Source organism: Plectropomus leopardus, chromosome 10, assembly GCF_008729295.1.
Source record: "Plectropomus leopardus isolate mb chromosome 10, YSFRI_Pleo_2.0, whole genome shotgun sequence".
Taxonomy (NCBI): Eukaryota; Metazoa; Chordata; class Actinopteri; order Perciformes; family Serranidae; genus Plectropomus; species Plectropomus leopardus.
Genome location: NC_056472.1, coordinates 12,837,994 through 12,898,941, shown reverse-complemented (window position 1 = coordinate 12,898,941; position 60,948 = coordinate 12,837,994). Strand labels below are relative to the sequence as shown.

Sequence of the window (60,948 nt, the reverse complement as noted above, 5' to 3'; positions counted from 1 at the left end):
ATGAAAAGTTTCAGGGGAGGATAGGGTCAAATTTTTAACTAATAGATCCCACCATGAAAACTCCCAGTTGATTACTTACTTTGAGTAAGAGAATTACTTTTCATATTACAAGCTTCCTGATTTTTTATGTTTAAATATCCAAATGATGCATTGTAAGTCTATCTAATTCATAATACACTAATTTGTGTACATTTCCAGAACAAAAATCTGAATATTGGACAAAGCCAGGTTTACTATTCCTGTTTCATTTTGTCGACATATCATAGTCAAAGGTATTTAAAATATCTCTTTCAATAACTCATAAATCAGGAAGTACTGTTAACAGCCATGAAAAATCTTTTTTTTGTCATTTATTAGGAATAAAATGTTCTATAAATCAGGCTTTGAATGATATATGAACAGACCCCTCTTAAACCCCTTAAGAATAAAGGCTATATAGGAATAAATATAGAGGAATACAGGAAAGTTTGCTGAATGTAGGTCCTACTGAAATGTAGATTTTGGGCCAGTCTGAGAAAAAAAACTAATTTTGAGAAAACGATCCTAAAAGATATGTATTGTAAAATAACAAACATTATTATTATTATTATTATTGTTATTGTTGTTGTTGTTGTTGCTGTTGTTGTTGTTGTTGTTGTTATTATTGATATTATTACTTTACATTAAGTATTTTCAAATCATTATTGAATTAAATATGCACTTTTTACATGATTTTCCAGAGCAAAAATCTGAATTAAAACAACAACAACAAAAATCTCACAAGTTTCAAAAGGAAACATGATATAAAAGCCATCCAAAATCTCCAAATGAAGAAGAAAAACATTTTGATGAAAATGTAATACATGGGTACAACTGCTCATTTGATATTTAATGGTCATCGACCTCAGAAACATTAAGTCAAGGAAAATATATCTAAAAAGACAATATCTGCCCAAACAAATAACTGGCACACTGGTCAAACTCTTGTAATATTTCACTCATACGTACTAGCTGTTTGTGTACATGTACATTCAGAGGATAATTTCATTCAGTTATAGTGTGTGTGAGCAGTGGGGGAGGAGTGGAAACATTAATGACTAATTAAAGAACCATTAGTGCATCTACTAGTACATGGAGTGATGCAATATCAGAGAATTTTTACTCACTGTTGTATTCATAAACACCCCCCCCCCCCCCCACACACAAAAAAACTCAACTTACTATATGTATATAACAAGATTTGCCTCTACTTCAAAATTAGATCATGAGTCTTGATGTATAATTCAGATGAAATGAGACACAAAACAACTTGGTGGGATCATTAGCAGTGTAGCACCAGCATGTTTTCTAATGAGCAAAAGACAGTCATTTGTAAGTTAATGGAAATGGAATTTCCATGTTAAACAAAAAAAAAAAAAAACGTGTCAGATTTTTTTTTTTTTTTGTCAAACAAAAGCGCCACGCTTTTGCCTTTTCATTATCTCTGTGATCTTACATATTCAGTTTTAATTGCTCTTGCCATTATTGTACGTTTTTATAAATGGAGGTTTTAATTGCAAAGACTAGACAAAGGAAAGTAGTTCCTTCACAGCACGCATGCTTGTGTGTCTGACGGCCTACGCCCAGACTGTCTCTTGTGAGTGTCCAGTGGATACTTGGTTCCCTCAGAGTCACCATGCTGACCTTGCTTTAAAAGCAGATAATTACTTAGACCATCCTCCAGTTCCAACTCATATTCTGCCTGTATATAGATAAAGGACACTGCCCAGGCTGCCCCCCAGAAGTTAATGAGATGATGGAGACTCAAAGACAGGGTCATATTGACGGAGGAGCAATCCACTTGGTAGATGTGTGTCCCCTTGCAGGCTCAAACTGGGAGGAAATTTCCATTTAAACAAAAGCTGGACATGGATTTAAGTGTTAAATCTGAAAATCTGCAGCTAATTGGAATAATATACTGTATAGGCAGGATATTTGGCTTCACACGCTGCATAAAATTATGCGTACAGGTTCCTTTCCATACCATTTTGCTCTATTACTTTTTGGAGCTACATTTTGATGTCTTGTTTAAACACTGCCTTGGGGAAGAATATAGATTCGATTCATATTAACTGTGACAATAACAGGCTAATATGCTCTGCTGCAGAGGTAAGACACAGCACAAATGAAAAACAAAAAGGAATAATTGGAGACACAGAAAGTTTCCTATATGCTGGAACCTGGAGCAGAAATGTGGGACACGACCACTGTTAAATGAAGAGATAAGACTTAAATTGAGAACATGCTGTAAAAACTAACTCAGATCTATTGCAAGACCCTTCTGTTTCAGCCTTATCAGCTTTTTCTTACAATAAAATGTTGCATTTTCACTGTTTGGGCTCATATTATCACAAACTTAGCCATTTATTAAGGGCAACAAATAATGGAAAATGACTGAGGGTTTTAATTTTGTGTCACCCAAGACTGTATAAATCAATCTCAAAGTAGGCTAGTATGTGTCTGTGTGTCTGTGTGTATGTGGAACATCTTCAGTGTGTTTTCAAGAAGAATAAGAAGACCCTTTTTATTTTAACATTTAATTGTTTATTACAAAAAACGTCAACAGTCAAAAATGTTGGCATATAGCTGAAGGTGATTTTCTGCTCTTCAAGCTTGATGATTCCTAATTGATGAGCTCCCCTTTCCACCTGTCATGACAAATTACACAGACAAATTATCTAAAATGTGACAAAACAATATATTCATTAATGATTGATTAATGAAGCTGTATGCAACATTCAGAGCATATCTACGATTCTGAGTCAGGATTGCTTGTACATGGCTTTCAACTTGGAGGTGGCTGAGCCTTGGTCGAGTATATAATTGTGCGAACAACACAAACAGTACTAACAACAGCAAAAGTGCTGACAGAGCTAACAATGTTAACATGGCATGGGGAGGAACATGACACTTCTGGGGCAATGCTGTTTTGAACTGGTCAGGATGGCATTATCAGTGGTAGCTGCTTCATGAGCACAATGCAGAGCGGCAGCAATGAGCTCGCCAGTGGGATTTACCAACCGATCTTATCCAAACTCATCACATGTTGCAGCTTTGTCTGTTGACATCTGCATCTACATATGACGAGTTAGGTATCCTCCAGCATTTGTTGTTTACACTACGGAATACCACGATGTCAACAAATGCACATGGTGGGATGACGTGGCACGTGGTTGTGTTTAGGCAACAACGACACATGCAACAACAGCTTGGATTGTTAGTGTACATCGGACTCTCTAAGTCCAGGTCTAAGTCCAGGTTTGTGAGACCAATCCACCTCCCCATCTGCTCTATAAGTGCCCACACAATCTTTATATTACGTTGTTACTGTCAGAGTTTAAACCTGAAGTCATTCTGACTTGTTTCATGTGAATACAACAGGTTCCATCTGGCCGTGTTCTCAAGTGACGCCACCTGTGCATGTATTTGGCGGATGCAGTGTACAATAAACCCACGACTGGTTCTGTCCTGCTGTGTTCTCACCTGATGCCATCAGGTGGTGTTCCATGCACTTCTGAAAGGTGCCTTTTGGAATTTGGAATGAGAACAGGCTGAATAAACACACACAGGGGCTCAAATGCACTAACATGCATGTGTGGCTGGACTGTCTGCCACAACAAAAAACAGAGAAGCTAATTAGCACATTACACATATAGGGGGCATGACTTAATTCTCTGCTCTGGCTGCTGTTACTCAGTAGCCAGATATTAGTAAATAGATATTTGCTGGCATATAAAAGCTCTGAATGTCACATACATCTCCTTTAAAACACAACATTCTAGCCTCTTAGAACATGACATTCAGAATCAGGACCACAATGAATAAATCTATGTACTAAATTTTGGAGACATGTTTCTCAGCTATCTAATTAATAAAGCTTCCCACTTTGTTTTCTTCCTTACACAACTTCCCCAACCTCCTCTGCAGAGCGAAGTACTCGTCCTCTGTTGCCCTTCCAGTCGTAATAACTCTAATTCCCTCATGCTAATGGTGTGTCTGTGCCTCAGCCCCTGCTGGGACCACCAGCCTACTTCTTGTGGTCACAGCCTGGCCCCGGGGCGAGGAGGACCACAGACTGGAAAGGGAAAGGAGATAGAGAGAAAAAAAGGGGCAAAGGAGGGTTCTGGTTTAATGCATGTAGGATCTACCCCCAGACAGATTGGCCTCCTCAGGCAAAAAGGACCTGTGGGTACAAGAGGGTGTCATTGAACCATGTGTATGTGTGCGTGCCTCCCTGAGTGTGACATCTAAAATTGGCGCCAGCAGCTGATTTAAACAATAATACTTTGCTGTTTGACCTTACTCACAAAATCAACAACATGTCTGCAAGATGTGTGCATATGTGTGTCTGCACTTGTTCATATTTATAGTCAACACCTGCATCCACATGCAAAATCTGCTGTGTGTTTTTTGTGTGTGTGTGTGTGTGTGTGTGCGTGCGCGCTTCGTGGGAGGCTTGGGAGGTTGTGAGTGGCAATGATGATGAGCAAACACTACAGGGGAGAATAATCCCTCATTACCCATTATTCCCTGATACTGCACTGCGCCGGTGAGCGCTACTAGATTTGTCCCACGGGCATAGATGAGTGGAGTCACTCACTCGATTTATTAGACCATCTCAAACTCCCTGCCCCCCTCCTTCCCCGCTGCTATCACCCCGTCTTCCCGCTTCCTACCAACACTCTGTCTTGACCCATTCCCTCAGCTACCTGCCGTCTTCCATATGTCCCAAATCCTCTCCACTACTTACACACTTTGGAAACTGATCAAAATGCCATGTTAGAGATATTTTCTTGTGGATCGAAATTGTATCATGTTAAATGTGGATGAACCTGATAACCACCTATCTTATTACACTTATGGCATTTTGGGGAATAAACTCATTTACTTTCTTGCACACAGTAAAATGAGAAGATCAAAACCACTTTTAGGTTTGTATATGAAATTTGAAGGTACAACCAGTAGCCTGTTGGCTAAGCTTAGAATCAAGACTGAAAACAGGGAAACAACCGGCCTGCAACTGTTCAAAGCTAACAAAATCCATACACCAGAATCTCTGACACTCACTAACTAACAAGTTCTCTCTTTTGTAATTTGTGCAAAAGAAGTGTAAAAATTACAAGTTGTGCAGCGACCTCCCAGTGTCATCATTAAGGTGACTAACTGGACTTACTGTTGTGCTGCTCATGTATGTCTCAAGTGAACAAGAGAGTGAAAACAGTGAAAATTGTTGATTAATTGACTAATACTAATTGACTTACAAATTAAAGATTACAAGTAAAAGCATTGTTTCAAGATTAGTTGTGGTCAGGGAGAGCTGAAGGCTAGGCCAGGCAATGTGACGTATTTGGGATATTCTGAACATATGACTGAATAGATGATACCTGAGCTATTGAGTTGTGTGAGAAACAGTTGTTTTGATATAGTTTTGCTGTTGTTTAATGAGGTCCCCAAGTTAATCAGCAATATTTGCCATTTATTCTTTGCTCACTTGAAGAATACAAGAAAAACAAAATTCACACATTAATTCTGGGTAACACAGACATTTTGTGGATGAAGTATTCCCCTAATAAAGGCCCAATGAACATCACATATCTGTATAACATTGTGGCTGATAGGGGCAACTGCGCTGCAAAAAGACAAAACACAAGCAAATTAAGAAAACAGAAGACACATGCGCAGCATTTGGAGAACGTGCTGCAAATCCCACAACACAATAACACATTAAGACAAATAATATAAGAAAAGTGGGTAATATTAGACCATATATTAAAATAATAATACAGCTTGTTGAATGAATGTGATTCACTGGAAGGGAGTCTTTATTTTTAAGTCAGCTCTTAAGCATTCTTACAGTAATGCCTATAATATACAAAACCTCTAAACAAGTTGTTGGCTAGTTAGACCATCTTTTTCAGCGTGGAGACTGGCTTGACTGCAGTAAAAAAAATAAACAAATAATAAAAAAATAGAATCTTACATCTTTGCTCATTTTCCAACACCACTGACAACTAGCCAGTAACCATAGACTGTATAAAATAGCCAGTAATATAAGTAGTGTGTAACACTATTAAGTGTCCTCTGTAAACGTTTCCATTGTGTTGTGATGTATTTTAACGCTTTTTCATAATGTGTTGTATGGTGGTATTTGCAGCACGTTTTTGTAATGTATGGCGTTTGCAGCAAATGCTGTGTATGTCTCTTCAACTGATGACGTTTTCTAATTTGCTTGTGCATTGTCTATTTGCAGTGCGGTTGCTCCTGTCGGCCACCGTACATATCTGTGAAAGCCTATATGGCAGCAGAATCAGTTTGTTTATATCAAGCTTACCTAGTCTTTCCAGACTTCTGGAACTTCTCCCCCTGTCCCTACTTTTCCGCTATCTTTGATTGTTACATTGCTACATCCCTCGTCTCCTCACTGTGAATTTGCCCTCTATTCTCCTCTTCCTTTAATCCCCTTGGTACTCTTTATGTCCTCTCTGCCTCCTTCTATCTATCTATCTCTTTCTCCATCTGGGCAGCAGTGAAGTATCTATCTATCAGAGAGAAGTACTGTTGAGATCCCGTGCCTCCCATCACAGCCCCTTGTCTCTCTGTGTTTGCATACAAACATATTTCAGTCTGCTTACATGTCAGTGGCCTAGGGAAGAATGCAGCATCGAGTCATATCTTATATCCTATTAGGATTCAGGATTTACGTCTGATAAATATGGGGAATGAGATATACATCCTGAGGAGGCCCGAGGGAGCTTTGTTGAAATTCTATTGCAAATGACAAAATAGAAAAAAAATAATGGGATCTGTGGTTTTGTTGACATATAGGGGAGATACTGGCCATCTGTTACTGTGAAAATGAGACATCAAGTCAGAATGATCTGTCTCTGATGAATATGAAGTTGTTGAATCTGATTTCTGGTAAGACATTTTGCAGTTTCTCAAGTCAAAGTAAAGTAAAAGAGAGCAAAAGTTCAAGTGAGAGTATTGCTATTACTGTAAATTCTGTTTATATTACAATACATTAAAGTTAATGAATTAAAGGTGATCAGAAACACAGAACACTTGCCATTTACGTGCCGTTGTCAGGAATGAGATAGGAATTTTAAGTGTAAAATATCAGTCAGGTCATGTATGTTTTAACCATAGACTGTATATAATGATGGACGTCATGACAGCACCCCAAAAAATGAAGCCAAAACATCCCGATCGACCCCTGGTGGCTGGCTGCAGTACCAGTCATAAAGCCCACCCCCTTCATGTTATGTTCATGGGACATAGGCCAAATTAAAAACTCATTTAAGGTAGTTCTCATCACCCTGATGTTTGTTCAAGTGTTCGCTTTTCTGAAAAGTTTGGTTTTAAAGAGTTTTAATTCTAAGAAACAGGAATTTTACACCATGACTGACAGCTGTGTGTGCCAGTCCTTGTGCTCGCGTTCAATGGTGCTGCTTGCGATTGGTCAGACGATGGATTTGGCAGGAACTCCACCGCAGCAATTGCTACTCTGACTCTGAATGACATCACCTGAGCAAGATGGCAGAGGCCATATCTATGATATTTTGGCTTCACTTAAACAAAGCAGGGGAAAGCGAGACTCGTTGTCCAACTTTATATACAGTCTATGGTTTCAGCACTTCGTCTTTGGATGTCCAAGCATGGACTAATCTGTGAAGAGGACAAAAAACAAAGATGTTACAAGAATAACTCCACAGTCATCAAGTGAAAGGATTTTTGCGATTTGTTCAATGATACCTTAAAGCCGAAAAGCCTGATGTGCTTTATGGCTGCGACTCCCACTGATTGTGCACAGATCTCATTTCACACATGAACGTCTCCCTCTGCGGTGTGTGTGTGTGTGTGTGTGTGTGTCCATACACTCTGTAGTAAGTGCCTTAACAGTACATGTCTGCTTGCCCCGGGCTAGATTACAGAAAAGAGGAGGAGGAGAATGAGAGGGATAGTTAAAGAAAGTGGAGAAAAAAGGGGAGAAAGTGATGTTGAAACACAGTGAAAATGAAAAAGAAAAGAGAGGCATTATATTTTAGTTATTTGTTGTTTGACCCCTTTGAAACCTGAGCAAATTGTTTGGATTTCATTCAAAAACATATGGGGAAGGCAAGACACTACTTAACAAGACATGAGCAAAAAATTAAGCAACAACAACAAAAAAAAAGATGAACAAACTACACTCTGTATTTTTTTTTTTTTTTTTGTAACATAAGTCTAAATATAAAGTTGTTACAATTATGAATAAATATATTTTCTGGACATTTTTTCCCCATTTTTTTGGATTATATTGTAATGCTTCCCTTCTTGCAATTTCTTCTTATTTTTGGGACATTTCATTTCAAGATGTTCAATGCTTTCCCCCCATGTGTTCAAAAGGAATCAAGCCGGTTTGCTCAGTTTTCAAAGGGTCAAACAGCTTGTGAAAGGTGTCTGAAATCAGCACAAGAAAACTGATGTCTATCTAGGTTTCAAAGGGTTAATTATTATTTTAATTCATACCTTTCCTTGATCGCACCTATTAACACATTATAGGTTGCACAAGTTTTTACTATCTGTAAAGAGGACATGTTTTGACAAATATAAATGCCTATCACAAAAGTCCCAAATGTGACCACCATTCATTGATTTACATCATTGCTACCTTGTAGCCAGCGACAGATACAGGCTTGGTACCTGCAGGCCCTCTGGGTGCTGGGGGCTAGATTTATCACCACTGGGGCCCTCTGATGATGAGGCCGTTTAGTGGGGGTCCCTGTAGTCCTCCACTGATTAGCGCCAAACATCTTCCCTAATAACCTTAACAAGAACAACGCCTCAGGACGACATGCTGATGCACACAGGCAAGTGCACGCACTCACACACACCTCCTTGGAGATAGAGAAAAGAGCTAAGGGCTACCCATCCTCCTCCCCTCCTTCTCAAAGTCACCCCTCTCTCCTCTGCTCGAGCCATAACTTGGCATCTCTCACTATTTCTGGGGTGAGACCCCCCTCCCCACCTTGTGTCTTCTGTGCCACCTCCCGCCGCCACCTCCAGCACAGGCACACATATGCACCAAATTGAGTTGGTTATGGTTCAAGAGTCCCACCAACGCACATAAAGTTGCTCTCAGCATCATGAAATAAGACAATAGGAATATATGAATATATGCTGGAGTGCATGGAAACCCTTGCCTCTTGGGATGAAGAGATGAGGAAGGAAATTGAGAAGAACAGAATTTATGGTGCTGTGAGGAGCCATGGGGTTTGTTTTATAGACAGGAACTCCCTCTGTGTGTTGTTTCCGTACAACAGTTTACATATTTGCATGCTATGACTGGTGTATAGTATCAGTGGTGTAATGTAATAAAGTAAAAATACTTAGAATGCATTAGTATTTTTTGGGACTATTTTTTTACTCCACTATATTTCCTAAATACAATGTTTACTCTATTACATTTACCCTGAGCACTTTAGTTAATTACTACAAAATAGAAAAGGAAGCGAGAGGGGGTGATTGAAGGAATGGTAGGAAGGGGAAAACTGGATTTAGTTTTTTAAATCCTTTAAGTTATAAAAATAAGATGTACTTTTTCCCCCCAAGAGTTATGTTCCGCTCCATTTTTAAGGTGGTGTATGTTACAAATAAATTAACGTCATAATTCTCAAAATTCTGACCACTTGCTTTTATATTTTACAGAATTTACTTGTACTTTTACTTTCAATACTTAATTTCATGTAATATAATAAAATTAATTTTGAAAATAAATAACTAGATACTCTAAGACTTGAACTCAAGTAATATTCTTATAGTTGATTTATACCAAAATCATTTTCTGGTAACATAAATACTTTTACTCCAGTATGGCTTTCAGGTACTTCATTCACCACCATATAATATACTGATAACATGCCCAGATGTAGACTGCATGTACACACTACATGCAAAAACATACTTAAAAGACTGAAAGAAAAGAAGAGTTAATTAAGACATCAGTTGGATTAAACATCCTGTAAATGTGGAAAAAGTAAAATCCATTCAAACTCCATATGATTTCATTGGCTTGCCTTATCAGCAATGTCTTTGTTGCCAATGAGCAGTTTATTATCAGTCCCTCTGCCTTTATGTTGCCTTCAGTTACTGCATGGAATATTTCAGCTCTGTGTCTATGCCCCTTTCACAGTGAAGGTACCACTGTCAGAATTTACACAGCGTCCAAACATACACATACGGGTGAAATTCTCATGTATTTAGGACATTCATAAGGCTTACAGTTAAACAGACTGATGACAACACCATATAGACATTTTTTAGAGTAATGAGCATTGTTTTGACGAGTGAGAAGCACTTTTCATAATACGATGGAATATTTTACGAGCTAAAACTGAAGGCAGCAAGAGAGTCCCGCCGTGACGTCACGTGGAGCCGTTGAGTCAGTCAGCTGAGGGAGGAACTCCAACAGCAGAAAGTCAACCAGGAAACCGAGGCTGCTAAACTGACCCACCGCCCCGGTGCGACGGGTAAACGGCGGCACTGACGATAACAATCGCACAGTCTAACAGTACAGGATTTGTTTTTGATATTTAAGTTGACACAAAGCAGCGACATGGCCTCCCTTTTCAAGAAGAAGACTGTCGACGGTAAGTTTGCTCCGTGTGTAAAGCTAGCTAACTTGTTTTTAGCCCGGCTGTACAGGCTGCTGTGTTGTTCCCTTCCTAAATTAGCGATCACCATTTTAATGCCAACTTGTTAAACCTGTTCTGGCTCTAGTTGAGTCACCAGTCACACTATTGACTGAAGCGCTGCTAAACTTAATGCAGCTTAGAGGACCATGCTATTTGTAGCATAAAGGCTATTATAATGTAACTGTGAAAAACAATATGTTGTCACAAGACTTATTACACTTACAAGAGGCGTTTAGGTTAGTTTCCGCTCGGTGGTCTCATCGTTAGCTATCTGTTGACGTTAGGTCAATGTAAGAAGAAGGTATTGGCAGACTAGAGCTAAGGTTAATGTGAAGTCATTGTTTTCCATGGACTAGACATAAACCGGAAACACAACTATCATAAAATGTGTGCCAAAACGTTGACGTCAAATAGATATTGGCAGATGTTATATTTGCTTTAACTTTCATTCTCGATCATTGATATTTATTTATTCAAATTTATGCCTCAGTTCCTTCTTTTATATTTTCTGACAGCTACATTATTGTCAGTTTGGGTTTGAGACATAGACTCTTCAGTAACTGCCTTTCTGTGCTAAGACAATATAATAATTATTTCATTACAAACTGTAAAATATAATTCTGTAATGTGAAATAAAGATTGCTGAAATTTGTCATATCACACTGTCTTAATAGTTGTAATTTTAGTGTGTAAAAAAGTAATGTCAAAATCCTGAACAACCTTTTAATCTAAATATTTCAACATTTGTCTCCAGGCTAGGTAATACGCCTCACAAGGTCAGAATGGAAAACCAGCCTGTCTTTTATCAAATTTAATGAATCAATTACTCTATTTCAAATACTGATTATAATGACTCCAAGGACAGGATTTCTAGAGGTTAAGACATATTACACTTGAACTCCTCTGGACCTCAACCTTATTCAAATAATTAAAAAAAAAAATGTAAAAAAAAAAAAATAAATAAATAAATAATTAATTAAAAAAAATATCTAATATATTATCTCCATGTTCAAACATATGCTCTGTTGGTTAAGGCAAGTCTTTTCACAGCACCGCCCTCCTACTCCTCCCATCATTGTCACTCCAGTTTCACCCATACCGATCATCTGCATACTGTACTCACTGTGCCCTGTGTTACCTCCACTCCACGCCAAGCCCTCATCAGATCTTCCCAGCCGTGACCTTTCACAGTCTCCATCTCATATTCTTAAAATATCCCATCTCTCGCTCTCGGGGCACAGTTTTTTCGTTGTTGCCCAGGGTAGGATGGCTGAAGTAGTCTATGGTTATTTGGCGAATTGAGGAGGGGGGGTAAGATCACACATATTTGTAGGACGATATCCCTCCCACTTTGAGACGTTGGCGGCACGTCACCTTATACGTATACTTGTGTAGTTCCTACAAGTGGTCCAACGCACTGACGTGTCTTCACCAAGGTCATGATTGCTGAACTTTTCAGAAAGGAGAAGCAATGTAAGGCAGTTTTTTTTTTCTTTTTTTTAAGTGATGTTTTCTTATACAATAATTTATGAACGTAGAGCTGAATCTATTGTTTAGAGATGTATTTTCCAGCTTTTCATATCATTTTTACTATTATAATGTCTAAACCTATTTATTATTGTGTAATTCTGCACCCATCTATTGAAATGTGTTCATCCTGAAGGAGGAGGGATTCTTCCTCTTTTACTCTTTTTGAAGATTTCTTCCTTTATTTCCCCCTTTCCTTTGGTTTTTGGGAGCATATTTATCCTGGATTTTTACTTTATTTAATGCTTAAATATTTGTTTTTCAGTGTTTTTAAAGATGCGTGTATTGTATTCCATACTGCAACATCAAAAAGCACATCAGAAGTATGCTAACTCTGATTTCTTTCATAAAGCAGTTGATTTTAGATACATTTCAAAACTTTACTTTTTTCCCCACATAACAGTTCACCGGTTACTATAGAGTGTAAAAAGCAAGTGCCACAACTGCACCTGCATTTATTTTCTCTGTGGAGGTCCTAAGAGTGTGTGAGTGTGACATTGCTCAGTGCTGGGGTTTTCCCTCTCTCAGAAGTCATGGATGAATATGTGACTTCAGGGTCATACATAATCTCACATGATGCCACTCTGTGTTGTGTGGGTGGTTTAGAGCTGACTCAGTATTGATGTGAGAGCTGTCCAAGCTCGTCCACAGTTGGCAGTGTTGGTATGCATTGTCAGTGTGCTCCTTATTACGCTGTGGTATTTCGTGTGCATGTGAGCACACACTCAAACATCACCGCTCACGAGTAAGCCACTGAATAGATGTTTTAGATTTCTTCCAATGCTGTGCAGCTGACCTAGACCCTGCCCTGTCTTTATTGCAGTAGTGCTGGGCAATATATCATCACTGATATTGCAACATGAGACCAGATATCATTGTGGATTTTGAGTATCGTAATATTCTAAGTGTTGTTTTTTTTACTTTTTTTTTGGTGTTTTTTTTAAGACTGCATCACAGTAAAGTGATATCATTTTCTGAATTTCCCAGACTGTTATAGCTGTTATATTATTTGCCTTTCCAATTAGTCATTATGTCTACATTACTGATAATTAGTAATGAGGCAAGTCTCAATGTGCAACCCTGCAAAACTGCTGCAATATCGATATGAATTGGTCAATTCATTTGGTCGATAATATTGTGACATCTGAGTATCTCCATATCCCCCAGCCCTAAACTGCAATGAAAAAAAGATGAAATTGTAGAGGGTGGGGCATAATTAAACCACACAGAAGAAGAAAATAAGATTGTACTCGGCATTCTTTCAGTTTAGCTGTCAGCTTCTGATTATGTCGGCTAAGCGTGAGTGATGCCAAATTTTAAGACTGGAGTTTTCTTATCACCACTGCACATTACACATAGCTGTATTTAATTTTTTAAATATGTTTTGGAAGGGTCACAGAAAGCCAGAGTGTTTTAGCTTGACTTGACTGTTGATCGACAGTTGATGCAAAGTCATACATATCACAGAAATTTCGTTTTTTTTTTAATTTTAGTATCTGAAAAAGGGACTTGGGTGTTGTAAATGTTTAGTTATTGTTGCTTATACAAAGTATAACCTGACCTTTCCTTTCTAATATTCTTCCTGATAAATATTACGGCATATCCTGCCAAACTGTACAACTCTCTCATTACGCAACACCTATATGGTACATTTTTAATATGTCATAGTGCTTTTTGGAAGTATCCTTGTTGTATCTTTGATTGTAACTTTTCCATTTTCTATGTATGTTCTTGAGTGTTGCAGTGCTTTGCTTTATTTCTTTTTCCATTTAATCCATTCCATTTCCATTTTTTTAATTTAATGTTGATGTTTCATGTTTACTGTATGTTTAACGTACTGGCATGCGCCAAAAACCACAGCTAATTCCTTGTAAATTAAAGCCTGCATGGTAATAAAGCTGATTCTGATTCTGATTTCTGTTTCTCTCCAAAGACATAATCAAGGAACAATCTAGGGAGCTGCGTTCCACACAGAGAGGGATCGCAAGGGACAGAAATGCACTGGAGAAACAAGAGAAACAATTGGTAGGACCACACACACACGAACACACACACAAAGAGTCAGGGGAACACAATTATCTTTTCAGGAGGCATTTTTCATAACTTTCTACATATTGCATCAATGCTTTATTAACCCCCCTAGTCTCCCAACACATAGCTAGAGATGCATTTTACATTGACTTCCTACAATCTGGGATAGAGCCTTATTGGCTAAAGGGACTAAATGAATAGATAAGACTGATCTGATGTGGTGACTTTGCTTTAGGCAAGTCAGACTACTTTCTCTCTTACACACACACACACACACACAGTTACATGTTAAGGCTATGTTCACAGACACACACAACATTTCCCCTCTGTGAAAGATGAAAGGAGCCGGCTGTGTCCTCTCGCCTCTGTTGTATTAAGTAAATATCATACAGGACATAATTACCTCCCTGGGGAGCCAGATTTTTATTCCTCATTAATTCTTTCCGCTAATTAGTCTAGTTTTTTTTAAAGCTTTGTTGCGAGTTTTGAATAAAAGATACATTCGCTAAGAAATGGAAATGACCCACATTAGCAGTTTAGCACAATCATGACCCCCCCCCCACCCCCATGCACGCTTCAAATGTAAGTGTAAGCACACACATTCATATGCAGAGAGCAGAGGCGATCCCCCAAAAATGAAAGTACATTTTCAGTCAAGTTGTTACTTTTCCATGTAGATTATAGGACTAAAAAGTAAAGGGGGTTAATGAAAGTATCTTTATTTTTCTTTATTTTTTTCTGTTAAATTTGTATAAAATGTATACCATGCACAAAACATATTAAATTGTATGCAATTTGGCTTCCTGACACAAAAATGTCAGTCACAAATGTAAATCACAAGCTGTTTTTTTAAAAACGTTGTAGCAGCATGTGTCAAAAAGCTGCTGTTGCTGCAACACATTGTCCATCTGTTGTTCAGAAAAATCTTTGTCCCAGGTTTACATGTTAAGATTTCCAGCCCCCCACCAGGCAAAGTATTACAGCCTCATATTTGTGTGCAGAACTTCCTCACATCTATGAGAGCACAGTCTATCCATCACACCCCTTCATCCCCTCCCTCTTCCTCTGACAGGCCAGTAAATAAGACATTACAAGCCTCACATCAGCAGAAGTCCCACTGCTCTCATCCGTACCTTTTTCTTGTTTAAGCCTTCATACCTTTTCAGATGACAGTGCAGTTGACATTATTATTGTCACTGTGTGCCTTTTTTTCCTCACGCAGCTCCACATTTTTTTCTCCATGGCATTAATTTGAATTTTTTTCTGCTCAATAAAGCAGAGACAGACAGTACCTAATGCACCTGTTCTGTGTGTGAGAGCATAACAGAGAGACACTGAGTTGAGTGGGGAATGTCTATTGCTTCATCAAACATTAATAACTGATTGTTGCTTCCTGAAGATGCTTTTAGCTCACACACAAGAAATAAACAACACATGCTGGGGCTGTTGTACGCACTGTAGCAGTGCTGAGAGGCCTGGCTAGCACACTGTAACCTGCAGCTCCACTCCTGTCTCTTGGGAGGCTCACAAACACTCATGCCCACGCACAGGATTCCTGTGGGCATCAGTGTATTTTCAGATATTTACCAAAGCTAAAAGCGTATTGGCTTGCCGGTATGTTCGTGCTGATCGAGAGATCTATATTTGCAAACACACTGGTCTCTTGGGAGCATTGTAGATATATTTCTGTTTGTTTATCAATGCATAGTGTGCGTATGTATGCACAAGTACTTGTTTGTGTGTGTATTGTCTGTTATGTTGTACAGTGGGAGGAAATCAGGTGGCACTTCGCAGGTTATAAGATTAGTAGAAGCATAGCAAAGTTATATAAAAAATAATGGTTACGTAATATAATCTACAGAAGCTCTCCTGATCTTTCAGTCATGAATGTCACTTCACTTGTCAAAAACAAGTAATGGACATCGTATATCAAAAATAGCATTCAGTCAAAGACATTAATAAAAGACAGAACAATGCAGTCATTGCAGTCAGGGTTCCTTCAGTGTCTCTTCTACTCCCAAAAACACAGTATAAGTGATTAAAATCAGTAAAAACACAACAGTTTCACATTGAAAATCAGTGTTTCCTCAACACTGTTCAGCTTGTGGTGGAGGGGCTGCTAGCCCAGCTCTTGCTAATGCGTGGTCATCTTTGTTCTCATAAATTTGGATCTCGACCTTCAGGAGGTTTATACCAGGAGCAAATTATTTTGTAGAGGTTTCCTCATCTCCAAAACAATCTGTCCCAGTGATTTAAACCAGTAAAAACACTGAATAATGCAGTTTCACGTTAAAATTCCATGTTTCTCCGATGCTGTTCGGCATGGCAGCGCTGGAGCCGACCTGCTGCTAACATTTGTTCATATTGGTTCTCTGAAAATTTAAGTTTGAGTCGTCGGATGACTTAAAATCCTTCATCTGGTTAAGACATATAGTTAACAATGATAAGTGCTAAAAGTCTATTGTAAAACTGTGACTTAAAAGTGGTTAAGAAGTTGATTTATGACAGCTTATGGCAGACAACCACAACTCTGACAGACGCCCAAAGAGAATATGACACCACACACAGGTAACGGCGACCCAGTGACATAAACTGTGTCCTTGACTAAAATGACAGATTTCTCTGTAAACGTCTGGGAAGTACACAACGTAATATGATATTGGCCCAGTAATTTTTAAACATTTTAATGTGTAAACAGTGCATATAATATTTTTAACATGGCTTTTGACATGGTTGAGCGTGTCATATTGCAAAAACAGATGGAAAATTGTTGGCGCTCACTGACTTTTCAAGTTTACAAAACATAACTTTGTAGAGAAACGATCTGTTGTGTGAGGCAGCTGCAACTTAACAACTAATCTGTAATTCAGGCACCCTTAAACTCTTTATTTTTTTGTGGAATTTTTATGTTTAAGCACAGGATCATTATCTCTAAATATAATTCTTATTTGCACTGTTAGGTAGATGACTTACTTAAGCAAAAAAAAATCAGGAGACACAATGGCTCTCTGTAACTTCAGTTGGTTTTTAACAGATATCTACAATATATCTGTCAATATAGCTGAAACTTTTCAGTCAAAACAGTAATATAATGTTATATGGAACATGGACTCCAGTCTTACAATTTTATTTGTGCATTCTCACACTACTTTGCTACATTTGCCCACTGACATTGCATACACTGAAACTGACACATTACCCCCCCCCTCAGGAGGCTGAAATCAAGAAAATGGCTAAGAGTGGAAACAAGGAGGCGTGTAAGATTCTTGCCAAGCAGTTGCTCCATGTGAGGAAGCAGAGAGATCGCACATATGCAGTCAGCTCCAAGGTCACGTCCATGGCTACGCAGACGAGGGTCATGAACTCACAAATGAAGATGGCGGGCGCCATGTCCTCTACAGCCAAGGTAAGATCCTGGACTCCGTCCTTCAATTCAGCTGGCCTGAGGTTCAGTTTTAAAATACAAAACACTTTTGCTATTTCCATGGACAGGTGCTGCAAATTAGCATTTTGCTATAAAGACTCAAAGCAGTGCATCTGGGACTTGAGCATGTCTGAATGTTATGGCACCAATGTTACTGTATGTCCATGTCAAATAAACAAGCAAATAAATAAATATTGAGACATTTGATATCCACTACATTCAACTGACTGTTATAAAAGTTAAGTGTATTTCTGTTTTGCATATGAACTAGTTTCAGCGTTTACGCACATTAATATTTTAGCGTTGTAATTAAAGTATTAATGCGGGATCTGTTCATGTTTAAAACCAAGTCTGGTAGCATAATTGTTAATGAAGTGTGAGACGTGATAATTGTCCAGGAGCGATGTACTGTGCAGAGTCAGACTTTGCTAACATACACAGGTCAAAAATAATTAGGCTTCAGATTAATGGAGTGTGATGAGGTGAGTGTAGCTGTTTCAGACAGAGAGAACATGTGTTAACTCTTTGATGTCAGACATACACAAAGTTTGTTTATACACAGATGCACACACACAGATTTCAGCTTTCATTCAGGTATTTCATTAATAGCGTGGCACTTTTCTCTCATTATGTTGGGGTTTGAGTTGTTTAGTGGCAGAAGAGAATGTCAAAGAAAAGTAAAAAGTATCTGTTGTGTCAGGCTCAGCTGTGACAGTAAGCCAGGATTATGCTGATCTTTCACAGAGAGGAAGGAGATGCATAAAGCAATTATTTTAAATTCTTTTCCTGATTGGTAATAAGTGCAGAAATCACTTGCAGTTTGCTTCTTGGGAACCTGCCTTGATCGTATTATAAAAGGTAAATTACTGAGAGTGTTTTCTGTAAGAATAAAGGTCCTCTATATGACGAGCATATGCTCAATCAAAATTAAATTTCAGCTTAACTTAATGTTTTGCAAATATCTCACCAGCCTCCTATGCTGAAAAAGAAAGTTGTTAAAAAATGTACACAGGAATTTCCTAACAAAGTCCAGTGTGAAGGTCTTGCTATATCCCTTTACTGCCGCTTTGTTTCTTTACTTAAGAGCAGCTCTTAATGACATGCTACTTCTCTACAGCACCAGCTTAAAACCCTCAAGACTAATTCTCTAACTTTTCTTTTATTACGGTGTACAGACAATGCAAGCAGTGAATAAAAAGATGGATCCACAGAAGACCCTGAAGACCATGCAGGACTTCCAGAAGGAGAACATGAAGATGGACATGACTGAGGACATGAGTAAGGACTCATAATACAAACACGCACACACAAAGAGCTCTGGTATTTACAGGCTTGCCAAAACCAGATTGTCAGGATCCATGTGAACAGTGTACAGATTAACGTGTGTGAGTGACGTGTGTTGTAGGGAAATAAAAGTATGGTTTTGGCAACAATATAAAGAGAGGTTTTGACATTTCAGCACACAAGCATCCACACATACATACGAGATTAAATGAAGACTGTTTTGTTACGTCACTCCGAAGTGACTAAAAATCAATGTGTTTGATTCAACTGACCTGTCTGTCCGTATCTCTTCCCTCCCTGTCTCACTATCTGTCCAGTCAACGACACTTTAGATGAGATCTTCGACGGGTCTGGGGATGAAGAGGAATCTCAGGACATTGTCAACCAGGTTCTTGATGAGATTGGCATTGAGATCTCCGGAAAGGTGAGAAATTCAAAGCAACTGACTTTATGTATCACACCTACATTAACTTTATATACCGTCTGCTGGAAAACACATTCAGCCGATGGGGAGATGCCGATTTTTAATTATTTTTTTTAATCTAAATGTTAGCCCTGTTTGTGTAAAAATGAATAACAAAGGTGTTACAGCACATTTTACTCATGAAAATCATCCCCCAGCAATATGAACTGAACAATAAGTGTTCCACATGGCTTTTGCTTGACTGTTAAAATGTACTCCAGCTGCCACATGGTGGGGCTAGCCTTCAGCTCTTCCAGCTCTTATGTACTGTAGTCTGCTGAACTGCCAGGCTACCCATCTGCTGTGTGTGTGGCTCCCCCTGGGGGGCTTCATGAGTTATTACCTCTCATAACACAATGTACAAAGCCACAAATTGTCCTATAAACAAGGCCACAGCTGCAGAGAACAACAAGGCAAGATACATAAAAACCTGCAAAACTAGGGGGGTAATTATTTCCTGCTCAATCACAAAAAAGACAAAGCAGAGAATTCTCTGAATGCTTTCACATTGTGCATTTTTCTTCGGAAAGCAAAACAATAAAAGCTTTTTCAATCAACCCTAAAGCTGAGAGGAAGTTACACCACTCGTAAACTATGGTCGTTTGGGAGAAGCCAATTTGAGTAAATAAGGGGAAATTAGGTTTTTTTTTTTGTTGTTGTTTTTTTGTCATTTAGTGGAATTATCTTTCAATGTATAATTGTTTTAAGCATGTCAAATAACAAAAGCTCAAAAAAGCCTCTGGGTTTCAGCTAAGACAAAGATGATTTAATAATAGTTTGAGATTCACATCATTTAATCATGCCTTTTGGAGGTGAGTGATTGTTGTAACACTTGTATCACCGGTTTGTTTTACCAGCCTGAGTGGTTTAGATGGTTTACCACCTCTGACACCATGGAGCTTGTCAGCCTACTGGCGTGCATTATTTATAAATATAGGTGTGGTTTCAACCTTACAAACATTTTGACCTGACAAAGATTCAAGTAGGATGGAAACATTGTCTTCATTAGACTTGTGTGGCATGACTGTGTGTGCAGGTGCTGATTTCTGCCACTAACCCAGAAAAGAAAACCTGTTGCTGGCATGTTTTAGCCTTGTTATATTTATATTTTAATAAAAAATGTATGCCGTTAATGGCAAATTTCCCCAGTGGTATTGGAAATGGAACTGAATATCATTTTTTTTCTGGCTGTTGTATTTCTAAAAATTTAGAAATTCTTGTACAGTGACAACACTAATGCTCTGAACATTGGATACAGCTTCTTTAAGAAAGATTGGGACAGACTTGGGAAGCCATACATTTTTAAGGAAGAGATTAAAGTAATCAAAGAGACATCATAATGTCTTTCTGCAGTATGAATTATGTGAAGTTAATGTTTCAGATCTACTGACAGTAATGTGGTAATATTTGAACACAGTTTTGTTTTTTTTACATTTGGTCATGGAGCGACAATGGGCAGCTGTTTGCAGCAGCCAATCTTACAACAAGCACCAAGCTTTGTCATTGTGTGTGTGTGTGTGTTTGTGCAAAGTTTGAATTGAGTATGCCTGCTAATGGGATTTTTCTGCCCATGTGTGTTTCCAGATGGGGAGAGCTCCAGCTGCAGGAAAGAGCCTCCCTGGCGCTGCCTCCTCCAAGCAGGCGACCATCACCGACGACGAGATCGAGAAACAGCTCCGAGCTCTGGGAGTGGACTAATTGTCTTCTCTGTATTAATGTTCACATTATACACCTGTGCAACATTAATACTAATTGATACAGACTCTTAGACACATTGGATTTGTCATTGTTGAAATACTACAGGTGTAACAACGGGTGCACACCATCACACAAACACACACACATTAAGACATTCAAAGGCCTGCAGGCAGATATGCATACCATCACGCAGATACACTGTCTTCGACAGGTTGCCTTACAGGTCATTGGGGCAGAACATCTGATCTATTTATGGGAAAATAATATTTATCATGACTCTGGAGAGTCTGCAGCCTGAATAACAAATGTTTGACCTAAAGAGTTCTGAACCACCTACGCTGTTGTTTACCACCCATCTCAGTCTTTATAAGGGCTACAGTATACGAGATCATGGCTTTTTCCCATCTGATGTTTTGGCCTTACTGGAGTTACTCATATGATCTGTCAGCTTTTGGCTGGGGGAAGATGGATGGTCTTTTTTTCCAGCGAGCTCTAATGAGTAAAACATGGTAATTAAAAAGAGCTTAGGGGTTGTCGGTAACCAGATGGAAGTTGTATTTTTCCTACTTACAACGTTTACGTGATTCGCTCCCTCTGAGGCACAATCCTCTACTCCATGTGCATGTTTTTAATAGTTATGTGGGAAAAACATCCTGAAGTGTCAGAAATGGCACACAGTTACTTTAACATACAACGACTGATCACTATTTACATACATATGACGAAAGTGGTCAATGAGCTAATTAATTATCATGTTTTTAAAATCTTAAGGTACGATAGTTACAATGATTTAACTCAAACACGCATGTTAAATGTGTAACTTCATTTACTTCAGCATGAGATGGTGAGATGGGTCTATCCGAGGGTAAGCATTCAGTTTGCACCACCGAAGATGTGATGGTGCACAGATTGGGAGAAAATGTAATTAAACAAATTAGGACTAATGTTGGACTGGCATATCAAAGAGTTTTCAGTCAATTATTTGATGCTACTGAGTAATTAAATGTGTGATTTTTGTTTTGGATTCTTGGTTTCTGATCTTATATTGGATATGGGTTTTACAGTGATTGTAGGATGGCACTGGTCCTGCAGTCCCTCCTCTCTTTCAGCTGCTGTGCAGTTACTGTCATGTTATTTTAAGCTGCCTCTCTCACATACACACACACACTACAGCAACAAAATAATGGAAGTGTTTGCTTAAATGACACTGTGATCCAGGAGATGTTTTCTCTTCTTCAGAGCTGAAGCTAGCTTCATGAGAGTGACAGGGACATATGAAGTCATATTAAGTCTTGTCATTCTCTCTCTGGCCTTTTGTTCCCATGTTTATTCCCATTGCCAAAACAAACTGAGAATGTTTTCATTCTTGCATGTATCTGACATGGACAACACACAATCCATTGAATTTTCATAAGCCACCCTTTCCTCTACCTTTTAAAAGTCTGTTGTGATTGTGAGCAGAAACTGTTTATACAGATTTCGACATTGAGTGCAGTCCCATGGTTAGGAAATTTTCACACTTTTTAAAAGGTGTATGTATACTCCTCTTTTATTTAGTCATTGTAAATTGACTCTGTAAAGGGTTATGGCTTTTATAATGAATAAAGTTTCTTCAGGTACAGCTTTGTGAGCCTCTAATGTGTCTCCCTTTTAAGTAACAGTGTGTAAGATTTAGGGGGATTTGTCTAACAGAGAGGATTGCAGATTGCAACTAGCTGAAACTTCTCCCATTAGGATTCCTTCAGTGTTCATTCATTTACCAAGAGCCGATTATCCACAGAGGTCTCCTCCTCTCCAAAACAAATGGACCAGTGGATTTTAAACTGGTAAAAACACTGACTAAAACAGTTTCATGTGAAAAAAAAAACCCTTGTGTTTAGGACACACACGGAGGGGCTGCAAACTACGGAGGCAGATGCATAAAGGCGGAAGCATTTTATGGAAGTTCACAATGTGGACCCAACTGCAGAACTGGTAGGTAGGTGGATTTAAACAAAAGCAGGCTTTTATGTAACTGAAAAAAAAAATCTCCAAACACACTGAGAAGAATTCAGGGGTGTCAAGAACATGGTGAAAAACATAAAGACAACACCACAAAACACAGTGGTGAACACAGACTGACGAGGAACAAAGAAAGATGCTTGGGTATATGTACACACTGGGAACTAATCACAAGAACAAGATACAGCTGTGGAAGGTGGACACAGGCAAGAGAGGGGAAACAGGGATTGACTAACACCGGGGGTGTGGCAGGGAACACACGTGTGGAGAAAACAAGACTAAAACAGAACAGGTGTGTAGGAAGATGAGTGACAAAAGACAGGTGTGAGAGAAAACAGGCGGGAAACAGACAGGAAGTAACTGAAGTCATGACCCATGAGGAACTTGACTTTTAAAGTAAAACAGGATATGAACTAAATAGAGAAATAAAGTAAACAAAGTAACCAACTGCCAATATAACTCCAAAATCCTACACACTGGACCTCTACTGGACTAACTACAAATTATTCACATTTCTACAGACCATTTCCCAATTTTATATTATTTAGATATTCAGATGTATTTCCTTTTCTTTTTTTTTTGACTACCATTCCAGATGGTCTTTGGTCCCCATTTATTTCCTCGCAAGTTCCCTAACAGCTTTCAATCTGCTAAGAAAGCCATCAGATTTTCATATCATACAGAAATACATAAAGGTAAACTGATCCAAATGTACAAGTATAAGAAATACTTGCCTGGTCCAAGCTGAGATGTGAAGTGTATGATTTGTTGAAAACCTGCAAAAAATCACCAGTATCTTTTAGCTCTTTGAAACCTGAGCAAATTGGCTTGATTTCATTCAAAAACATAAATATAGGGTTTTCTGTAGCTTTTTTTTTCTCTTTTTTCCCTAGCTTTTTATAAAATTATTTTAAAATTATATTTATTTATTGCAATTCATGAAAAATTGCTTACTAAGTTCTATATTGTTTTTTTTCATGTTTTTAAAAGACGCAGCACAAAAAACTGCTCCTTCCAGGTTTCATAGGGTTAAGCACAAACTACTACAATACAACCATTCTGCATCAAGATATATGTATTCAGATGTATAAGAAAGTGTGATTCCTAAAAAACAAACAAAGCAAACCACAGCGTTCAAAGAATACATGAAAAGTGAAGAACAACTTCAAGCAAGAATCTTCAATATAAAAAGTGTACCTTAAAGCACCTCTGAGACCAGTTCTAAGAAACTTCTTACAGTAGCTTTATCGTATTCAGCATATTGTGCCTATAACTTTCCACCTTACATCCTCAGAAGTGTGTCGGCAGTCGATGACCCTGCTACATTTATTTCCCCTGACAGCGCTCCGGTGAGACAGCTGCTCATGGATCACAGTGGAAACGGCTCGTTCCTGAATTAAGATGTCTTCTAGCTTTATTTATGGATCCCCGGTGACACGCTTGTGAAATGTTCAATTCATGCCGTACACACAACCAGACTCTCTCTCCTAATGTATGTATTCATAGGGCAATATAGTGACATTAGTAAAAAATGAGAGATGTAGCATGAAACATAACTCTCCTTTATTGTCAGAAAAAAATGAAACTGATTTACTTTTCTGTGGCTGGGAACTTAGAGACAATAACTCAGTACAGGTGCACGTTTTTGTATTAACCAGCTATTGCATATTTACTGGGTATTTTCAATAAGGAAGGTATTTCATATTTATCTGTCTTCCATTCATTCTTGCAGAGCTTCTAATTAGCTTTTCTATCTGTTTCTAGGCCTGGTGTTGGCTGAACATTGAGGCCTTGATTTTTTCTGAGAGGGAAGTTGTAGTTTCTTCACTTTATTAAGACGTTTCACATCAGTCATCCAATCCAGGTCAGAGCTGTGACTGGCTGATGTTCTCCTTTATAAGACACGTTGTCAAGGCAGCAACAACAAAAGCATAACATCATCAAATATGAAAAATTAAATCTCACAACAGTGAAACGTCAGGCCTCAGATCCATTTGTTGGTGAAAACATCAGAAAGTTTCACATATCCCTGACTTCAAACCATAAATCAAAGAGGCTGTACATAACAAAGTGGATCAATGTAATATATTAAGCATCAAGAATATTAGCTGTTGTTAAATATATTTCTTTTTTGACCACAGCTATTTTAATTTAAATAAAACAAACACTTTTTAAATAAGACTAAATAAGACTTAAATAAGTAATTAACGAGAGAGCATCAGCTCTAATCACAAATACACAAACAAATACAACCACAACACTAAGAGTCAGATGCAGATGTAAATGCAGAAAATTTCATCCACAAAAAAAAGCAAACAAAACAAAAAAAGAAAGCTAACAACTGTTTTTCAAAAGGCACATGGCAAATCTATACATGTGCTTATCTGCACCTATCAGTTACATTATATTTGATGTAATCAATATAGAGTGAGTATGCATATACTGTTGTGAGCAAGGCACAGGCCAGATTCACTGAAATACAGAAGTAGGACTAAGTCAATGTTTTGCAAATCACAAGAAAGTCTTAAGTCTTTGCACTCAAGACCAAAGTATGTCCAAAATCAAGACTTACAATTCCCCTTGTCAAGTCCTACGTCTTAAACTTTGAGTTACGAGTCCGAAACAAGTCATCATGTGCTCTTCACCATGTGCAGTTTTAACAGCAGAGTAATAATATATTAAATTTACAAAGATCATGAATGCTTATTAAAATTTGTGTATTTGTTAAAAAAAAAAGAGTTTGATAGAAATTGTTGTCTCTTGAGCTGTAATTTTCAACCTGCACGTTTTGCATAGCCTTCTGCATTTCTGTTTTTGTTGACCACATCATAGCTTTGGAATGTAATCAAAATTATCTGTAGTATACTATTTATTTTATTTTTTCCCAACTGGCACTCAGTAACATTACCAAATAGAACCAACTTGATTGGATGCTTGTAGATTGGTTCAAAGAAAGTGGATCAGGGGAAGTGTTGACTCACTGAGAATAAAGAGCATTACTATAATTGTAAATGTTTCTGCCTCAGAATTTAAAGTGTGCAGAGTATTCAGTGTATTGAGAAACAATTTGTTTACCCAACATAAAATTCAAGGCAGCCCAGACTCTATCTATTTTCAGTTAAAACTAATTAAGGTGATTTTGTAATTATTCAAAGCAAATGAACTTTTCCAGTCAAATAAACTTTATCTTAATTCAGTTGTACTTAAATCCTTTAGTTTACATGACTAACAGATTTCAATACAACTGAATTAAGAGCAAGTTTATTTGAAGAAAAAAGTGTATTTGCTTTAAATTATTACATATTTACTACTTAAGTTCAGCCAACTTAAAATATTAAGGGAGCCTGGACACTAACTTTTTAAAGATGAAACAACAGATTTATTTTTTTTTACAGTTTTAGTTAATTCAGGATTCTGGCATTATTTTTAAAAAGCATACTTTTAGTCATGGGCTTGGGGGAAGGTATCAAGTGTTCTTAAGTCAAAGTCACAAGTCTTTGTTGTTAAAGTCCAAGTCGAGTTGCAAGTCATTCTTGATTTCCTAAGTTGACTCTAAAATCATCAAATTTGTGACTCAAGTCTGACTGAAGCCGAAGTCGTGACTCTCTGTTTAAATGTCAGTTCATGGTAGCTGCAGCATAAAACCAGCAAATCACATGTAAATAGCAACCGTTTTTATCACAGTTTCAACTTCAAAAGAACCATCACTGGTTCACAGGACTGCTATTTCATGTTAATATATACTGAATAACTTCAAAGAATAATTTCTATTCAAGTAAGTGAGAAATGGCCTTTAGAAAGCACGCTGCAATAAGGGACGTCTCTTTAAACTAAACAAACGTGCTGTGTCTGTATCAAGTTACAAACTGACAATGACTCATGTTCTTACAGCTGCAGTATTTTTCACTTGTTGTTTTGTTGTCAGGCTGACCTTCACAGGATATAAATTATCATCTGAATGTTAAATCGATGAAATTGTTTCAAGTGCGTCAGCAGCTGCTTAATGCAGGGTGAAGGTTGTTTTTTTTTATTATGGGGTTTTTCAGTTTCCTATTGAGCAAAATTCTGGGTGAGTGATTTCTGTCACATTTAAAAAATAAAACATTTTCACGAGCTGGGGTCATGATGGAGCTTCCATGAGAGTGTACATGAACAAACACCCTCAAGCTGAACTTTACGCCATTGGTCTTTGTGTTTTACTCATCTGTGCGATGCAGTGTGGACTGAGTTTGGTCAAACAGGAGCTGAGGTTGAGGCTGGTTTTGACCCGTTTCTCTCTTTGGCGTCTGTTGCAGAACCAGACTCGGACCACCTCCTTTTCCAGATGGAGGCCTTTGGCTATCCGGGCTATTTCCTGGGAGGATGGCTTACTCTTTTCCACAAAACTGCGCTCCAGAGCTTCCTTAGCGCCCAGGCTGCAGTGAGAAAACGGGAAGATGAAAGAAGATGAACTCTACAAAATAAAACATCATTGTAAGGCGTGCATTGTACCTTTGCTCCTTATAGCTGATACCTGATAGTTGTTCTCCTTTTCCTTTTCCGTTCATTCATTCCTATTTTATCATTGTATAGGGCTGCAGGAAGGAAAAAAGAATGTTGTTACTGGAGGGAGAAAATCACTGTCACAGCTCACTCACATATGCATCATGTGATGAGGAGGTCTGAAGGCTAAAAGGTTGGAAACCACTTATCATAGACTAGTGCTTCTCAACCTCTTTCCTTTGAAGACCCCTTTTCTATCATTAACTAAACTGAACACACCTTAATAAGTGACACATTTTATGTATATTTCATATTATATTCAATGCATAACCATAACATTACAGACCACTTGATAAACTGCACAGCTAACCCAAATAGTGAACAAAAAAATGAAAAAAGTTTTATGCAATCCACTGTCTGTGTTATTTATAACAATCATACAAATTTAATAAGCTTTAAAATTTGACAAATTTGGTATTTTCTTCTTGCTGATGCTTGGCCATTATTGTATTAGCTTTTTAGTTGTTTTAGCTGCGTCTTTTTCTAATTCAGGGCAAGGCTAAATGAAAATGAATATAACCTGTGATCAGGCCTTGACGTGCCTTTATCCAAGGGGATTTTTTGTGTTGATATGTTAAAAAAGAAACATTAACAAAACAATATGATTTAATTTTCTTCCCAGAAATAAATGAAATGCTGAGATACTTTAAAAAATGTTCTAACTCCTCTTAAACTCAAATAGGCCTTGTGACCCTCCATGAAGCTTTGGTGACCCCTGGGATTGGAACCAGTGTCCTAGACCATGTACAAGCCAGTGTAAGATCCTCATATCGAGATACATCATAGTATTGCAATATATTGTGTGGCAAAATTGTTTTAATACATGCACACACAGTATCTTTGTATTATACACATTTATAATATCACAAATAAAATCAATCTTTCGTAGCTTACTAGAGTAATCAAATCTGTTTGTTCCATTGTACATTTCACTGCAGTAAGACTGACTGAAATGACAAAATATATCTTTAAAGTCAAATCTAAGATAAAACAGATGCTGACAAAGTTATTCTATGGGAAAATAATTAACAGTTGAAAAAAGTTAATAACTGCAACATATCACAATATTTGTTTTTGTCTGTCATTTTCAGTATAGCAAAACGTTTAGAATTGCAATAACATTGTATCGTGACTGAAGCATCTTGATAATATATGCTATCATGAGGCCTGTGGTGATTACCATCCCTGTAATATAGTAATTTCTTTCAGACCCTATCAGCCCTCAGAAGTGCATTTTATAACATACATTGACATATTTTAGCTTGCAGAGATGAACTATCCAGGTAAAGACTACCTTTGGATAAATACTCTAATGGGTCTTGATGGAGTGGATGTGTGTGACTCACCACCGGCCAGCTCAGCCTCGTCAAGCCATTTAGCTAGAATGGCCTTGAGTTTGCAGGCATTCTTAAAGCTCAGCTGCAGATTTTCAAAGCGGCAGATTGTGGTCTGGCTGAACTCTGAGCCGTGCACTGCAGCAAGAGCCTCGCCTACATTGGTCTGTGTGTAGCCTGGAGGTCAACATGAAACACAAATACTTTATAGATTACCCATGAGCAGAGGAGCAGCGAGGCAAGCACAAACACCCAGAAACATCTGTGGTAAGGTCTGTAATTGGTGCAGTTGGATGGTGGGGTCATTTTCACTTATCATTATCATCATTTTAGTGAATGCACTCACCAAGTTTGATCCTTCGTATTTTGAAGTCATTGGCAAACATCTCCAGCTCTCGGATCTGTGGGGAGTCCATGGCAGGGGCATCTTCTGGGTCCCTCATGTTCTTCCTTTGACCATCAGTTTTCATCTCTCCAATACTCGGGCCCCCAGGGGCCTCATCAGTGGGAAGGAGTGCCGGGGGCAGTGAAGAGAAACTATGGCTTAATGCACATGAACCACTACTTAGACCATGATCCGGAAACTTGTACAAGCAAGGAGTAAGAGACCCTGGAGAGAGAGGGAGAGAGAGAGAGGACAATTAGGTGGTAGGAGTCTCCAGGGAGACCGTCAGACTGTCTGAAGGGTGCTGAAAGCCGCATGGCTGTTATCCCCACACGTATCCTGACAGCCTTTTATTCCAAAGCACAAAAAAGTTTTGACATGCTCCTGCGATAACTACTAAGAATAAAAAACTGCTGGAACCTGCAGGCCAATATTTTTCATTTTTGTCAACATTTTGCTATGATGGCTAATATATAGCATTTTAAAAATAAATGTGACAATTCATATTCCCTCCTGAGGCCAAGGGTTATGTCCCACATAGACCATGTAGCACACACCACTGAAAAAGATAATCAGATTATTTGTGTGTTTTGATGAATGGGTCATATTTCCCTGTCCCAGTAGTCATCTCTGCAGTCTACCCATAATTTGATTAGCCCTTTCACATTGTTTTAATGAAATAGTCTTATTATATCACTGCAAAATGTTACCATATAATTTTTACTATAATTTATAGTGAAATATTACAGTTATATCCTGTAAAATCCTGGAAATAATCACAACATCTTGTATCACATTTTCACACAAATTTATTGAGAAATATTAAAACTATATCCTATAAAATCCTGGACATAATCACAGCATCTCCATATCTGCATTACTTTATCATTTTTATGGCAATTTATTGTGAAATATTACAGCTACATCCACTAAAATTTTGTAAATAATTAACAGTGTATAGTTCAGTGTGGCTACAAAAAGTCTTCTAGGTTTCTTATTCAGTGGAACAAAAAACAAACTTTTTTTTAAAACAGTTTTAATGTTTACGAGCTAATGTTTACAATTTTTTATTATTTATCTGCCAATCACTCGTTTCTTCCATTTGTTAGCGTTAATGACAGATTACTGCCAGAGTAACAGATGGGTGGATGACTAATTGTAATTTGGAATACGATGCTGCTCATTGCATCAACTCTGCACAGCTGCAGTGGAAAAAAACACAACTGCAATGATCAGCTTTATAAAAAGTCAAATTAATCATATCATCACACTGTGGGAACAGACAATAGGTGATACCTAGTTTGTTTGACAGCAGCCAAATACTAGCATCCATCCACTTTGAACTGGCCTGTGTATGTTTGTTTGCTTTTGACAGTGTTGACATTGCTGAAAATGTATCCATAATGGGCAATGCAACACTCCCCTCTTGTGTCAATGGGATTGTAGTGCACTGCAAACTATATCATATATCATACAACTGAATATACAGTGCCAGTGATAAGAGAGATGCAAGACAGGAAGTTGCAATGTAGAGGCCATACGCTGCTAATTTATCATGTACACCTGTGAAGCAAAGACATCACCCCACAACAAATCCTGCCTTCATGACTCTTAAAATGCTTTGTGTTTTTACTTTATGAAGGCTGTGGTTTGGTATTGTTGTACTCTACTAGTTGTATTGTTGAGTTTGAATCGTGCTTTACATTTTGTGATATTTTGTCCACCCCATAAATGGTTACTTGCAAAGAAGCTAATCAGCATTCACACAGGTTTCAACAAGGTTGTTGGCTAAACAACTCACTGACTTTGCTCAGGACAATGATATTTATATCTGTCTACTCAGCCGGTCAGGATGAGCCAGTGCAATCATACAACTCCCTGTTTATAATAAGCATAAGTAGCACATATTCAATAGTCTGTAAAAGACAGAGGGCAATATTAAAATGATCTACAGCTCAAAGCGCAAGTGCATTTAGGGCATATTCAACTCCACTTTTGCTAGTCATTATCTGGAGGCAAAGTAAGGTTGCAAAGGGCAAAGAGGGTTGTGTGTGACCCTTAATTAATCATAGGTATGTGTTTAAACTCTAGTTCAACAAATCAAGTGTCAACTCCCATTCTCTTTAAAAGCCAGGTGCCCCTGCATCTGGCAAACTGCTATTTACATGATGGATTTGGCAAACTGGAGAAGCAATGCAGTAAGAGCAATAATGTGACTGCAGCAAATATTGTGGGACATTTGAGCAGCAAAACTAAAAACTGTAGTTATAAACTTTTCAGAGGACAAACTTGTAATCGATGACATTACGTTGCTCCTTGTGTGAAAATGCACACACCCTCTCTCTTAAAAGGGGGTCGGACAGCAGCTCTTCTCTGCTCTCTGCTATGGTCAAATTTAAGAGAATTTTTTTTTTTTCTTATTCGTGTCATATTACTTCACACACAATGCATCCTTTAAATCTCAGGAAAGTACAGTCAGACTTTAGACCAGGTTTTTGTTGGTCAATGGCACAATCCCATTCCACTGCCACAGAAAAGCAATTTTCCAACAACCCTCACCTTATTTTAAGACCTACACACTGATGGGTGTACAAATAGGTGCAAGTGCAATTGCTACTTGCACAGCATGGGCACTAGCCATGAAAATGATAACTGCATTGGACTAAAACCATCAATGAAAGTTGTGCTGCTCTGTCCGCTGCTTTGTTCCAGGTGTAAGATTGGGCCCAGAGGTAACAACATTGCCCTAAAAGCTTCACCTAAAACTCTGACATGCCTATATATATATAGTCTTCCATAGCAGTGTTGGAGTCATTTTGGACTTTCCCTGGAGGAATACAGTGGTAGAAATTCCCCACCCCACCCCTGTACAAAATGGCTTGGTTCCAAAAATAGAAAGTCAAAAAGGATGCTGTCATTGACCCGCTGAATTGTTCAGATCTATACCAGCTGGAGAGCAATGTGTCAGATTTTGCAATAATGCTGTATGCATCAGTGATTTTCTCTTGTACTGAAGGTGTCAGGGACAGGTTGGCTCTCTTAACTCTATTTTTCAGTCTAGGAGGCAATATCTAGATACAGTCACCCATGGTTTTCAAAGCCCTTTCAATGGAGCTTCATTGTCTGATGTCTCTTGAATTACAGTTTATTTAAATACTGTAGTTGACATCAAGATCAGAAAGAGAGTAAGCTGCCTGTGAAGTATCCTTGCACCTTATTTGTTGAGAAGGGATTTGGGCAAAAGCTCTTCACCCCTGTGGACATCAACAGTTCGTTAAGGGCTTGGCTGATTCAGTGAGAGGCATCCTGTTATCCTCGCCATGCTGGAGAAAGAGAGAAGACTTTGCCTCGTTTGTGCCTGATGCCTGCACTGAAGTTCCCTGGAGAGTGTACATACAGCTATGCTATGGTGAACACTGCAGTTTGTTTGAAGACCATGGACCCTCCAGCTGCTGTACCATCTAGTGGCAGCATCAGCAGCTTTATTATTATTTTTTGTTATTTGCCCACTGAATGAGCTGAAAGCACTGACTTTTTATCACCCTATAAAGTCTGTATAGCAGCAAGTCTTAGCAAACAGTAGTCTATTTATCCAGCAGTTATGGCGTGGTAGAAGCATTTGTTTGGAGTCACGTTTCTAGCCACTGATGAATGTAAGTTCATATTCACTTTCATTTTAGTCTACACCAGCGACTGAGGAAAATGTCCGTCTGTTTAGCTGCAAAATACTGTGTACTATTCTTTGTTGGTCAGATAGTGTTAAGGTTTTAAAATGCATCAATTCTTTAATATTTCAATGCCATGTTTAAAATAATACAATCTTAATTACTTATACATTGGATAGTATTTAAAATACCGAAGCTATAAAACACAGATCTACAATCGGATTGTTAACCTAAGTTGTAATAACTATTAACAATTTTGCAATGTGTTGTGCTCAGTAACATTTTCTGCACCAGCTCTGTGTGCAGGTTGTTCATAAAAATAGAAAAGAATTATCAAATTGCACCTATAGGACTTTTCTTTTCTTTTCTTTATTTTTAACATTTTATTCATGTTATTTTTATGCTAAAAAATGTGACAGTTTTAGGTAGCTTACAGTGGGTTTAAACTTTAGAAACCTGGAGCCAAATCACTTTTTTCTGCTTTTAGATGCCTTTCACAAGTATTTAATCCTTTGAGCCCTCTGCAAAGTGCCATTTCTTGGGGAACATGGGGAAAAAGGAAATGGGCGACGTAATAAGAAATATTCCACAAATTGCAAAAAAAATTGTGGCTGAAGAAAACTAGCTCAAATAAGATAGGAGAAAATGTCTAGGGAAAAAAAGAAAAAGGCAAGGGAATAAACTCTATAGCCAAGTATTATAATTACATATTTTAAAATATGTTTTAAAATATGTATTTCCGTTTTCTTAATTTTTTCTATGTATTTATTTTTACTAATTTCAAGTAATCTCTTGTCCTTTTCACTAATTTCTTGCAACTTTAAATTTCTTCATTTGTTGCTGATTTCCTTATTCTTATTTTTTCGAAAGAAATAATACCTATTTTTACAGCTTTCAAAGGGTATACAGTTGCCTGCTGTGGCTGAAAATAAGGTTGATAAGGTAAAGGAGGCTAAAAGACTCCATATAGCTGAGGGGAACTTCTGAGTTGATAACTCTTTGTGGGTTTGTAATGCAAAAAACTTTCACATTATACTGAGTCATTTGATCCATTCTTAATATAAAAAAATAGATTAGTGCAGCTTTAAAAATGAAAAATGAAAGTGCCGATTTCATCTATGACCTTGTTCATAGGTCATATTACAGAGTTTTGTTTAATGCTACATATTAACTCTGTTACTGCCCTTTCATCTCAAATATCCTTCTGCCGAGTGCCGTTGTTGCCCACTTCAAACCTTCAAACAAGTTCCATTTTATGATTTATCAGGGGCCGATTCTCATCACATGCACACTTGATATGCCTCCTACTAAATTTCATTTAAAAAGTTTTCAATACAGTTCGTTTGTTAGTCTTCTAAGAGTTTATACTTCGCAATTTCAAGCTATATATCTAACATCCCTTTGTCCTTAATAATTTCTCCCATATACCATTTACCTTTCTTTTCTAAAGATGTGGACAAAAGCTGCAAACTAATGAGTTACAATTGTGTTACCTTCAATCCGTCAGTTGACAGTCCAGACAGTGAGTTCATTAAAGTGACAAATGACCTCCTGATGGTAATAAATGTGGCCAGCTGTTTCATTTTAATCTTAATGTATTTTAGCACAGTCTGTGACACTGCAGACCATACAATTTTATTAGACCATTTACAGGAGCAGGTCGATGTCACCGGCTCTACACTCCAGTGGTTAAAAATCCTACTTTTTAAGAATCTCTGTTGAAAGGAGAAGTCTTATTTCCTCTGTAAATGTTAATTGTTTTGACCCAGTGAGGTTACATTTTGGTCTGTGTTTTCTCCACTTTCAGTATATCAAACAAAACCACACTTCATACTTTCTTAAACACAAGACATTTATCAAAAGACATGCATCAGAATCCACTTTAGCAGTGTATTTATGTATGCTATTATGTGTACAGATCTTGGAAAAGATTGGGATTTTCTTTCTTCTTTTTTCTTTCTTTCTTGACTGGTATAATCATTGTACTATCATGTCATTTTAAAGGCAAAAAAATTGGTGCCTCATGATAATTATATTTATCCCAAGAAATTATGAATTGTTAGATAAAGGCACAGGCCTAATACTCCCTGAGAACTTGGTTTTAAGATTTAATATTTATGATTAAATTAGCCACAGTCAAATAAAAATGCACCATCACTGTGTGTTGAATGCTCAGAAAGTCAGCTAATCTGATAAATCAGGTTTGTGTGGGTATTATTTGATTAGAACTGATTGACAGCAGCCTAGCAACATGCGCAAAAAACCTGCCATCACATTTTAAATCAAATGTTGCTAAATCTTAATTGGTGCTTAGAGCTACACGACATCACCTCTTTACAACTGAATCCCACTTCAAAGCAGTGAGAAGAGCAAAAAAAAAACCATAAAGACAAAAGCATAAATACAGAAATCTTATGTGAAATAATCAAATCTGTTGCCAGAAAATGTGTATTATAAGAAGGCATCATGAAGGTAAGAACATAGATGTTCAATACAACCAAGTTAACAAAATCAGTAATTGCTCTGGCACAATAGCTTTCATAGGAAATGATGCAAACTGCTATAAATTACATAAAAACTGGCATTGTGTGATCAATCTATATGAAGCTAAATGTTGACTGTGAAAAATATTTTTGTCAGGTATATACAGACTGATGACTGACTTGAATCTGGCAATAGAATCTTGTGAAATGGAAAAAAAAAAAGAAGAAGAAAAAAGCAGAGAGTCTCTTCACACTAATACCATTCCCCCTGACAGTTTTCTCCACTTCTGTATTCATGTTTCTGCTCTCTCTGCAGGATTTGCAGGAAGTGGCAAGTCTTCTTTGACAATCATGTTTAACAAGTGCGCTAAAGAGCTCAAGCATTCGGCGAAGTAATCAAGACTGAAATTGATTTTAACTGGTAGCAAATTTTAAATTAAATGGGAATAAACAAATTGTCTATTCAATTTACTGGATTTAACTGCAGGCCAGGAGAGGGGGTGATTATGTATGACTGAGTATGCATGCATGTCTGTGTGTGTGTGTGTGTGTGTGTGTGTGTGTGTATGACAGAGAGAGAGAGAGATACTGATGACGAGAAACGGTATCCAATCATTACCTTGCAGTGGGTTTGTGCTGCCTACCATGTTAGGGTGAGGTACACCACATGTCTGAAGGATACGAGTCTGAGAAATACTGGCAGAGAGCATCTCCTGAGCTGCAGAGAGAGAAGAAAAGAAAAAAAAAGCGAGAGAGAGGCCCTTATTATTGTCTGCATAATTATAATTATTCTCATTCAATTCATAGTTGCTGTCAGCATAGGTATTTAGGTATATCAGTAAAGCTATCATCCATACCATCATCTGATCAATTCCATCCTCACCATTACTGCTGTCATCATCTGCACTATTTGCTTAATAAATGAATTATATATCTAATTATGAAAATTATCATTTGTTGATCGACTAACAGATAAGCTCCAGCCTTAGCAATAGTTGCCATAAAAAACATCACCACTACTCACCTGCCATCATGCCATAGGTGGCCTGCTGGTTGCTGTAGTGACAGGGGGTGACAGGGTAATGTAGGCCCGGCGGGGCGTTACCAAGAGCGTTGCCAAGGGAGGAGGTGGACAGGTGCATGTGGGAACGCTTGGAGGGCTGACTCAGGGACAACCCAGATGATACTGATAGAAACAAATGTGGATTCAATCTGACTGGAGAACAAAAGATCAGCAAACTTAGAACAGGACGGTGTTGGATCTGATCTGAGCACAGTTCAGACTAGAGTTTGACTAAAATGGGGTTTTGAAAACAATTATATTTTCAAACTGAAAGAGCTGCCATGAGATGCAATAATATCTTTTAATTTGATTTGAAGTGGTTTATGAAAGAAATATAGAAGTGCCTCTGAAATTGGATTAACTAAGGACGTGGAGTTTCTCATGGACACTGAATGCCCATTAACCCTTCAGAACCTGGATTGAAATCAGTTTGCCTATGTATTCAGAGGCCTCCCACAAGCTATTTAACCCTTTGAACCCTGAGAAAATTTATTGCTTTCATCTCTTTAGAAAACATGAAGAAAAGGCAGTGAGCAACTTGGCAAGAAATGCCCCACAAATTGCAAGAAATTAGTAAAAGGTGACAAGAAAATGATCTGGAAATTAATTATTTTATTAGAAAATTGTGGAAAAAAAAAAAACTAGAGAGAGATGTCTAGAAAACTGTGTTTACTATTAATACAATTATATATTTGGAATTAGTTTAGAATATTTTTCCAGGTCATTTTCTTGTTAATTTATTTATTTTGTTTTTTTTCCCCCAATGTAATTTTCCTGTTTCTTTTAACTAATTTCTGTCTAATGTGGGGTTTTTGTTAAGTAGCTCATTGCCTTGTTGCCATGTTTTTGAAATAAATCAAAGCAATATGCTCAGGTTTTTAAAGGGTTAAAGATATTTTAATACAGTGTAAATCATTGTGGCTATCTTAGTTTACTCATGAAAAAAGCTCCATTTTATCAGATAGACAGAAATATAAAGACAATGACTGCTAACGAGTGAGTTTTTAAGGCAAATATCAGCATGTAAGTCTGGTGCAGTGTGCTGCAGATGTGAGCAGTCTGAGTTAATCACATTTATTCCTCAACTAGACACTGGAGAGAAATGTCAGCCAGCGTAGAATTGGATGCTGGTACAGCTTCAAGCTTCTTTGTAAATACAGTCTAACACATATCACACCTCACACAACCTTTCAAAAAAGTGGTTTGAAATGAACCTATGAAGAACAGCGGCAAGCCGAAACATATGCTTCTAAAACCAGGGAAATTAACCTCCAGATCTCAGCCGATTTTTATTATGACTCTGTGTCCCAGCTAGATAAAGACTCCTCTTTAAAACCCTTCTTTTTGTGGATGCTCTTTTCTGCTAAGTGTATTCAAATATAGTTGAACATTGCCCTGGTCATGTCCTCTGCTAATTACATAATTATTCATGTATTCATCTTTTTATGCAGCTTGGTGCTCACTTGAAGCACTAATGTGTTGAGATGCGCTCTGAGTGGGTATGGTACCACCAACACTCACCATTTCTGTGTTCTCTGTGTCATGTATGATGATTTGACCAAGGCTTATGAAGTTTTGTTAATTCATATTTCAGAATTTTACTTCTTTAATTATTACAAATTTCAATTAATTTCCATTTGTTTAGATGGCCACTGGACAGAACACAGAAAACAAATATTGGCCAGCAATATTCCTCAACTACAGTACTGTCTGAGCAAAAAAATCAGTTTTCAAGATATGTTTAACCTGCCACTATTTAATTGTATTGCATGACTATTAATGTTCTGCATGATCTGATCCAGTCTATTCTAAGCAATAACAAGCAGGCACTAAAACCCACAGGAAGTTTTCTCCACAATGCTCCATCATGAAAAAGACCTTGGGGAGTTTGCCATACTGATAACATATCCTCAAAGCAATTATCCACTGAGTAGAGACAGCTGGGCCAAACCAGCTGATTAGATACATTTACATAATTTGAGGTTGGCTTTGAATAAATGTATTTTTCAATCCATTTCACCCTCCCAATTCCCTGAAAACACAACTGTGCCCTAAAAAGGAAGTATGGGAGGGCTGAGTATCGCCGGGTCAATTAGAGGTCTATGGGAGCAACCTGTACACGAGACATCAATCACCTGCAGCACCTATGGGACTTCCTATACAATCAATAGTGTAGTCAATGTCAGCACAAGTAAATATCACTGTGTCTTTGCATTGCCTCACGAGACTCAAGTGGAAAATTGAAGCAGCTGTTAGAGGCCTGCCTTCCTGCAGCTAGGAGCTAAGATTGTGGAACTATGAGGGTTATGGTGTATATTCATACATTTCCACTTATTTTATGAATCTGAAACCCTAATTTTTGCTCAACAAATTCGGCAAAGATAAAGCACACCAAAAGAGAACCTCACAAACTTATATACTATAAAACATCAAACAAATAGGAGTTGCTCCACATTTTGATGAATAAACTGTCTCAATTACAAGCCTGGTCTGGTTGCCCTGCAATTCACTTTTATAGAAGTTCTATGGATGTGTAAAACCGGGTTGTTAGCTACCCTGGAGATAACGTTAGTTAGATGCTTGGATCAGGCATACCTATAACGCCATATATACATATATATATATATATATATATATATATATATATATATTCAATTTGGATATGCTACACACAGGTTAGCTTGGTTCTTTACATTTCAGTCATTCAGTTAATTTTACTGAATCCATGTGCACCAAAGAAGACAGTAATACTGACACAGCAAAGAAGAGAGATGAAAAAAATATAGGTCTCAAGCTAAAAATTACGTTTAAATAAACACTGATTGTATTTCCCATCTTTACTGAGCAACAGTTTTGTGTGAAAGGAATTAAAAGCCCATCTCATAGACATCTGACCCAAACATAAGCCTGTTGAGTTCAGTGAGTTAAGCAGATAATAGCCGGGGCTATGAATTAAAGTTTTATGGTACATGTAGAAGAGAAGACCTGTTGAGCCCAGTTTACCTGCAGAAACCATGCTGTGAGCGTGGGAGCTGGCTGGCAGGCAGTCACCACTAGAAGCATGGTGCATGAGGATCGGCAAGGGTGAGTCTGCTGCAAGTGGGGTGAAAGAGTCAGCGCTGAACGCCTGGCATGCCATTCTTCTCTCGAAAAGGTCCCAATGGTACACTGAAGATTGACGTGAACCCTTAACTTGTTTCTTACTTTGCTCAGCCTTGTCTTGCTTTAATTGGTCTTGTCTCCCATTGCTTTCCTTGTCTAGTGTCTTTTCCTTGTCCTCTTGAAATCTCCTTTTTCCCAAGTCTTGTTATATGTCTTGTCTCAACTCGTCTCGACTTTTGTCTTCATCTCATCTTCTTTGGCCTTCTCTTGTTCTGCTTCTTTCACTTCCTGTATCGTCTTCTTTTCTTTTTGCCCTAATTCAGCCAAGCAGAGTTCTCACTTTGGTCACTTGGGAATATGCAGGTAGAAAACTGCAAAGCGTTACCTTTTTTTTTTCTTTTTAAGGGAAATGGATGTCAGCACTTCAGCCAGAACTCTTCACAGTTTACGGCACACCTGTACCCCACAGCCAAGACTCTCGAAGATGAATAGTGATGAGCTTCAGGTTCAAGCCACTATCGCTGATATGTCTGCTCAAAGTATTTCTCAACTCTTGAGCTCTCTCTCACTGAAGACTCTGCAGTGCATGTCTCTGTCTCTTTTTCTATATTATACATGCAGGTAAGCCAGTATCTGTCATTCTCTCAGCATTTTACCATCCTTGTCTACTGCAGGTATTTATATCCCACCCACCTACGACCAACCAGCCCTCTCTCGACCTATGAGGCCCCCTATTTCCGATCAAGCCGCTCACCCCCCACCTACCAATCCCATGTCAGTGTTGTTATTACTTGTGTTCGCCTGCGTTCTCCTCATCCCGTTTCCAAATCCAGGATTAGGGTACAGAGCGGCTGAGAAACCCGATCCCCTCCTCTCCCCCTCTTGCTGCCCCACTCCCTGATTATTGTTTTGTAGTTGCAACAACAGAATAAAGTGAATGCTAAGAGTGCTCATTAAAATAACGAAGAGTTTTATGTCATAATACAGCAGATAATGTGGTGTGGCATGAAGCGTTACCGCAAATTGTCTCAAACTGATATCTTTCTTTTGTGTACCTTCAACCAAAAATCACTTGTTTTACCACAGACATTTAATTGCCTTGCAAGAGCTTTTAAGTGTGATCACGTAGCGTTATCTCAGGGTGAGCCAGAGAAAAGGTTAGTATTATGTCCGTATGGTGTCCATATTGTATTGAATGCAGAGCGCTCCCGATAAAGACAACAGGTCTCATCAGGGAGGATAAAGGTTAATCTGATGAGCGTGGCCACCATGTGCACTCTGTTGTGTCTGTTTGTGTTTGTGTTTGTCCTGGGCTCTGCTTCACTATTGTTGATGTAGGTGGGCAGCAGGTGGAAAAAAGCTTGTGGGTGGCAGGCACGATTCGACTTGCTTAAGCATGCAGTATAAATTTGGACTGGATGCACTCTGTCCTTCTGACAATGCCTCACTCTCAAAGCAGATTTTGAACAAAACATTTTCAGTGTGGTTGCTGAGGTTATTCATTCACTCAAAAATGCATGTGTTAAAACGGCCAAGTTGAAAAGGTCTGTGGACCATTTGACACATTCCCATATAGAAATAATCTTAAAAGAAATCTGTTTATCATGGCCAGCATGTGTCACATTTGTAGGCATCAAAATCCAAATCTAAATCCAAATGCTGACAACGTCAGAGTAACTTCTTCCATCTCCCCTTCAATCTGCATCCTCGATCGATGAAAGTCTCAAATCAGCTGTTTGATTAAACAAAACGCAACAAGAATGAGTGCCGATAAAGAAAGCCTTTGTGACAAATTGCACGGCAAATCAAAATGGACTTTGAAAAATCTCATTTTCACCCGAGCAGGTTTGAAATAAACAGACGCAGAATTGCCAACATTAAGAGGAAAACTGAATGTAATGGTGTGTGACAATAGCGAAAAAAAAAATCTCACCAGTACCAGTATCATCCTTAAAATACTTCTCTCTCTTCTTTCATTTCAGCCAACAACTCCCACTCAGGGTAAAGACCATCTTCCCAGCTGGCGAATGCAGGCTTATTTTTGCACATAGAGACTGAACCACCTCTGTTTTATATCAATCTGTGCACTGGTGTAGATCTCCCAAAATTTTGCAGCAGATGATTAAAACAATCCTTCAGAACTTTACATGAAAAGATCAGACTAATGATTCTTCAGAATTGCTAAATTTGCAGACCAGTCTTACATGTAAAAAAAAAATGGATGGTGTAACAATCTCAAGGTTGACGCAACCGTTCATGTAGCCACCACATAAATACAAAAAAGTAGACTATGATTGAGAAAATTTACCTCCAAATTATCCCCTTTAATTTTTATATTTAACTTCTGACATGGTCCAGTCAGCGTTGCCTCCCTCTGAAATGAGTAATATAGTAGATTTGTTTGATACAGAGACTGGTTATGGATATATGCTCAGGCTATTCTCAAAAATGTTTGTACGTTTTCCTATTAAAAGTAATGCACCATCATTTGTACATATCCCATGTATTCTGAATGGCTACCATACCGTTACCAATATGGTGACAGGAGTAAACAGGAAAGCACTCGAAAGCCATCCTGGAAGGAGGCGGGTTGGGGTGACTTTCCCTCGGGAGCTTCTCCTTTGAGTGAACTTTTAGTCATTTTAAGGTTCCGCCTCAACATGTGTCTTTTCCTAGACCTAACCACAGTAACTTTACCTGCCACAAGCCAACCTCTGTTGGTTTACGTATTACGTATCAATTACCTATCTGTTCATTAAGCATGTAACGTCATCTATGGGGCACTAATCTGTAGGACATCATATTAACTGTTTTGTGTGCATTTTTGTAGGATATTATACTAACAGTTCTATGAGAATGAGTTGATATATTATCCTCAGTTGTTTCACTTTAATATATTAACTTGCTGCAGACAAGCACAACAATATTTTGTTATTACTACAAATAATATCATTAGTTTTATTGGAGATTGCTATTGTGATGATATTCTAAATTAATTAAGAGCTGACTCCTCTAAAATTCAGGAAGAAACACATACACACTTGCATAAAGTGAAATTACATTATCACAAAAAAAGGTCAAATGTTGATAATATGTTGAATTTAATTTAATCGTTTATCAAAAATATTAGCAAATGTAGGCTGTTAAGATCAGACTTGTTAGGACTGAATGTGCTTTTAGACAAGTAAAAAAAATGGATAAAATAGATAATCAAAGGGTGAGGGAGGGAGTGGAAAAGGCAAACCTTTCCCATGGATAGAGTACATATAAACACACACACACACACACACACACACACACACACACACACACACACACACACACACACACACACGGATGCACATAAAGAGCCTAAACTTAATTAGTGAAGAGACCATGAGTCAAAGGGGTTCTCTTAAAGCACCTGCCCTAACTCGCCATCCTCTTCTCCCACTCCCCCTTCACACACACACACACGCACACACACACACACACACACACACACACACACAGATGCATGCGTGCACTCAAAAACAAAGAGAAATGCGATGTTCCAATGTTGACAATTGGACTGTTACTCTAATCTTTAAAAAATCTTAAAAAATAAAAACATATTGCTACAACAAGCACAAAAACAGAAGCAAGCCCAGACCTTGCCCACCACACACACACACACACACACACACACACACACACACACACACACTCCAAAGATTACTGATCCACCCACCAATGCAGTGGGAACAGAGTGTGGTGACACATTCTCACAGGTATCACATCCATACATACAGTGTACCAGGTGGGCTGTGTGTGTGTTTGTGTGCATGTGTGAAAACAAGATGGCACAGCTTAGGGGGTTTATAATGTAACTTGCCAAAACTGTATGCGTGTGTGTGTGTGTGTGTGTGTGTGCGCGCATACATGCGTGAGTGCTTAAAGCAATGTCCTGACCCTTTACACCACATAAAGTTTCAATAAAGAAACACTCAGGCACATTTTGGCTTAAATGTAATTGACTGCTCATTACCACTTTAGCAGCATTTTTTTTTTAAAAAAATATCATACTCAGGAGGTTATCATCTATCATGTACTTTCAATTAAGATTGAATTTCCTGTGGACAATACTGAAAAACATTTGTGCAGACAAACATAATTGAGCATTTTACCATTATTCCAATTTTCAAACCAACCTTCATATTTTTTGGATTTCAAGAGGAGTAAGTAAAAACTTTAGACACGGCATTATTGAGAGGATTGCACCAAAACTATTCACAAAACTAGTAACTATTACAGTTTTTTGAGCTGCTAATGCAGTGTAAAGCAAAAAAAAAAAGTGTTTTCCAGATGTCAAAGATCTCTCTCAGCCAACAAAACCAAACTGACTGCAGCTTTGTGCTTCTGAGTATTTTCTGAGCATTTTACTTGAGAAAGAATTTCATGGCTGAGTGTGGGTGTGTGCATTTTCTTTTAATAATACACAGCGAACTTTGTTGATTGACCCTATGCCACTTCAGCAAATTCTTCAAATGGCCAACCTTGAATAAAATTATCAGCACCAGAGCTCATTCTCCAGCACTGCTTAACATTGAATTTAGTCAGAACATCCCTGTTTTTACCCAACTGAGCCATGACAGAGGGGAAGTGGGAGTGAAACTGAGCACTGAAAATGGCTTTTGTCTTGTTTTTGAATTTCTGCACCCATTCATTATGCAGGGGTGAACTCTGAGTGAGGTTTGTTGGATGCTTGAATCCATCATAGCAGAGGTCAGCACTTCTGATGAATATCAAGCGTACCTCATGCACCACTCCGACCACCATCTGCCCAAAGCTGTGCCTCACTTACCGGCCGCGGCATAAACACTGGCCGAAAGCATCCGAGAGGGCTAATTTCATCAACATATTCAAAAAACCCTGTTCCAACAGCAAAGGTTAACCATCCATAGGAGGAAACAAGAGCAGCTTCTGAATCTGCTTGTCTGTCTCTTACAGATTACTATCTCTCTTCATTAAGTAAATGTCACATCAAATATCTGGTTAAAGGACATTATCCCCACGTTAATTCACATCCCTCAGTTTAGTATAAAAGCACCACTTCACCTTATTGCAAAGTGTTTTTGGCAATCTTTTTAGATTCTGTTTTTAGGGAATATTTTTTATTTCTTTTCTGAGCCAATACACAAAATTAAGTGACTTTTGATAAAAAGATGTTGCGGAGAAAATGAGTTATATTTCTTTAGCTCTTTTCAACAAAGTCTCATTTCCCTCTGCAGTACAAGAAGAAATACCATGTGGAGGGTTTTCAGTCACACAAAGTCGTCATTATGTTCACCCTTAGCCTTGTTTGAACAGGGCTAGGCACTTAAATTAGCAACTAACCTTTGATTCACAAGAAGTGCACCAAATCTTTTCTCTTTACAAATCATCCTCCATAATTTGTATCAAAGGTTCTATACAAGGTATAAAATGAACAATCCAATTTGCCATCAAAGGGTTTTGAATGTCCTTGCAAAACACCAGTCAAAAATCAAATACATGCATCCCCTAAAGTAAAGAGATTGAAAAAAAAAAGAAATAAAATGATTGCATAAACCTACTGTGAAATTCCAGCTGGGAATTCAGTTTCCTCCATTTCTCTTGAACCCAACAGCCACATTTCAGCTGCTGAGCCTCAGCCGTGAGCACACACTCTCCCTTTGTTCCTCCTGAGAAACACACAAACAATATTGGACTTGCTAAATATATTTATTGCACAGCATGCTGAATGTTTAAAGAGACTTTTATTTTACAATCCATATACAGTTGTGGCGACTGGCCGAGCTTCGCCCTCTGTCTTTACATAGTCAACAGTGCCGCTGGCTTACTGCTCTTTGTGACTCTGTTCTTGTCATGTTTCTCCTCTGCTCTTTGCAGCGCTCGCAGTCTGAAGGACAAATCAACTGAATAACAAGATGTTGCACAAGGATAAGTAAATCTGAAAGATAGATGACTTTGGTGAAAAGCACAAAGAGATAAAAAGTGACAGTGACACATGGGTCTACGATGGACCAGATATGATAAAATAATAAAAAATAAAAAGAAATGACACTGAAAGTGCTGGCTGTATGTGGGTAACACTGCTTTACATTCAAGACATATTTGAAAGAAGTACTTGTTGGTGTGTCAACTCTGAGGTGGCAGTTTAATGCTCACAAAATCTGCCTTCCCAGGCTGCTGCACACTTTGCATTGTTTTCCACTTTGAGAAAACCGTCTCAATACATTAAGTTCAACATCATTACCCTCATGTGCCGTACAGCATGCAATAGCCTTTTAAAAACTAGCTTGTTCAGTGCCATCTTGTTCTAAGGGTTGTGATGCAGAACGTTTAAATAAAGTACAGAAAGTGGAGCAGAGAATTAAGAGAGAAAGGCTGTAAAAAGAGGGACAAAATAAAATAATGAGACATAAAAACATGTGCACAGTACATGATGTACACACTCATATGCATGTGATGTAATCGGCTCCATTCAAGTCTTCTCTGCACTGGCAAAAGAAAAGAGAAAAAAAGGAACTAAATAGAATAAAAATCATACAAGATGGATGTAGGCGGTAGCTAGGCAACAAGCACCAAGGCAGGGCAGTTTACTCATGTGTTAGTCGACAAGCTTTACGAGTTTCCATCTATCCTCTCATTTGCTGAATGAGGGCTGCGCCCTATGGGCATCGGCAAATGAAAGCTGCTAGGCGTGGAAAACCTCCTACTGCATATCATGCCCGGTTACTGTTGGTGGGGTCTGCATGGAAGAAAAAAAAATTGCATTTTTGTTTAAATGTTACATTTGCTTTTCGTCAAGTAAGTAAGTTTATTTCTATAGTATATCACATCTAATCATTGGTGCTGAGTCAAAGTGATTTAAAGTGGAGCCAGATAGGTGAGGATCTACCTAAATACAGCTATACATGATTAAAGAAATAAAGGGGCATAAAAGGCAATTATTGTGACTTGGTGACTGTGATAACTAGTGATAATATGTCAAAATGCTTTTTTTTTTTTTTTTACTTGAAATAAGAAAATTTCCTTCAAAAAAGATCCTAATGTCAAAAGCCACCCTTCGTGTACGCATCATACGCTGTTGGGTGGCATCAGGTTGAAACGCTGCTGGTAAGAACATGAGGAGCATGGATGTCCCTATAGGGAGAGTGAGTAGGGCAGTGGATAGACCTAACAAATCCTGGACTTTCATGCAAGAGTATGTTGTTCACTTCCCTTGTGAATGTTGTTTTTTTCTACTCCTTACCATGTGCCTCTTTTGCCAAATCCTAACCACCTGTGCCAGCATGTGCATTTGTTGATGTCCTGGCATTGATTGTCATGTGCTTTTGTTGCTTAAACATAAGCATGTGCAGCGTAATCCCACCATGTGCTTGTATTTACATCATGGTAGCAACAGAAGATGCAAATGGATATCTAGAGCACAACATGTAGACAGGAACGTCCACTGCAAAGTGGCAATGTTTAACAACTTGGGATAAAAACTTGTTGGACTGTCAGTCACTAAAGAAGCAGCAGTGACGACAGCAGCTCCTTTCGGAAAAGTCGAGAGATTTCCAAGTACAAGCACTCGGAGTCAAACAACAAAATTGGAGCCCTCTGACTAAGGTAGCTGGGCACTCTCTTCTCACTGGGAATAACTAAAAATAAACTGTTCCACAGGCCTTAAGACAACAAGGGTAAAGCTGGGGTCATTTGAGCTAAGATATGGTAAATTTCATGCAACATGAAACCTGTGCATTCAACTTTAAAACTGTATTATAGCGTCTGCATCCTTCATGGTTATTTGTGCTTTTGCCTCACCTGACCACAAGGAGGCTGCAGTACAACAAGCACTGGGAATATAACACAAGAAGGAAAGACAAAAAAAAAAAAAAAGCCATGGACCCGAGTGCTGTAACCTCAGCTTCATGTTTTGTTCATGGCCCCTGCAGCTACACATTCAGCGGGCACACCATTTCTCTGCTGTCACTCCAGTCGACAGGCTCGTCTGTGTACAGTTCATTACACAGAGAAATTACAATTGCTGTTAGAGGGGAAAATCATTACATGGGATCGGGGTATTTGTTGTTGGCAGGCTCAAGCTAAATGTATTACAGATGATGACAGGCTCCCGGCGGTCTGACTGATAAGCTGGTTAACTTCATGTTGGGTTATTTATTTATCTGGATCCACTCAGGCTTGTAACTTACTGACAGCTGTTCACATACAATAAAAGACTATGTAACTTGAACAGGTACAAGCGTTAAAGTCTATAGAATGAGGCTCTACAAGCTCCCAGGCAGACTCATCCCTCCCTGGCAGACAACATTTCATACTATCGTGTCTGATGCACTTGTAAAAAGTTGTTTACTTGTTCCATTCTGCTGAGCTACAAAGCAATGAGTGAATGTGTGAAAGACAGCGCTCTAGTGCTGGGTGTGTTACTATGCTTTCACACAACTCTATAAAAATGTGAGATGTCAACTTTTAAGGATTAATTTAAACACTTTTGCTGTTTGCTCACATTATCTACACTGACTACACCACCTGAGCCATTGATCATCCTTTTTTCACAACCATTACACACAAAATTGTGAGCAGTGCTTTAGAGGCTTTAGGGGATTTTTCTCCTTGCAATAGTGTGAGCGGCCACTGGGACAAATTGACTCAGGGCTAAAAATTGGTGTTTTTTCCAGCTCTGGTAATACATGTATACAGTCCCCTCAGCTCCACAGAGTGCATGGAGCATTCTTGTTTATGGTCTGAAACTTCCCTGTTTCAATTCAATCTCGCCAGACAAAGACAGACAAAGTCAGCAACTGGCAGGTGAGCGCAAAGAGCCAGATATTTCCTTAAGGAGTTGGTGTAGAGCAAATCAAAGCTAAAAGGTGAGTAAACATTGGACTTACAATACATTCGGCAGGTTGCCAGAGATATGAATGCCAATGTTGCTCTGTGTTTGGTGGGTGTATAAATAGGCAACTAGCTAGTGCTTCCTCAAAGCCAGGGGATCACCCAAGTTCCTCATATCAATTTTTTAACGAGGATAATATGTCAATATTTTATTTATGTCTTGTTCTGCTGCCCCTACAGGCCAAAAAATGGTTAGTGCTGCTTAAACCTCAGCTTGTTTGCCTTTGAAGTTTTACTTTTTAAAGATTTTCATTTAAAGTTTAGGACATTTTTTTTTTCCTGTAGACCTTCAGAACCATTAGATCATATTAAATCCACAATGACACACCAATACCAAGGGTTAATGCTCACTAAGCAATAAGCCAAGCCAATTTCTTGGTTCCTTAAAAGTTGAACTTTTGAGTTTCAAGCCTTTTAACTGACAGTGTCATTCAAAAGAACCAGCTTAAGAAGAAATGGTTCACTCTGGCCACATGGCATTAATTGATTCAATGGGCCTATAGACCATCTATGTCCCCCGCTGTCTTTGATGGTGCCATGAGGGCAGATTAAACATGAAAGGATGACACTGACAAGCACTGGGTCTGCCACTGGTATATTGATAAGCAGCAGACAAGGCAGTGTGGTAAGACAGCTCTGGGTTTAATATGCAGGCCATGTCTTGTCTGTAGTGACAGGAGGATGGGGAGCATGAGAAAGCATTATGTTTCAGTGTGCCTGTGGTGTTTTTCGCCTAAATTCAAAGAGCTGCTATGATAAAAGCAACATGACATGTAAATTAAAAGGAGCGATAATTGCACAAATATCAGTAGAAAATGGGCAACACAATAAAATTTGAAAACAATGAGTCTTCTCTCCCTTTTTGTCAGCCTCTTTCTGTGTTTCTGTAAAGACCAGAGCTCAGAGGCTCAGATCAAACGGCCGTGGTGATGAAAAGAGCAGGTCTCAGAGGGCTGATAGAGAAAGGAAGGGACGAGATGCACAGATCAGAGAGAAGGACCAAATGAAGGCTAATTTGTCCTGATGATCCACACTGTAACTAAAAAAGCTTCAAAGAGTAGCAGCTCGAACTCAAGATCATCGGTCGGATTATGTCATCGTGCAGAGATCATTTCAACGCACCACAGAAGGACCTGTACAGTTCAGTACATTCCACTACAAATCACTGAATACATGCCTCTAAATGTAATTTTTAACATATTCAATTAGATTACTTAAACGTAATGTATTCTAATAATGTTTGAGTACTTTTGGAACACTTCAAAATTGTCTAGCTGAACTCATTTGTCTGTTTCTTAAATTTCCATGACATGACAGTGTCCTGGCTGTGCATCTTCTCTGCCACTGTCATGTGGCAGGTGCACTGCACACTGATAAAAAAAAAAAAAAAATCTGTTAAAAAGAAATGTGGGCCTTTTATGAATTTTACACCTTGTTCTAAAAGCAAGCAGGCTTCACTCTTTGTCCACACTAAACCGTTCTCAAACTGTTCATGTTTACATATGCCACATAATGATGGGCCAGTAATTTATGCATAATGTAGGACCTTCCCCTGGAGACTGCTGTTCAAAAACTTGTGAACTTTGAGTCATTTTAAGGTGTGTTGTCACCATGTTTCTTTTTCTTAAACCTAGCCTCCAAACTGTACGTTCATTACATAACTTTACATTAGGGACAGAGCGTCACCTGTGGGGTGCTACTTTGTAGGATATCATATGAACTGTTGAATGAGGATACATTAAATATGCACTTCTGTTAAATTAGCAGGTGTTGTGTAAAAAACTTCACGACTCAACCATTTTTCATCCATAGCGGAGCTTTCAAGACAAGCGACAGGATTAAATACAGGCAAAAATAAGACAACTGACTAGCTTGCAGCCAGTTGAAACATCCTAACAGAAAACAATCCTATCAAATAGACGCATGCTCAAATCATATTCCAATAGGATACCACGTTGGAGCAAATAATACAATAAATATATAAAGTGATCCATTCAAGTAATCTATTTTAAAAACAGTAACTGTGTTCAAAATACCACCAATTTAAACAGTAACTGTAACTGAATACAGTTATTCATATTTTGTTTGTTAATTATGAATCTTAGTTACTCCAATACTCCCCAACCCTTCACAAGCTCACATATTGCAGTTCTGCTACTTTCTGCTGCTGTCTTCAAGGCCACCTCCGCAAAACTGCATTTGAAAGGAACTGAGCTGTCTGTTCTGTATGCGCTCAAGCTGCTGACAGCAAACAGTTTTGATGTTATGAGGACCTTTCAGAACTTTAATATGATGAATATGTGGCTGTGTAAAGGGAAAGATTAATCCCACAATCAGTATGCTTTCATAATGTGTTTACCCTCCTGTCAGACTTTACCTAAACATAATACACCTAAAGTTTTTTTTATAAAGCTTCATGCCAGCCCTCGTCTAAGCCATGGAAGTGGATGAGAACAATTGTTATTTAGAATATGTTATTCTTGCAGGTTATACAAGAGGAATATCTAATCTTGACATGTTGAGCAACAACGGCAGTGTTATAGTAGCAGTTATTGATTTCTTCAGGCAGGCTCGTGATATTTTCAAGCAGCATTTAACTTTGCAGAAAATATTTGGATGGTGAAGAATACATTCAGATCAAGAGAACTAGTGGACTTTTCATCTGTGCAATCATGTAAAGCTATTCAGAGGAATAAAGCTGCACTGACTGTCATGGACATGGTTTGTCCTTATTGCAACTCTAAAGGACATGTCTGCATCTACTTTAGTCTTTTTCTAAAAGAAGAAAGATGACAGTATGGGTATGAGCATTACACCATATGGCTCAGTGAAAAATACAATTGGTTGTGGAAATTGTTGAAGAGTTAATTAACTTTTATGTCAAAACAACCAACAGCAAACACAAGGGATGTCCTCCTACACACACATTTGTGTACTGCGTTCCAGGACTGTAAATTATCAGGCAATGGATGGAGAAAACTCTTGTTTTTTGGCAGACACTGCAAAAGACACAATTTAAGAAGCTGGGTATTTCTTTTCACACAAATTCAGATTTATAGTTGCAAGTTTATTGACATTCTCAATGTGTGGATTTTGCTGATGTGGGTGTCATGTGATTTTATTCAGGGGCCATTGCACTTTCAACCAATAACAACTTCCCCATGAAAATTGATTTTTTTGTTTGTTTGTTTTTTGTCAGTGCCATCCCAACATTATTTTTTTCTAAATTACAACTTCTGTAGTCAAAGCTCTACTGACAGTGGCATGTCCAAGCTTTTTTTTTCTTTTTTTTTTTTTTTCTTTACTTGGGTGGCCCAAATGGGGGACTGAGTTATGCAGGTTGACATGAAGTATGAGCACTGCTGCAGACACACATGACAGCATAGCTTTAATTTACCATTTTTTCTCCACTACCCATACATACTTTATTTACTAATAATGCAGAGTCTTACATTCCTGTTTATAGTTTAGTATAAAAGATAAATACACCACTACACACTACAAACACCAAATCTAAAATAAAGCTTACATACTTTAATAAGGAAATTGTTCCTCCAAAAGTAAATCATACAAGTAAGTGCCAACAAAATCAAAATACATAAGCCTGTGTAAATAATATTTTCAGCAGTTGTTTCAATTTATTTGAAGGCAAAATTTGTTAGGCTATACACTACTCTGGCACAGTCTCAATTTAAAGACTGAATTGCACCTATTAACAAAAATTCAGTTTTCCTATCAAACAGTTGAAACTATTTGTGCAGATAGCCAGTAATAATAAGGTGGCATCTGGGGTAGCCAATCACATGTCAGAGCTGGCCCATGCTACCCCAGGCTACTCCTTAGACGTACCCCTATCTACTTAATATTTTTACATTAATAATGGAGGAAATGACTGCATGTCATATAAAAGGTGTCACTGGTAGACAATAATCAACAGAGAATTATTACCCAATTCTGTAGTTCCAGTTAACTCTCTTGAGATTTTAGGCACTGATTTAGGTTTTTGGTTGGATTTCAGTCTTTCTGCCTTCATCTGTGTTTTCCAGAAAAGCAGACACCAGAGCTGTTAAAGGTTTTCATTAGACTATTAAAACCTGAAGATAACAATAATTGTGTTTTTCTTATCCTAGAATTAGTTCTTTATATAAACATAGGAAGCGGGTCCTCTTCCACAAAGTCCACCATGGTTTTCTAGCCAAGAATGGGTAAATCAAACACCGGCTCTAGATAGGACAATTTTCGTGCAGGCCACTGTGGTTCCCCTACACAAGTGCTTGTCTGCTTGTCTCTCCCTGCTGCAGCACAGCTGATTCAAATGATCAGCCGGTCATCAAGCTGCATAACAAGCTGATCATTAGAATCAGCTGTGTTGCAGCAGGGAGAGATCTAAAACATGCAGGACTAGTGGTCCTCAAGGATAGGTTTGAGAAACATTGTCCTTCATGTTTGGCACACAGGAAAAGTTTAAGCTCTGCAACTTCACTGCTAGATGCCACTTAATCCTACTCACTGGATCTTTAAATAAGGGCTGGGACACCGTCTTTGACCCTATGGGAGCTATGGGGTTGCGATGTAGGCGGAGCTCCAATGTTGGGGGAATACAGCAGATGGTGCTAGAAATAAAGTTATCAACTCAGTTGGTCTTTTTAGCCTCTGTGGGAGTGCTCCGACCAACAGACTTTTTGGAGCACACTTGAATGGATGGCAATGGATATACAATAGAACATTTTCAAAAAAAGAATCGTAAAAGTAACTGTAAAAATATAATTGTAAAATTGCAGTTTTCACCCCAGTGATATGATGTGACGCAATGTGAGGCTTTTGCTTTTCCTCTGTTTAATTTCCTTTGCAGACACTGTAAACACTAAATGGAAGACAAAGTTAGCCACTAGCTGGTGAACACAGTGGAAGTTTTAGTGATTCAAGTTGCCAGATATTTCCCTGAAGGAGACCAACACAGAGCTAAATGGAAGGTCAATACTGGGCTTACATTCACCAAGTGGCCACAAACAAGACTCCAAAAGAATACTGGTGTTATCCCATCACTGCTGGATGTGTAAATAGTGAAGTGTTTCCTCACACTTTAGACGTTGCTATGTGAAAATAGGTCAATGTTGCTTGTTGTGTTGCACAGAATAGCAAAAAGATCAGTTCTGACAACTAAAACTTCTTGAGTAAGGTTAGGTTGTGGTCATATCTAATACATGTTTCCCAGTCTTACCTTGACCTCCTACTTAAAAGGTTCCGTATTAAAAGGTCACATGTCAGGAAAACATTTCATCTTTTCAACAAAGACCACTGCTGAAGACTTTCATGCAATGACAGTGTAATTCTTTCAGTTTGGGTATGAGCAGCAGTCACCTATGGTACAGATGTGTACTGCACAGCGGTGGGTCACGGTTGTATTTTGTAAATCATGTTTATAAAATAGCATCAGCTGACTGGCTTGAATTGCAGGTCCTGATATGCTATCACACCTCTGTGCAGGCATGTCCCTGATGTCTCATAGCATTTGCCAAATTGACTAATAAAATGCTCCACCGGGGTGAAATAATACTATGCCAAAAGTTACTGAGTCACCATGGCAACACCAGATATCACAGCAGCAGATCACTTGTCAATCAAAACATCTCATGGAGAGAGATCTGTGTACCTAAAGGGCAGCTGGTCTCTATATTCCAAGAAAAATGAATTCCTATGAGTGATTAAATAAAGTGAAAATACATTATTTTTTTCTGCACATTTTTCTGGATGTAAAACAAAGGGAAAATATCGCACAGTGCACAATGCAGCCAAGACACTATCCTAAGGATGTATTCACATAAACAATGGTCTAAGGTGCTCTTTTCACCGGCTTGGGTGTAGAGTCAGTTACACAACCTCAGCTCAAGATCATGATTTAATATATAACAAAACAGCTTTGAAAGTAAAATTTAAGAAAAGTCACATACCTACTTAAAAAAAAAAAAAAAAAAAAAAAAAAAAAAACATCACATGATATATAGGAAGACTGATGTTCAAAGAGTGCCATCACAACAAGGCTCCAGATGGGAAAACTCTGACTATTCCCACTGGCAACACTTAACCAGATCATTTGATTTTTATTTTATTTTTTACAGTTTTCCAATTTGAATTCATGTCACGATTCAGTCTGACATCATGGTAATGTTAGCTGTTTGGAGCCATTTGGGGCCAACATGAACACACCAATTTTCAGCCCACACAGAAGCCACATACATGGTTGTTACCAGCAGTTGTTCATTTGCAAATTTGAGAGTAATAATTTCTATGAGTGGACTCACAACAACCAATTTCTTGGCAATTTTTTTGTCACAATTTTTTGGGCTCCAGCTGTAAACAGCTCTCAGTGAGCACAACACCAGATTTGTTTGAATCGCTGATAAAAAAAACAAAAAAACAAAAAAAAAAACATGGGTGTGAGCAGTTATTCAGAGCTGTGGAACAAGGCTATTATCATATATGTGACAAAAAAAAAAAAAATAGTGCACTCGTGGTCAGGGACACGTGAAGTCAGTCAGAATTGGGGGTGCAAGCATATCATATAATGGCATCATATTAAATGCATGCGCTTCAATTTTCCATAATTTGAAAGGTCAACATTTTATACCAGTTTTAGAACATTTGACACTACAATAGACAGCAAATATGAACACCAAAATGCGGACAGCTCACATACGAAATGTAGCAGGTTTTTTCCTAATCAGAAGACTAGTTATTGTTGATTGACATGCAGCTGTGTAACAGCACTTGAACTAACGAGCACTGCGCACAGCATCATATAACAGATGCAGAGTCAGCAGAGATTAAACACATCAAACCTGAATACAAAAATAATCATATGGCTCTAACAGTCAGCGCCAGTGACAATTTACAATTTTTGTGACAAAATGAAATGAAAACACAGCAACCATCCATCTGAAAATATTAACGAGTAAGCCTATAGGTCTGAACTTTCTCTCTCCCACTCTATCACACACACACACACTTACACATACACACACACACAAACTCTAACAAAATGAGGACAGATGCACAGTTTAGTACTACTTATAGTCAAATACGAAACTAAATGTACAATAGTCTATTCATACTAACAAGCAATTTACCAGAAAGCTAGCCTCTAAAAACACTAACTGAATTAATTAAATGAACACAAAAGTCCAAAACTCTCAACATTCTCTTCTTGCTTTCATCCGAAGCAAAGCATTGCACAACCAAATCTGTGACAGATTATGTGACTGTAGGTGATGGAATATGATGATGGTAGCTGAAGTCTTCCACTGGCTTTACTAAAGTTCATGCAGTTCATAGAGGCTCAGTTTTGTGTGTAAAATGTTCTGTCTCTGAAGAGCAGTTGCAAGCAAGTGTATTAAAATGATTACTGAGCTGCAATGAATTAACATAATATCAGACTCTTTAACAGCAAAGAGAAAGAGGAGTTGCATTTTTGTTCTCGTCAAATTAATTGTCATGTTCAGTGGAATGTGGTTTTAAAAGAAGCTAGCACCTGCACTTTTTTGATAAAATATTTTTAAAAAGCAGTTTGTTCAAATAATTTCAAAGTGGCAACAGTTTTAAATCCTGTGTATTGTTCACATTTAGATCACAGATTATGAATTTTAAAGGTGTGTAACATTCAAGTGTTTGTCAAAAACCTTCCTGAAACAAATTATGAGACTGATACAAATACAATCCAGTAAAATGACTATAGATCACAAAAGAGGCAATTACTGCACACTAACCAGAGTATGGTCCTGCTTCAAATTACACAAAAATAATTGGACATTTTAAGCATGTACATATGGTCAATTCAAATATGGTCAATTAGCTAATCTACTCAAGTGAAGTGACGTTGAACCGAGTCCAGGCATCATTGTGTCTGTGGCTCAAACACAGAGCAGAAACACTTGAAAACACTTGATTTACAAAATGAGAATAAGCTCATGGCTAAGAGTGCGGGATACTTTGAAGTGTAAACGAGGTGTGGGAGGGGAAGGAGGAATGAGATTTAGAAGTCAGAACAAAATTGGAAGAAAAAAGAAACGAGGAAAGGTGAGGTGAAATGATGTAACATTGAGTGGAAGTGAGCGGGCGAAAGGAAGGAATCTAGTAGCAGATAATGAGAGCAATGAACTGATGAAAGCAGAAACCAGAATGACATGAGATGGCCAAAATACCTCCCAATATCTTTTACAATATTCAGGCCAAAAAGTGAATACCACCTAAACTTTGGTATCCACAGAAACCAAGGATGACAATCAAAAGTAGCAATAAAATTATGTTTTACAATCCACTCCGATGAAAGCAATCAACAATGCTGAAAAATTTAATACATGATTGAACATTGCCAGAAGACTATATTTGGGATTTAAAGTGTTAAGTTGACAGGTTACTTTGGCAATCCACCTCAAGGCCATCTGGGCATCCCGCCATCAGATTCACTAGATCCAAAAACAAAACAGTCTATAGGACTTGTTAACCCCATGTGCTGAGACTAATGAGTTCATCCTCTCTGCTCTGGTGCCATCTAAAGTCAAAGAAAGTTTCATCCCAAAACCTCAAGTGCAGTTTGGTCATTTCTGCCTCAAGTGGATTTATAACCAGTGGTGAACACTGACAATTGCTGCAGAATGTGATTGACTGTTGCAACTTTCCAGTCTGTCCTCTATTTGTCATAGCAACATCCTTAAAGCTCACAATAGTGACGCGCTGCAGGCAGAACAAGAGCGCACAATGTTGCAAGCCTTTTAAACTGATGGTGTATGACGAGACAGCTACATTTCATGTTCTACAACTTGAAAATTATAAACATTTTATTAAGTCCTCCTCAGAAAAACAGCAGTATTAGCTGTTTCTGCAAGTGAACCACAACGACATGTTAATGACAAGGTCGTAGAATTTAGTTTGGACAGCAGGTCCCTGCCAGTGATTGCTGAATTGTCCATAGCAACAATTTTGATCAAGTAAATATAACCACTTTGGTCCATTAGTGTCTAGTCAATGTGTTTGCTGTCTCTGTGTCCCCCTCACTTATGGACAACCTCACTTTGTTTAGGACTGCCTCCTTCCAGGATGCTTCTCACTGAAAAGCTGAGGGTAGTTGCTGTTAGCTGCATCGGAGGCGGTAAAGTTAACATTGGTTTCGACAGTAAGCCACTCAGCGGTGACATTTATGACTTATGATGACGTGTTTTCAGATTTGTATTTACACCTCCACCTCCAGCTGCTGAGGACTGTCTGTCGGGCAGTCTAAAGGAGATACTACCATGTCAGCAGAGCAATAATAGGAGGGGGGAAGAATAAATCATGCCTCCATGAGTGCTGACTCAGCAGAGATAACACTAAATAAGAAAAGTTATTATAAAAGTTATATTTCATTTTAATTTTGATGAATGCTGGTTTTGATGAATTGTATATATTCCTTTACATAAATAAATTTGTTCCATCATAAATGGATGCATAAAAAATCATAAGAATGCAGTGTTTGATGCTCAAAGTATCCTGGGGGATAACCTCCCGCTAAATATGTGCAGAGAAGAAGAGCTTACGAGTAAGTAAAAGTTTACCCTGCTCAGATCCCCCATCCGTTCCAATGGAAATGGCTTTCCTAAGGTTTAAAGATCAACAGTTACTGTCATCTGGCATAGACAAATGCACAAACATATTTGACTGGATGTACATAAGTCAATTACATTGTTCTACATGATCTGGACTGCAGTATAGAGGAAGTGCAAGCGCATTTCAATGTAAGTGCATAATTTCTGTTATAAAATGCAAATATTCAAGTAAAGAGAAAACATCTGAGTTGTTAAGTACCCAAGTAGATTTACTTTGTTACTTTCCACCTCCAGGTGTAACCCGTGTGATGTAACTCTATCACAGCTATCACCTCCCCTGTAGCAGTCGCTACAGTATGTGGATGGCAATTGCTGTATTTCCTGAGGTGTTGTTGGTACAATCCTGAAATGCGTCGGCAAAAAAAGGAAATGAGAAACGAGCTGTCATTCACTTTCACTTTCTCCATCAGATCTAATCCTGAGATGTGGTTTGCCTCGTGTCGTGCTGTGACAGAATGTCACTCATTCACCTGGTTATCATCTTTGAAGTAAAAAAGAGGATGGGTAGACAGACAGGGATCAAGATGAATTAAGACTTTCTTATTTGGTGCTGCTGTGAAATGTCTTGAGTTATCTTGTGCAAAAATGCCTTCTGCATTCTGACAGTTTTAATACTAATATTGCATTTTGGCATCTTAAATCACCATAATTTAGTTCAGCCTGATTTTGAACATGGCACAGTTGAATATATTTCACACTGACACTGAATATAGAGTGTTTACTCCTGTGTGTACCTGCTGAGATCTGCTGAGCACCGTGTGGATTTGAGATGAAATAACAAATAGTAATCTCTTTGGTCCTATTTTGTCTCTTTCCTGGAATTCAATCACAGTCAACAGGAAAACTTATCTTGTTTTTATTATTTCAAATCCCTTATTTATTTGGTATAATGTTATTCTAACCCCCCAGTCTTTGGGTTGTAAGCTGCAGGCAAAAGTTTGGCATGTAGCAATCAAGGAGTAAATATTTACCTTTTTGCTATATTTTTCTATTATTTTTCCTGACTCCATGGCCCCTTCTTCTAAAGCACGACTTCTCTGCGATAGAGAAGCACTTGTCAACATGGGGAAAAGTTGAGGTTTGGACTAAATGCAACAGACCACGAGAGGATCCCCACCAACGCCATTTGCTGAGCAGCCAGTCAGATCAGAGGGGAGAAACAAAACCAAAAACGCTGGCCGGGAGGAGAGCCAGCATCAGGGAGAGGCTAACCCGACGTGGACCAAGAGCTGCTCCTCTACCAAGCCTTCATCTGGCTAATGTCCTGTCACAGAAGAATAATGTGGATGAGATGCAATTGAGGCTCACTCAGCAATGGGAGATCAGAGACTGCTCTGCGCACATCTTTACAAAGACAGGGTTAACCCCTAACATCCCTGATCAAGCTGTTGCACTGGATAGGCCGGAACGAGCAGGGTAGAGAGCTAGCACATCCAAAGGACTTAAGGCCGGAACGAGCAGGGTAGAGAGCTAGCACATCCAAAGGACTTCTACAGTCAAACAAAAGATCTGCACACTGAACTAAACGCTACCAATACATATTTATTTAGCAATGTTTGAATCAGAGATCTTCTTCAGGCTTTTTTTTTCTTTGGATGGTGGACCTTGTTTGGACACAAGACTCTGATGCAATTTCAAAAAATGCACTGCAGGAATTGTATAATGTCATCAGCAGCAACATGCCCAATTGGAATTTTCATAGTAGCTGGTGATTTTAATCAACTCATCCTTTAACTCAAAAGATGTAGCAGAATCAAGGACAAATTGTAATTCTACCTAGTACTTTGTACCTTAAGTGGTAGACTGAGCCGTTCGCAGATAGACAGTGGTAGAAATTTAAAAGGAAATGGAAGTCAGTTGAGTCCAGACCATCCTGGTCCAGACAGCAGTTACTGGATGGATCGACACAAACTAAAATTGTTCTCTACACTATAATCAACAGTCAAGTTTACATACAGTGTTTCTCATCAGAACAACCTGTGTGTTTTTTTTCAAGCAAAACAAATGTGCTAAATGCATTTTAGTCCTCACAAATCAGCTGTTGAGATGATTTCTTAAAATATATTTTGAAACCTGTATTGTTTGCTTCCATATTTCCTAGCTTGCCGTCTTCTTCTCCACTCCGCACATAGCACCACCAGCAACTGTCACTCACCAGAATAGTCTGAAATGGTGGCGGTAATGCATGTGTGTCCTCGCAAATGCACGTGACACCAACTGGGTACCTTAAATCTCAGAATTTCACAGGTAAGGTTGGTAAAACTAAGGGAAAAAAAACCTTCCTCCCTTGTGGTTTGACCTCTTGCCAGTGTCACACAACAGAAAATGATCACAGTCGGTGTTTGAAATAGAGTCAGTTGGTGTTGAGCTCCAGCAGTGCAGATACAGTACACAGCAACCCACCTCTATTCCCGGCCCAGCTTGATGATGAACACACACGTACACACACAAACACACATTGACTGTGGTGTTTGTTGCTTTTACAGAAACAGAGTGTGAGAATGAGCAAATAAGTCCATAGTGTACTCTTATCCACTATGGCGGACACATTTCAAATGCATCCGTGTCTCCTGGTATCTTGCATCTTTCTCTCACTATATCCCCTTATCAAACACTTTCATCATGTGCTTGGGTCCATCTGTAAGTAGCCTGGATCACTAGAAAACATCTCATTCACATTTGGGGTGAAAATCCACATACAATCCGATTATCC

The 60,948-nt window shown here is 38.3% G+C and overlaps 2 protein-coding genes across 3 annotated transcripts; one reads left to right on the top strand and one right to left on the bottom strand.

Annotated features, from left to right (window-relative positions):
- The first annotated feature begins 10,453 nt into the window (after positions 1-10,453).
- Positions 10,454-22,739, top strand: chmp2ba (charged multivesicular body protein 2Ba). The gene is made up of 6 exons (XM_042495067.1): positions 10,454-10,646; positions 14,152-14,243; positions 17,461-17,655; positions 18,849-18,951; positions 19,275-19,381; positions 21,005-22,739. Exons 1-6 carry the CDS (start codon positions 10,613-10,615, stop codon positions 21,116-21,118), a joined length of 645 nt encoding a protein of 214 aa, XP_042351001.1. The 5' UTR covers positions 10,454-10,612; the 3' UTR covers positions 21,119-22,739.
- A 3,799-nt stretch (positions 22,740-26,538) lies between these two features.
- pou1f1 (POU class 1 homeobox 1) lies at positions 26,539-45,352 on the bottom strand. Of its 2 annotated transcripts, none has more exons than XM_042494892.1 (7): positions 45,267-45,352; positions 36,553-36,714; positions 36,148-36,246; positions 29,342-29,605; positions 29,008-29,172; positions 27,633-27,693; positions 26,539-27,534 (listed from the first exon to the last, which is right to left on the bottom strand). In XM_042494892.1, the coding sequence occupies exons 2-7, from the start codon at positions 36,668-36,670 to the stop codon at positions 27,294-27,296; spliced, it is 948 nt and encodes a 315-aa protein (XP_042350826.1). In that variant the 5' UTR covers positions 36,671-36,714; positions 45,267-45,352; the 3' UTR covers positions 26,539-27,293. The 2 variants fall into 2 exon arrangements, with proteins under 2 accessions (XP_042350826.1, XP_042350824.1); XM_042494890.1 differs by lacking the exon at positions 45,267-45,352 and adding an exon at positions 39,595-40,331.
- Positions 45,353-60,948: the final 15,596 nt, after the last annotated feature.

What these genes read in the sequence shown, in the direction of transcription:
- chmp2ba (XM_042495067.1), top strand. Translation starts at nt 10,613, where the DNA reads ATGGCCTCCCTTTTCAAGAAGAAGACTGTCGACG. An exon ending in CAAGAAGAAGACTGTCGACG is followed by an intron (nt 10,647 to 14,151) that starts GTAAGTTTGCTC and finishes TTCTCTCCAAAG; the next exon opens with ACATAATCAAGGAACAATCT. An exon ending in CCATGTCCTCTACAGCCAAG is followed by an intron (nt 17,656 to 18,848) that starts GTAAGATCCTGG and finishes TACGGTGTACAG; the next exon opens with ACAATGCAAGCAGTGAATAA.
- pou1f1 (XM_042494890.1), bottom strand. Translation starts at nt 39,730, where the DNA reads ATGGCATGCCAGGCGTTCAGCGCTGACTCTTTCACCCCACTTGCAGCA. An exon ending in TCACAGCATGGTTTCTGCAG is followed by an intron (nt 36,715 to 39,594) that starts GTAAACTGGGCT and finishes TGTTTCTATCAG; the next exon opens with TATCATCTGGGTTGTCCCTG. An exon ending in CGAGGCTGAGCTGGCCGGTG is followed by an intron (nt 27,694 to 29,007) that starts GTGAGTCACACA and finishes TCCTTCCTGCAG; the next exon opens with CCCTATACAATGATAAAATA.